The following is a 72,089-nucleotide window of genomic DNA, read 5'->3' as shown; positions in this document are numbered from 1 at the left end:
TAAAAACAGTTATAATATGATGGCAGATGAAGGATTGAAAGCAGAAACGTGTCAAATCACTGATTTAACATGTGCACGTCAGGCTTCAGTTCCCAGTCTGAACATGGTTTGAAAAAATCAACAGTTGGGCTTGTAATCAGAGAAATGACTCCGGTCTCACTTTCCTCAAATCGGCGCGTGTCAGTGCGCTGAAGTTTAATTTGTACCTCTGTTACTGTGCACGTCCAGCGCTCCGTGCCACCATCGAGAGCCACAAACCACCGGATCATTTCTAAACGGATGGCTCTGTGGAGCCGGGACCGTCGTGTGCACTTTCTCTGGTTATCACAAGAGCTGGACATCAACCATTTTCCAGCAAATTTCACTTTTAACAAGAGATTTTGCCATGGAAAGCCGAGCGGAGGCTTCGCGCGTCACGACCGATTTGCTGATGGAGCGAGACAAAGGAACACCTCCGTTTTGGTCTCACAGGACGGCTTTGAGATGGCGTTCAGACAGCTGTCGGTGGTTTTTCCATCGAGCGATTATCCGAGAAATTGTGGATGTGCCTGGACATGCCAGAACATGTCCCGTGAGGCTTCATCACGGCGTTGCTGTGCGCCATGCGGCACCGCCACGATGTGCGAAGCCTCCGCTCCTCTTTCCATGACAAAAACTCCTGTAACAGTGGAATGTGCCGTTTATTTTCAAACTGGACGCTGTGTTTTATCCGGGACGTCATCTGACTAGCACAGGAATTGTGAAAAGACGTGGACATCAGCACTTTTTTGGCACATTGAGACAGACGTGCAGAGGAATTCCGCGCGTTGTGCCGGCGCGCCGAGCGTCCTTAAAGCCGTCCTTAAAGCTGTAGTAACAGTCCTTATTCTCTGTGAAGCCCGTAAAATTTTCACCGAAACCCAGATAAATTTTTCGAATGGTTTCCAGGTGCCAGTCTCTAACAGTTTCTGAAAACATTCTGATGGAAAAAAAGCCCAAATCATTCCACCATTTCCTGACAATGAAAATCCGCCAAGGGGGTGGACCACTCCTCACTCAAAGCCTGCTCACAGGCAAATGACGCAACCGACAGGCATGGAAAAACTCACGCATGCGCACGAGGGTTCAAGCTTGTCTGACACAATCACACGTGATTCAAATCCATATGGTTTTTGAAAAAAATAATAAGGTCGGATACTTTTCTAATAGACCTCGTACACTGCGATTAGACGGGACATTTATCCGATGTGAGCGAGATGTATGTAACGGATTAGTTACAGTCAGGAGGTGCTGAACATCTATGAGGAATCCTGAATCGGGATGTGTGCCTCATTTAATGACTGGGTCAAAATTTCCTCAGAAATTTTTTTTTCTGTCAAATGTATTTGATCCATTATCAGCGTGCACACGGAAAAAAACTATTATGATGGCAGATGAAGCAGTGAAAGCAGCAAAGTGTCAGATCACAGCCTTTTCTGTCTGATTTAACAGGTGCACGTCCAGGCTGTAGGTCTGAGTCTGAGCAGGTCTGAGTAGGTCTGATGAGTCTGTGAAAAAAATAAACGGTTGGGCAGACCCAAGACCGGACCGGATCGCATGTAGGACCGGAGTCACTGAAATGACTTCGGCCCCATATGCGAGGGGTTTAATGGAAATACACCGTGATCGGACGGGACATTTTATCTGATGTGAGTGAAAATTTGTTGTACAAAATCTGTTATACACGGTTTCTGTGTAGGCTCTCAGTTGTCCAGGTGGTTTCCATAGTAGAGAAGCTTGAATCTTCGACTGGACTGGGATGCTTGTCGCGAGGACATTTCGCTTCAAATCGCAGAAGCTTCCTCAGCTAAAATTCTTGCTCTGGTGGTCTGACTTCTGTCTTGACTCTTGTAGAGAAGAATAATCAGAAGTCACAATAGCTGGAGTTTTAAACCTAACCAGACCCCTCCTACCGAGAGGCAGACTGCTATAGGCTAGTGACTAAACAATAGCTCTAATTAGCACCTATTGTGCTCTATTTAGCACCCTCCTAATGACAGGGTAGCTGTCCCTCTGTTGGGTTTGCACCCTGTTTTTAAAGAAATGAGAGGCACAAACACTGTAAAGAAACCAGTCAGAGTGTTGGGTATTGTCTCCTCCAAACATTCTTAAAACCTTGATAAGACAAACAGAGTCAAGAAACACCAGTGAGACAGAAAGTCAAATTAATCACGCGCGGAGTGCGGCCAGGCTGTACACCAAGGCTACACTAAAGTCTGGCCTGTGCTCCCGCTCTTTTTATTAGAGAAGCCCTCATTACATCATAAAACTTGTCCTAAGGGGGGGGGGACAACGCGAGACAAGTTTCTTCCCGTAACATAAACACATACGTCAATAAGTGCAGCTGTAAGGAAAAACAGTTTCTTTCTTTTACTCTTATCGTCGAAGGTCAGCACATCTCGTTTGTCTGTTGCAGTTATCAGCTGTTCTGCATCTGCCTGAAGTGTCCTGTCCTTCACACTCCTTCACACTAAGCATCACATCACAACAGTCAAAACAACCTTCAGTTCTCTTACTCCCAGTTCAGCCTGACCCCGTCATGCTTCACTCCCAGTCGTTAGCGGCTACAAAAACAAGTTGTATAATAATAATAAGTACATCCAGCTCTTCATTCCCAGTTCAGATTGACCCCAGCATGCTAAAACAAGGTTGAATAACACGTACAGTCTCAGGGTTAGGTGCAAAACAGCACAACACCGTTCTCATGAGAAAGAAGACAAAGGTACAAATGTTTAACAGTGATAATCATATATACAAAATCTTTAACATTCCCCTCCTGTTTATCGCCTGTTAAACATACAGTAGGCATCACCCAGCTTAGCACTTCTTTTTTGAGATTTTCACTAAGAGGTTCATCATGGTATGTTCTATAGGCTTACACCCCAGAGGTGATGTCATCATTGTCACCATCATCGGTGTCTGGGTCATCATACTTCCATTGGTCTGGGTACAGGTCATGGGAGTCATCGTCCTCCTCGGTGTCGTCTTGCCCCAGGAGTGGATATGATGCTGGTCCCCCTCCTGGTCCTGGACTTATTGCTGTGGTTATCATTCTATTTACAAGGCCTCGGAGACATGGAATACAACAACATCCACACAATGTTAGAATTGCAGCAAATACTGCTATAGACACTAATAGTGAAGAAATCAAAGACCTCCATCTTCCCATCCCTTCCAGCCACCAATCCCAGCCTTCGGTGTTTACTCCACTGTGCTCTTTCATCTTCCTGTTCAACGTCCTCAGCCCGTCGATGGCTTGAGTGAGACTGCCGTCTGCAGCCGTGTTGTTGGGAATGAATGTGCAGCATTGTTCTCCGAACATGGCACAAACACCTCCTTTCTCTGCCAACAACATATCCAGAGCAATACGGTTCTGGAAGGCCATAAGGGACGTGGCTTCTAACTGTGAATGGACAGCCTTAAATCCTTCCTCAGTCCAATTTCCTAATTTCTGTACATTGTAGTGGATGTAGTTTATTCTGTCCACGTTTTTTTTAATTGAACACCACCAACAGATGGAAGATTTGAATCCAGCTGCTATTTGATCAACCAGTTTATACTCGTCAGGCACTCCTCTGGGGACTCCTATTGCATCAATATATGTTGGATTTCCCACTCCTTTCCAATCTCTTTTTACTCTATGTCTGGCTATGCCTTTCTGCCAATCTTCAGGAATAAGAGAGGCTGCATATGTCGTAACGTCTTCAGGGGTCATGGGTATAGCTTTAACTGGTAACAATAATGATATTAATGCACAATAACCTGACACATTTCGTGGCAGTCTGTCAAAGATTCTGTTATCACCACACCACCACCATACGTCACTCCTACCGACAGGTTTGAACGTGGGAGTACTATGGACCACATTCTTACACCAGGCAGTGTGGTTTAAGCTACCCAAAGTCTTACTTGTCCCTGTCAAGTGTACACATGTATGGTTAGCATGCCCAACTTTGCTTGAAAATAACGGTTTGGTCTTAGTCAATTTGGTCAATGAATAGATCTTGTCCCACTTAGAACAATTGTTGTTTGCTGCAATGTATGTCTGTGTCATAACAGTCAGCAGACAGTCTTTGGGTAATGCTGCCGGTATTACCTGTAATATAGGTCTGGGTCCCATACATACAACACAGTCCTTCTTTGCTGCTAGTCCTGCTTGTTCTGCCATTAAAAGCCAATTGTTATTTTGTCCACTAATTCCTGTAGTTACTAGGAACCAGTCATCTGCCTTCATGTCTTTTGTGCCTTGTACGGACATCCCCTTTGCTTGTATGGACACCCCCTTTGCTTGTATGGACACCCCCTTTGACGTACTCAATTCTGTCAATATTGGTTGCTGTACTCTATCTGTTTCACAGAGGAAAAAATGGAAATACGGATGTTTTCCTGGTTTGTATACCCAAAGGAGGAACAACCAACAGTCTCCCTCTATATCAGGTGGGAATATGGTTCCTTTTTCTGTGGTATTCACCACTATAGACAGCTTATCATCTGTTTGATACATTTTGAGAATTTGACTCTAGTACTTAGCCCACTCGGTTTGTGCCCATCTTGGTGTCCATCTACTCCATTCATCGGCTACCAACGTTTCCCATCTCTTATCTTGTTGATCATTGGTCATATACCATGAGAAACTATTTCCGTAATTAGTCCCTCTGTCACCATCCCCACCATCCCATATTCCATGGGTAAGAGCACTATATGGTACAGAGATGACCACAGAAGCATTTCTAGGAATGCAGGCTTGTATACCAAATCGGTACGCATTGTTCCTATCACAGCTATGTACTGTGGCATTTATTATCGGACTGGGGTCTTCGTTACTTCTTTTTGGTCTCTGCAATCTGCGGAGGTGATCCTTATTATCATGTCCCGTGCTTATGGCTTTTAATAATAAGCCCAATCCAAAAAAGAAAAGCAGCATAACAAGGACTGTCCATGGGGTCCAGAAACCCTCGTTCTTTTTGTTTTTTTCTTTCGCCATTTCTGCACACTACAGCACACCTATGTTCAGAACAGTGGCTTCTTAATGTCTTCTGCTAGCTTTCGTGTCTAACCTGGATCTTAACACCAAGCTCACACACTATTACTAGTCTTGTCCTACTGTTCTTACTGTTTGTCTGTGTCTGCAGAAATGACTTTCTTACAGTGAGTTAAATGAATCCATGTACTTCTTTCCCCAATTTTCAAGGCTGTGGGTGTTGTGAGTAGTACTTGATGGGGCCCTTCCCATTTAGGTGAATGCCAGTGTTTTCTCTTGATGCTTCTTATCAACACCCAGTCTCCAGGTACCACTTTAGGGTCCTCCTGTGGAGAAATGGGATCATCAGTGTTTGGAACTCTCCCTCGTTGTCCTTCTAACATTTTTCTCATGTAATCCGCCAAATTGGCTTCCTCAGGTACATCCCAAATTTGCCCATAATATGGCAATCGATATTTTCTGCCAAACAATGTTTCATACGGTGTCAACCCCATGGTACTAGTTATGTTTATATACATTTTTACCAAATCTACACAATGTGTCCATGGTCTGCCTGTTTCCTCCATTGTCTTTCTAAGTCTGTTTTTTACTGTTCCATTCATCCTTTCCACTAATCCGGCACTTTGTGGATGATAAGCACAATGATTTTTGAGATTGACCTGTAGCGCTTCTCCTACGTATTGCACTATTGTATTAACAAAATGCGCTCCATTATCTGAATAAACTGTTTCTGGTATTCCAAATCGTGGAATGATGTCTTTGCACAATGCCTTAGCCACTGTAAGTGCATCTGCATGTTTTGTAGGGAACAATTCTACCCATTTTGAGAAGGCATCGATTACGACTAAACAAAATTCCTTCCCTTCATGTTTACTCAGCTGTATATAATCCATATGAATCACTTGAAAGGGATATTGTGGTGTTGGAAATTTGCCTCTTTGGGGTCTCAAATTGCCTTGTGAATTGTGTTTTGCACATGTCATGCACGCTCTACAATGCTGTTTTGCATATGCATCAAACCCATAAAGACAAAAAATAGATTGCAATTGCGATATCATACCCCCTGATGAGACATGCGTCACGCCATGGCTCATAATAGCCGCCCATTTAAACATATTTTTTGGCAATATGGGTTTCCTTTGTGGTCACACGTACAAATCATTTGCATATGTAGCCCCTTTAGTTATCCACATTTGTTTTTCTCTGTCAGTTGCCTGCTGTTGCATGTCAGCAAGCAGTGTACGACCTAAATGCAAATCTGGAGTGGTTTCCTGTACAACAAAAATAGAAGCTGCTGCTGCCTCTTTTGCTGCTCTGTCAGCAAAATCATTTCCTTTTGAAACACTGTCAGAGCCTTTGGTGTGAGCCGCACATTTGCATATAGCAATTTGTTGAGGCAATTTCACAGCTTGCAGTAGTGCAGTTAGGAGAGTGGCATGAGTCACCGGCTTTCCAGATGATGTCACCATTCCACGCTCTTCCCACAGTTTTGCAAACACATGCACTGTGCTGAAAGCGTACTGGCTGTCTGTATAAATTGATACAGCCGTACCTTTAAACAGATAGCAAGCTGCAGTTAAAGCAACTAATTCAGCTGCTTGTGCTGAAAATGACGATGGCAATGAAGCAGAGTCCAATACTTCTGAATTTGTGACAACAGCATATCCAGATTGTGTTTGTCCATAAGCATTTTTAGTGGAAGAACCATCCACATACACAATTGTACTGTTTGGGATGGGTGTGTCCCGGAGGTCCGGGCGTGCTTTCGTACAGACTGTTGCTACATCAAGACAATTGTGCGGCTCACCATCCTCAGGTAAAGGTATCAATGTGGAGGGATTCAATGTTGTACAGCGCTCTACCGTAAGGTGTGGTTGTGATAATAGCAAGGACATGCACGAAAGATGTCTTGCTGGGGACAAGAGGCTCATGTTCGTCTGCAACAGAAGTGCAGAAACTGCATGTGGAACTTTCAGTGTCAACTGATGGAATAGAACAACATTACTGCTACTTTGAACAGCCATAGAGGCTGCAATAACAGCTTGTACGCATGGTGGTAGAGCACTTGCCACTGCATCCAATTTAGATGAGTAGTAGGCAACTGGCCTCAATTTTGAGCCATACACTTGAACCAAAACACTAGTCATGAACTTATTCTTACAATCAACTGTTTGAATGAATGGTTTACTATAATCTGGTAGTGCCAAAACTGTGGATGACACTAATGTTTGTTTTACTTTTACAAAAGCTTCCTCAGCATCTCTGTTCCATTCCAACACGGTTGACACTGAAATATCATCCTTGTACATCAAATCAGAAAGTGGACTAGTCAATTCTGCATAACAGGGAATCCATGCCCTAAATATTTTACTTTATCCCTACACAACTGAACTTTGTTTTTACTCACTTTGTGGCCATTATCAAATAAGAAACATAATAATGCTACTGTGTCAGTTATGCAGTTTTCTCGTGTGTCAGAGGCAATCAAAATGTCATCAACATACACTAATAGTTGGCTATCTGCCGGTGGAACGAAATTGGCTAAACATGCTGACATGACTTGAGAATAAATAGTTGGACTCTCTGCGTAACCCTGCGGTAATCTGGTGAATGTATATCGTTGTCCTTTAAAGGGAAAGGCAAACCAGAATTGACTATCTGGGTGTACTGGCACAGAGAAAAATGCATTACTTATGTCAATTACTGAGAAACTATTAGAATTTGGTCTCAGCGAATTTAACAAGGTGTGTGGATCTGGAACACATGGTGCTCTTTTAATCACAGCAGCATTTACTGCCTGCAGATCTTGAATCATTCTCCATCCCACTGAGGGCGGAGCCTTTTTCACAGGAAATATGGGTGTGTTACATGGTGAATCTGGACATGGCACTATTACTCCTGCTGCTAATAAATCCTCTATTACTGGCCTGATTCCTTCAATTGCATCAGGTTTCAATGGATACTGTCTTACACATGGTCTGTATTCTGTTTTTGGTCGTATAACTACAGGTTGTGCATTTTTTATCAGTCCTATGTCTGAAGGACCTGTTGTCCACAATCCTGATGGTACAGAAGAGAGAAGATCATCCTCTTCAGGACTCAACTGAAACACTCAGGATTGTGAAGTGGACACATCAATATGTGTTCCAGCTGTCAGCACCAATGAGACATTAACTGGCACTTTATACAATTTAGTTGATGGGCTGAACTCTGTTCGTGGTCCAATTCTGCTCCAATCAGAGGCTGACAAAGCTGTCATGACTGTCAGTCCCAATTCTTGCCATTCTGTCAAATATGGCTTACAAAGTGACACATGCAAAGGCATACCTGTGAATCTCAATTTTAAAACATCTTCAGTGGCACCTGTTACTGTTATGACAGCTGTTGAGTTGCCATCATGAATCAAATCGGTCATTGTCAGCTTCACAGGTGAAACGTTTTTCAATTTGTTTTCATAGTCACCATCCGGACCTGGAGGATCTTTATGCCACATTGTGACATGCAGGTCAGGTGGTGACATCTTTTGTTCAGGATGTTTCAGTAGGGCTGTCGCTTGCAAGACGACATCTTTACCCCATCCTGCAGCATCTTCTTCTGAAATGTCAAATGTATAGTAATAGTGGAATGTGGGGTCATCGCTTTCTTCTCTTACCATGTTAACGCCTCCTGTGTGCTCAACAACTAATTTCCCTTGTTCCACAATTATGGACAAGCCCAATGCAGTCAATCCGTCTCGTCCTAAGAGGTTAACTGGACATTGTGGCATGTTCAACACTGACATAGTACATGTCAGGCCAAATGGATCTGTCAACGTTATGGGTTTAGTGATAGGGACGTCTGATGTTTGTCCATTTGCAGAGCGAACCCTAAAAATTTCGTTGCTCAATTGATGGACAGGTATGTTGTCATTACATGTGGTTCTACATGCTCCTGTATCACAAAGGAATGTCACTGGTCGTCCATTTACCAACAAAGTCACTTCTGGTTTTGGTACCGGATTTCCCAGTAAGGCACACAGATCCATATCACAATCAGACTGCCTATCTGATGTGGAATCATAGATTATGGATTCTAGTCATTGTGGATACTGTGGCTGCGGAGGATTATTCCGTTGTGGAATTCCTCCTGCTGCTCCATCCGTAGGTGGATTCGGACAATTCCTATACATATGTCCCTCTCTCCCACAGTTCCAACAAATCAGGGGACCACATGGTGGCCCTCCCTGCCTGTGCTGCTGCCGCGGTTGCCATGGTCCTTGACGTTGTGGCTGTCCACCTTGTCTGTTGTGCCATGGCTTTTGGGGGCGTTTGCACTGCTTCTGCTGTCTTAAGTTACCCTGTTGGTAATATATTTCACCATCTCCGTGTGCCACATACACTCCTTTGTCGCTGTTTCCTGTCTTTTTCTGCTTTAAGACTTCTTCTGCATGACAACAGTGGGTGTGTGTTTCTTCCAATGTGCCTGTTGGCAGTCCAATCCAATGTTTCTGTATCCAAGCTTTTATATCCTTGTTGGAATGTTGGATCAGAGCGTTTTTCAATTGTTGTTCATACACAGGTGTTCCTGGCAATATGCCACTGTGGACCCTAAATACACTCTCAAATCTGCATCTAAACTCTGTCCATGGTTCTCCTGCTTTCTGTGTTGTCCTGGTAATTTCAGTGTAATTTATTTTTGGTCCTAACACACCTTTTGCTCGTGTAATCATAGCCTTCACTCATGTTTGCAAGACTGGATCATCATGTGGCAACGGTACGCCATCCTGGTCTGCAGGATTCCAGTCTCCGCGTACCTGACTCCATTTAGGGCCACATGCTTTCATCCACACCTGTTGGACTTCAGGTCCACTAAGGTGGTAAGAACTTCTAATGTTTTCTATATCCTGCATAAATCCCTCAATATCGACATGTGGCGATGGTATCATGTCGACTGCTGCTTTGATATCATCAGCATTCCATGTTCGATATACGAGCATGGTTGATCGATGTCCTGCTGTTCCTGCACGTGGATTTGGTACTTCTATCATAGGATAGGCACCTCCCTGGTCACTGTGTTCCACCATGGGAGGGGCTGTAGGCACTCTCGCTTGACTGCGTGTTTGTGGTTTTTCTGGTTTTTCACTTTTTACCTTAGGTTTTACTGCCAAATCATACTGTGGTGGCGGTACATTGTCATCCTCTGGTAGAGAGGGATATATAGGTGTTGTTGTCACCGACGATCCAGCCGGCGGTGGTTGTTGAGGCTGTTCTGGTTCTCTGTGCTGAATTATCACATCTTCTTCTGCCTTACCTACAGCTTTCTTTTCCTTGCTTTCTCTAATCGTCGCTTCTCTGCTCCCTTCCGTCTGTTCTCTGCTTCCTCCTCCCAAAATGTCACTAAATCTGCCCCTACTTTCTGCATCTTTTTCTCATCACCTTTATGTTCCTGTTCTAACTCCTTCTTTAGCTTCTGTATGCTGATCAGGTTCAGTCGTCCGTCAAAGTCATGTTTATTTATCCAGGTCTCCAATTTCTTTGTTGCTTTTGGATTTTTTGCTTCCATAAATTTCCAGTCGTCAGTTGATAAATTTTCCTTATTTTTAGACGTCTTACCCCCCATTTTTATTATCCCTTGTTATAATTTGGACTTCAGACGGGGGCACACCTAGGGTGTTCTAAATCTGAAGTTTTCACACTTTCTTTGGACGTGACAATTAATTTGCCGTCGTGTGGTTGATTCCTTTCACCTCCCCGTAGGAAGCGGAATCACTTGCCTCCGCATCCACACACGGTTGTCACTAACGTTGTCCAAAGTATTACACTTTCACACAGTTATTCTATTTACACTTACACAAAACACTATTTAAACATAGAAACACCTTTAAGAACCGTACGCGTATTCTTAGGCCAGGGGAGCTCGCCCTCCCGTGAAATTTAACTAATGTCCTGCATTAGGGGACTCCGCCGTCCCTGCTAGATTTAACTGCCTTTTTACAGTGCACGTATTTCTACCCGGGATTTCCTTTACGTATTAAAACAGAGGAGTCCGTACCCTCCTTCCGGAATTTAACTACGTGCGTCCCTCGCAACCGTAGAGGAGTCCGCCCTCCTTACAGAGTTTAACTGTGTTTCATTCTGTATCATCGCTTACGGAGTTTAACTGTTTTATGTGATCTGATCACCACTCACTCAGTACTGTTACAAAGAAATTCTACTCACTGACTCGACCTCCTGTCTGTCTCCTTCGGGAAAATCTCGTCAACCAGACGATGCCAACGGTGGTCGACAATTGCAGACAAGATCAATCGATCGGACCTTGGCCAAGGATTTACGTCTGGACTTGACGACCTCCGCCGGACACCTCCGGTGTTGTTGAGATCCCGGACGTAGCCCCCAGTCAATGTTGGGTATTGTCTCCTCCAAACATTCTTAAAACCTTGATAAGACAAACAGAGTCAAGAAACACCAGTGAGACAGAAAGTCAAATTAATCACGCGCGGAGTGCGGCCAGGCTGTACACCAAGGCTACACTAAAGTCTGGCCTGTGCTCCCGCTCTTTTTATTAGAGAAGCCCTCATTACATCATAAAACTTGTCCTAAGGGGGGGGACAACGCAAGACAAGTTTCTTCCCGTAACATAAACACATACGTCAATAAGTGCAGCTGTAAGGAAAAACAGTTTCTTTCTTTACTCTTATCGTCGAAGGTCAGCACATCTCGTTCGTCTGTTGCAGTTATCAGCTGTTCTGCATCTGCCTGAAGTGTCCTGTCCTTCACACTCCTTCACACTAAGCATCACATCACAACAGTCAAAACAACCTTCAGTTCTCTTACTCCCAGTTCAGCCTGACCCCGTCATGCTTCACTCCCAGTCGTTAGCGGCTACAAAAACAAGTTGTATAATAATAATAAGTACATCCAGCTCTTCATTCCCAGTTCAGATTGACCCCAGCATGCTAAAACAAGGTTGAATAACACGTACAGTCTCAGGGTTAGGTGCAAAACAGCACAACACCGTTCTCATGAGAAAGAAGACAAAGGTACAAATGTTTAACAGTGATAATCATATATACAAAATCTTTAACACAGAGATAGACAAATATATATATATATATATATATATATATATATATATATATATATATATATATATATATATATATATATATATATATATATATATATATATATATATTTGCTCTGTGCAGAGGAGGAGAACAAGAAGCAGCTTATGTGCTAAGCTCCAAAGCTCTCCCAAAATCCCCTCCTCTGGCCCAGCCTTTTATTTAGTTCATCAACATGAGAAAAAACCAACAAGGACAGTCGGGAGAGGTTACACATGAGTCATGTCTGCAAGAGGGTGGTAGCAAAGCAAAGTAACGGCTGAAACCTTCCATTCCTGCAACATGAGCCTTGTGGCTCGTCAAAGCAGGATAAGGCCCTTATGCAAAATGAAAAATAGTTTGCTCAATCATGAAGAATGCAGACAAGTCTTTCTTTTTAAAAACTCCTCTTCTCACTAAGAGGAAAAATAATATAAGCATAAACTATAAGAAAATAAATAATAATAATATAAGCATAAACTAAAGAAAATAAATGATAATATGAGCATGAACTATATAAAATCCTTGACATAATCCTCCCTGTTTATCATTTATTTACATAAGTTTGTCATGTCCAAAACACACTTCGGTACATCCGAGCCCCACATGTGATCATGTGGCAACGCATCTGGGTATATCGATCTCCTCCGTCTGGTGCTGCCATTCTTCTTTGTGGGGGTCCTTGGCACTACCACATATGTATGGTCAGTCACCTGGGTAGGTGCACACACACCACCCCAATTTGGTGGGAGACTCATGTACAGTCTGGAACCACAAAGCCAATAGATGTCATCATACACCGGAGTACCATTTACAGGTGGTAGCAAAAACTTACTAACATAAGCACACGATTCATCCGTTCCCCATGGACAGGAGCCTGTATAATTACATCCCCGTCCAATGTGATACCATCCACATAATATGTTTTGGTTAGGCTTAAATTATTTGATAAAACATACATTTGGGTACACAGACGTTTCTTAATTTTACCTACAGTTTTATTCCCTGTCCCGTAAAAGCAAATCGGGAATGGCCGCTGTGATGACAATTTAACATGTGATGATATTTTTGCATTTCCCTTCAGTCTAGTCAATGGAGCAGCACTTGGGCACGCTTGTACGTCTTCTGTTGAAATCCCTATCATATAAGTGGTTGCACTGAGGCAAGTGGTATTACGTCTTGTCAGATTTGCTGAGAACTGTTGCCCCCGAAATACAGTTTGATTATGCATCCGTATAATAAGACATTCTGTCACCCAAGCAGAGTACGGTTTAGCCGTCAGAGCTGGGTGTGTTGAGGATATAGGCATTTGCGAACAAACATAACAATTAGTTACATGTAATTCCATAGCCAATAAATGAACATATCTGTACCACATATTAGTATGGTATATATGAGGGTGTCCATCTGTCTCATTCACATTATGAATAAACCTCTTCTGACGTTGCTTCCGTTGTTCTCTGGCTCGGTCCACAGTGAGCTGCAATTCTTGGGTCAACCACCAGACCAGGAATCCGAGGAGCACGAAACACACTAAGATCACAACGCAACCGGCTGCCCTACCAACAGTCCGGCAGCGGCAGCGCTGAGCACACCGCTCCGGGGTCTGCTGTAGTTCAGTCATGATTGCTAGGATACAGTGTTGTTAACCAACCTCACCTAATAGTGCAAGGATCTCCCTGCTTCACTGGCGTAGAGACAATCTATTGCTAATTAAATAGACTCCCTTTGTAGCCAGACTTCCCCTTACACTGTGGAGGCAGCCAACACACGCTGTATCTTACAGTGACTTAGATGTATCCACGTTGATCTCCGCTATCTTTACTGCAGTTGGTGTTGTTAACAGCACTTGGTATGGACCTTCCCAACGAGGACTGGACCAGTTCTTCCTCTTAATCACTCTGATGAATACCCAGTCTCCTGGTTGGACTACTGGAAGGCCGTCCTGTGGGAGATCAAAATTATTCGGCAGTAAATGTGTTTGAGTTATCTCTTTCTGTGTTAATGTCTTTTTCATAAAATCTGCTAATGTTTGTTCCTCATCTGCTGTTTTAATATCCATGTCAAAAATTGGTAGACGATATGGTCGTCCATAAAGTATCTCAAATGGTGTTAAACCTGATGGTGTTGGTGTTATTCTCACATACAATTTTACTAGGTCCAAACATTCAATCCAGGTTCGTTTTGTCTCTTCCATACATTTCCTTAGTCTTGTTTTTATTGTGCCATTTGTCCTTTCCACTAATCCTGCACTTTGTGGGTGGTAAGCACAATGATGTTTTAACTTAATTTTCATGTGTTCTGCTACTCTTTGTACAACTTCATTTACAAAATGTGTTCCATTATCACTGTACAATGTCTCTGGTATTCCATAATACGGAAGAATTGTCTTACACAGTGCTTTTGCTACTGTTAAAGCATCTGCTTTTTGTGATGGAACAATTTCTACCCATTTTGAAAAGGCATCAATTAATACTAGACAGTATTGATAAGGTCCACATCGATTTAGTTCAATAAAGTCCATATGAACAATTTGAAAAGGATACTGTGGTTTTGGGAATTGCCCTCTCCGGGGTCTTATATTTCCCTGTGGGTTGTGTTTCAATCAGGTAACACAGGCTTTACAAAAATTTTTTGAGTATAAATTAAATCCATAGGTAGTAAAGTATTGGTCTACCATATATACCATCCCCCCTGTCGACACATGCGTTAACCCATGCGTCCTTTGGGGTTTGGGGTTGCCCCATTTTTCAACCACAGATTTCGTTCCTGCGCTGGTGCCTGTTTTTGCATATCCAATAAAAGGTCAGAATCTATTAATGGTTCATTATCTGTCTGAGCTGTGTAAATAGAAGAAGTGCCATATCGACCAGCTGCTGCTTCTTTCGCTATTTTGTCTGCCAGGCAGTTTCCTCTGGAGACAAAATCTGTACCTCTGGTGTGGGCTGCGCATTTACATAATGCCAGGTGTGATGGTAATGTCACTGCTTCTAGCAAATTTGTGAGTAAGCCTGCATGTGTCACTGGTTTCCCTGTAGAGGTTATCATACCTCTTTGTTGCCATTGTTTTGCAAAGAACCAAATTGTTGAAAATGCATATTGACTATCTGTATAGACTGTCAGTTTCTGTCCTTTAGCCAAGATACAAGCTCTGGTTAATGCAATGAGTTCTGCAGCTTGGGCTGATTTAAAATGAGCGATCTGTTTTTGCTTCAATAACAGTATTTGGTAATTTGAACAACAGCATAGCCTGTTAATGTCGTCCTTTCTGATCTTTGAAACATGAGCCATCCACAAAGTATGTAGTCCATCTGTAAATGGTTCGTCTGTTAAGTCTGGTCGAGGTAATTGTTGTTTCTCTGTGTCTGCCAAACAATCATGCGGTTCACCATCTGTCTCAGTAGGTAGGAGTGTGGCGGGATTCAAGGTGTTGCATCTTTCAATGGTAATGTGTGGCTGAGACAATAGCATTGCTGTATAAGCTATCTGTCTAGCAGGCGATACGAATGTAGCCAACTGGTTTATTTTTATTACCATGTTGTTGTAGCAAGACTGCACACATGAATCCCTGTTTTGTGTCCACCATGAGAGTGAATGGGTTAGCATAATTGGGCAGAGATAATACTGTGGAACTCACAAGTTCTTGTTTAAGAGCTGTAAACTGTTCTTCAGCTTCTTTATTCCACTGTATTTTGTCAGTCATAGCCATTGGTATTGAACAGTGAATTGATTTGCAATTCACTGTTCGCTCTTACTTGGGACTGTTTACACAGAGACTGCTACCTGCTGCTTTGGACTTGAACTAACAGTCTTTTTCAAGACTTTTTTACTTTTTTTTTACTTTTTTACTTTTTAATTTTTTTTTAACTTTTTACTGTGCTCCAACGCCTAAGGAAGACCTCTAACGGTCGAAACATCGCGACGGAGCACTTTTATCAGCTAACTTTTATTAGCGTTGGCAGGCTAACTAGCTTGCTAACGCTTTCGTTTTTATTTATTTATTTATTTATTTTTTATTTTAGCACCGTTGTCGTGCGTTGCCTGTGCTGCTTCATGGCCTGTTTGGTGCCTTGATTGGGGCACTCCTTCTGCTGAATCACCTCTGGATTATTTGCACATTATTCACTTTGTGTGTTTTTGGGAATCCGCTAGCTTAGCGTAGCTACTAGCTCTTAGCCGATTTAGCATGGCGGCTTCTCCTGTCTCTCCCACACTTTTCTGCTCTGGGTGTGAAATGTTTAGTTATTCCTCGGCCTCCTTTAGCAGTAACGGTACTTGTAATAAGTGCAGCTTATTCGTAGCTTTGGAGGCCAGGCTGGGTGAAGTGGAGGCTCGGCTCCGCACCGTGGAAAATTCTACAGCTAGCCAGGCCCCTGTAGTCGGTGCGGACCAAGGTAGCTTAGCCGCCGTTAGTTCCCCCCTGGCAGATCTCGTGCAGTCGGGAAAGCAGGCTGACTGGGTGACTGTTATTACCCCATCCCTGTAGAGACGGTGCCTGCTCCCAGACCACCAATAACTAGCAAAAATCTATTTAAGCATAAAAATTCAAAAAGAAAAAATAATATAGCACCTTCAATTGCACCACAGACTAAAACAGTTAAATGTGGTCTATTAAACATTAGGTCTCTTTCTTCTAAGTCCCTGTTGGTAAATGATATAATAATTGATCAACATATTGATTTATTCTGCCTAACAGAAACTTGGTTACAGCAGGATGAATATGTTAGTTTAAATGAGTCAACACCCCCGAGTCACACTAACTGTCAGAATGCTCGTAGCACGGGCCGGGGCGGAGGATTAGCAGCAATCTTCCATTCCAGCTTATTAATTAATCAAAAACCTAGACAGAGCTTTAATTCATTTGAAAGCTTGTCTCTTAGTCTTGTCCATCCAAATTGGAAGTCCCAAAAACCAGTTTTATTGTTATTATCTATCGTCCACCTGGTCGTTACTGTGAGTTTCTCTGTGAATTTTCAGACCTTTTGTCTGACTTAGTGCTTAGCTCAGATAAGATAATTATAGTGGGCGATTTTAACATCCACACAGATGCTGAGAATGACAGCCTCAACACTGCATTTAATCTATTATTAGACTCTATCGGCTTTGCTCAAAAGTAAATGAGTCCACCCACCACTTTAATCATATTTAGATCTTGTTCTGACTTATGGTATGGAAATAGAAGACTTAACAGTATTCCCTGAAAACTCCCTTCTGTCTGATCATTTTTTAATAACATTTACATTTACCCTGATGGACTACCCTGCAGTGGGGAATAAGTTTCATTACACTAGAAGTCTTTTCAGAAAGCGCTGTAACTAGGTTTAAGGATATGATTCCTTCTTTATGTTTCTCTAATGTCATATACCAACACAGAGCAGAGTAGCTACCTAAACTCTGTAAGGGAGCTAGAGTATCTCGTCAATAGTTTTACATCCTCATTGAAGACAACTTTGGATGCTGTAGCTCCTCTGAAAAAGAGAGCTTTAAATCAGAAGTGTCTGACTCCGTGGTATAACTCACAAACTCGTAGCTTAAAGCAGATAACCCGTAAGTTGGAGAGGAAATGGCGTCTCACTAATTTAGAAGATCTTCACTTAGCCTGGAAAAAGAGTTTGTTGCTCTATAAGAAAGCCCTCCGTGAAGCTAGGACATCTTTCTACTCATCACTAATTGAAGAAAATAAGAACAACCCCAGGTTTCTTTTCAGCACTGTAGCCAGGCTGACAAAGAGTCAGAGCTCTATTGAGCTGAGTATTCCATTAACTTTAACTAGTGATGACTTCATGACTTTCTTTGCTAACAAAATTTTGACTATTAGAGAAAAAATTACTCATAACCATCCCAAAGATGTATCGTTATCTTTGGCTGCTTTCAGTGATGCCGATATTAGGTTAGACTCTTTCTCTCCGATTGTTCTGCCTGAGTTATTTTCATTAGTTACTTCATCCAAACCATCAACATGCTTATTAGACCCCATTCCTGCCAGGCTGCTCAAGGAAGTCCTACCATTATTTAATGCTTCAATCTTAAATATGATCAATCTATCTTTGTTAGTTGGTTATGTACCACAGGCCTTTAAGGTGGCAGTAATTAAACCATTACTTAAAAAGCCATCACTTGACCCAGCTATCTTAGCTAATTATAGGCCAATCTCCAACCTTCCTTTTCTCTCAAAGATTCTTGAGAGGGTAGTTGTAAAACAGCTAACTGATCACCTGCAGAGGAATGGTCTATTTGAAGAGTTTCAGTCAGGTTTTAGAATTCATCATAGTACAGAAACAGCATTAGTGAAGGTTACAAATGATCTTCTTATGGCTTTCGGACAGTGGACTTATCTCTGTGCTTGTTCTGTTGGACCTCAGTGCTGCTTTTGATACTGTTGACCATAAAATTTTATTACAGAGATTAGAGCATGTCATAGGTATTAAAGGCATTGCGCTGCGGTGGTTTGAATCATATTTGTCTAATAGATTACAGTTTGTTCATGTAAATGGGGAATCTTCTTCACAGACTAAAGTTAATTATGGAGTTCCACAAGGTTCTGTGCTAGGACCAATTTTATTCACTTTATACATGCTTCCCTTGGGCAGTATTATTAGACGGTATTGCTTAAATTTTCATTGTTACGCAGATGATACCCAGCTTTATCTATCCATGAAGCCAGAGGATACACACCAATTAGCTAAACTGCAGGATTGTCTTACAGACATAAAGACATGGATGACCTCTAATTTCCTGCTTTTAAACTCAGATAAAACTGAAGTTATTGTACTTGGCCCCACAAATCTTAGAAGCATGGTGTCTAACCAGATCGTTACTCTGGATGGCATTTCCCTGATCTCTAGTAATACTGTGAGAAATCTTGGAGTTATTTTTGATCAGGATATGTCATTCAAAGCGCATATTAAACAAATATGTAGGACTGCCTTTTTGCATTTACGCAATATTTCTAAAATCAGAAAGGTCTTGTCTCAGAGTGATGCTGAAAAACTAATTCATGCATTTATTTCCTCTAGGCTGGACTATTGTAATTCATTATTATCAGGTTGTCCTAAAAGTTCCCTAAAAAGCCTTCAGTTGGTTCAGAATGCTGCAGCTAGAGTACTGACGGGGACTAGCAGGAGAGAGCATATCTCACCCGTGTTGGCCTCTCTTCATTGGCTTCCTGTTAATTCTAGAATAGAATTTAAAATTCTTCTTCTTACTTATAAGGTTTTGAATAATCAGGTCCCATCTTATCTTAGGGACCTCGTAGTACCATATTACCCCATTAGAGCGCTTCGCTCTCAGACTGCGGGCTTACTTGTGGTTCCTAGGGTTTGTAAGAGTAGAATGGGAGGCAGAGCCTTCAGCTTTCAGGCTCCTCTCCTGTGGAACCAGCTCCCAATTCAGATCAGGGAGACAGATACCCTCTCTACTTTTAAGATTCGGCTTAAAACTTTCCTTTTCGCTAAGGCTTATAGTTAGGGCTGGATCGGGTGACCCTGGACCATCCCTTGGTTATGTTGCTTTAGACGTAGACTGTGGGGGGTTCCCATGATGCACTGTTTCTTTCTTTTTTTGCTCTGTATGCATCACTCTGCATTTAATCATTAGTGATCGATCTCTGCCCCCCTTCTCGGCATGTCTTTTTCCTGGTTCTTTCCCTCAGCCCCAACCAGTCTCAGCAGAAGACTGCCCCTCCCTGAGCCTGGTTCTGCTGGAGGTTTCTTCCTGTTAAAAGGGAGTTTTTCCTTCCCACTGTGGCCAAGTGCTTGCTCATAGGGGGTCGTTTTGACCGTTGGGGTTTTTCATGGTTATTGTATGGCCTTGCCTTGCAATATGGAGCGCCTTGGGGCAACTGTTTGTTGTGATTTGGCGCTATATAAGAAAAAAGTTGATTGAAGTTGAAGTTGATTGGTATAGAGTGTTTTAAATCCTGCAATTTCTGCACCTTCTCTGCATAACATGGAATCCAGGCTCTGCAATAATTACAGATACCTAAGAAAGCCATCATTTCCTTTTTTGTTGACGGTTTAGGCGCTTTGAGAATAGCATGCTTTCTATCGTCTTGTATTCGTTTCCCCTCAGCTGATAGGACGTGGCCTAAATAAGTCACTTGTGGTTGCACGAACTGCAACTTTTGCTTTTTAATTTTACTTCCTGTTTCTGCCAAATGTTGCAAAAGCATCATGGTACATTTTGTACAGCTGTCTTTTGTCTTTCCTGCCACCAAAATGTCATCTACATACACCAAGATTTGTGAATCTTCTGGTGGAGTAAATGAAGATAAGCAACAATTTATTGCTTGTGTAAAAATGGTCGGACTGTCAGCAAAACCTTGAGGGAGTCTTGTATATGTATATCTTTTCCCTTTGAATGTAAAAGCAAACCAAAATTGAGAGTCTGGATGAACAGGTACTGAGAAAAATGCATTACTGATGTCTATGACAGAGAAGTACATGTTTCCAGGACTTAATCTATTTAGCAGCGTATGTGGATCTGGTACCAAAGGGGCGCTAGTTTCTACTGCAGCATTTACTGCACGTAGGTCTTGTACCATTCGCCAATTCTGAATGTCTGCTTTTTTCACAGGATATATTGGAGTGTTACAGGATGCATCTAAACATTCCCTGATGACTCCTGCTTCCAATAATTCTGCAATAACCGGTTCAATTCCTTTTTCTGCTTCAGGTTTTAACGGATATTGTTTAATCCGTGGTCTCCAATCAGATCGTGGCTTAATTTTGACTGGCGGAATATTTTTCAACAGTCCTACATCTGTGGGTGCATTCACCCAGAGATGAGGAGGCAGTTTGGCCAATAAAGTCTCATCTTCCTGTGTCAACAACACAGATGTTGTTAAATTTCAATCGTCCAGATCTACTTCATGTAACACCGGTGTCGTCCAAGCACTTACAAACATGTATTTCTGATACAAGCCTGTGGATGGACTGAAATCCCACACCGACATTGCATCTGCTTCATGCCAATCAGTTGCTTCCTCAGCTATTTTAGCAATTCCTCCAAGGTCCTTCCAGGACTGAGTGTCTGCCCTTGTCAGTGAAATATGCGGCACAGCCTCAGGTTTTCCTCTGTACCATTTGTCTGCACTTTGGGTCAGCACTACACTACACACAGAGGTGGTTTTTCTGTCTGTGTATAGGTGTGCTACTGTCTGTAATTCTGATGGAATTTTCAGAAATCCTGCTCCATACCTTTCATCCTTTTGTGGAGTGAATAGCATAGTTATGTGTAGATCTTTTGGTGACATCATTACTACATGTTCTCTGTTTTCACAGGTCATCAGACCTTCCTCCAATAATTGTTCAGTTTGTCTCAACTCCGACAGATCCAAAGAGTACTGCCAGGCCTGGGCCAAATTTGTATACACAGTAGCGGGCTGTCTCACAGCTCTCATACCACCTACTGTTGGCGTGACTCCTATAGATAAGGCAGTCATCAAATCTCGTCCCAGTAAATTTACTGGACAATGGGGCGAATAAACCACAGAGACACAAGCAGTTTGGTTCGTTTCAGGATCTTCAAAATTGACAAACTTCAATATTTTCTCTGAATTCACCTGTCCATTTGCAGATTTTACCCAAATGACTTCTTTTCCAAATTTAGTTCCGGGAGGTCTGTCTGTTATCACTGTCCTACATGCTCCTGTGTCACAGAGAAAATCCATGTCCTGTCCATTTCCCTTTAGAGTCACCACAGGTCTTTCTTCCTCTTTATGGCCTCTACTCTCATCTGTGCTTCACTGAGCCATACTTTTGCACACTCTATTTCTCCTTCTTTTCTTGCTTTCCTGTTACCCTTTTTATTTGCTGCTGCTACTGTAAGTTTTAACACCAAACCTTCACAATCTGGCACAACCAATTTACCTGAAAAGCCATATTTCTTTTTCCATTTAGTTATGTACTTCAGATTTTCCGGACTGCGTTTGTGCATGTATTTTTCATCGCCCTGAAATAGGAGCTTATTTTCTGTGCATGTGTTTCCCATGTTGGTCACCTATTCCCCTTCACTCTGCAAAGTTCAGGTCAAGATTCTACCCCGTGGGGCGGACCTTCCTTGGAATCCCTCTCTTTGCAGACTCGTCAGGAATATGTGAGTGTGGTGCATATGGACTTAAAATGACCTACTTGTTATGTGTCGGACGCAGCTCGGAGAACCGACCAGCGTTTGAAGGACCCAGTATGAAATAAGCAGAGCATGGTACAAAGGCTAACTGAATTTAATACATAACAGTGAAAATGTAATAACAGAAAGGTGCGGCCTGGCGTGGTGCGCTCCCAGCAGCGCTAACGGTCCGGAGCCAGAAGCTGTTTCGGACCCAAGGACCCCGCCGACACCCCCCAGGTGGCCGCAACAACCGAGTCTGTGAAAGAAGGAACCATTATGTGAGTCCACACTCTACACACAGAACACTTAAAGGTGTACAAACAGCAAACACTTCCTGGCTTGATTACTGATCAGCTTCCCAACCTGCAGGCATGGAACATCCCGTTCACAAAACTCCACCGCAGTGGAAGCTGATACATGACTAACATACAGCTCAATACAATAAGGTGTGAGGGACACCACATTTACTGACTGTATAACTGTTAGTCACAAAATCCAACGTACCTCAGGAAGTGTGCTGACGAGCGTGAGGACCTCACCCCCTCCTCTTTCACAGACCGTGCATCAAACCTGGACATTCTCAGCGTCCGCTGCTGATGAGATGGCTCCCGAGACGACGATCTCACCCGTCTGGTCACAAGGTCGAGTCTCTGGCAAATACACACTGTGCACTCCAGTCTTAAATGCCAACATGCTCCAATCCAGCCAGATGCACCTCAGCTGTGAGTCCTGACGAGTCGCAGGTGATCAGGGTGAGGTCCTGACAGCCTCAGCAACACAGCCACTCAGTCCCAAATGCACGCCACCTGGGAGGAAAACAAAAAGACAAACAAACCGGCAGCCAGGCCCCCCCAGCCATATAACACTACTTTGCAGACAACGGCTCCACTTTTATCCCCTGATAAAATGGGATATCAAGCTGTCCGTGCTTCAGTCACTCACAGTCTCATTCTTTTATTATTACTAAGGAATACTCAGTCAAACAATACCACACATACAGTCCGACACTGTCACACACACACACACACTCCCACAACCGCTCCAACTCTCACACATATACAAAATAAATTACAGATTTCATCAATGATTGCAATTACAGACAAGCCCTCATCTTAAAAAAAAAAAAAAATAAATCATTTTATATCAAGACATAAATAACACAACAAAATCCTTACAACAAAACAACAAAAACAGAATTTTCTCTCATTCATACCACAAACACACTTAGTTTCACTTTTGCAATAATCAATTAATTTGCGTCTCTCTAACTGCTTCTCCTGAAATTTATTCTTACTCCTCCTGTATTTCTCAGCCGGATGGGGACTCGAACCCCTCCGCCACCTGTGCCGGCAGGACCGGAGACTCTAACTCCCTCCCCCGCACTTTATTCCGGATGGGGACTCGAACCCCTCCTCAACATATTTTCCTCACAGGCAGGCAGTAATTACTTACGTTAATTTGTTGCGCCCCTCATTTGGTTCGGAGGCGTCGTCAATCTACTGCGGCGAGCGGAGGTGGACGTCTATAGTCACCGGCCCGACGGAGAATTCACTCCTCAGGACTTTCCTTCGATCCCTCTAGTGGAATCGGCCGTGCACGGTCTGCGGCGTGTCTTTCTCCGCTCGCTCGAGAAGATCTGTCGACGCCCCACGTTGGGCGCCAAGAAAAAACTGTTGGGTTTGCACCGTTTTTAAAGAAATGAGAGGCACAAACACTGTAAAGAAACCAGTCAGAGAGAGACAAATATATATATATATTTTTGCTCTGCGCAGAGGAGGAGAACAAGAAGCAGCTTATGTGCTAAGCTCCAAAGCTCTCCCAAAATCCCCTCCTCTGGCCCAGCCTTTTATTTAGTTCATCAACATGAGAAAAAACAAACAAGGACAGTCGGGAGAGGTTACACATGAGTCATGTCTGCAAGAGGGTGGTAGCAAAGCAAGGTAACGGCTGAAACCTTCCATTCCTGCAACATGAGCCTTGTGGCTCGTCAAAGCAGGATAAGGCCCTTATGCAAAATTAAAAATAGTTTGCTCAATCATGAAGAATGCAGACAAGTCTTTCTTTTTAAAAACTCCTCTTCTCACTAAGAGGAAAAATAATATAAGCATAAACTATAAGAAAATAAATAATAATAATATAAGCATAAACTAAAGAAAATAAATGATAATATGAGCATGAACTATATAAAATCCTTGACACCCTCCTAATGATGGGACGGACCCTCTCCTGATGGCTCCCTTGATGACTCTGCTGATGACGTGAATGACTCATTACCATGAACAAAAGACTGAAACTGCTTTGACCTGAGTACCCCATTGTAAACAGGCGATAAAGCGTGTCTCAGACCCCCTCCCCGGTTAAGACTGGGTTTCAAACGTTTCACAAAGAATGCCTCCTTGACCCCTCTCTCAAACCATTTCTTCTCTCTGGCTAATATTTTAATTTCCTTGTCCTCAAACGTGTGGTTAGTGTCTTTAAGGTGGAGATGAACTGCAGACTGAGGTCCACTGGCGACCTCTCTGCGGTGCTGGTATAGCCTTTTGTGTAAAGGTTGCTTAGTCTCACCTATGTAGTGTTTGTTACAGTTTCCCTGACATCTGATAGAATACACTACATTGCTCTGTTTGTAACTAGGGATCCTGTCCTTAGGGTGAACTAATTTCTGTCTCAAGGTGTTAACCGGTTTAAAGTAAACTGGGATTTTGTGCTGTCTGAAGATCCTCTGTAGTTTTTCCCCTACTCCTACTAAATAAGGGAGAGACACTCCTCTTCTTCTTGTCTCCGTCTCCTGTCTATCTGGTCTCTTTGTTCTCTGGGACTTCTGCACTTTATCCAGGGACCATCGTGGGTACCAATATACTGTGAGGGCTTTCCGTACAAGTTGTTGTTCTTTAGCCCTTCCCTCTGCAGTTGTGGGCACCTGTAGGGCTCTGTGTTGAAGCGTCCTGATCACCCCGAGCTTGCGTTCAAGGGGGGGGTTTGAGCCAAAGAGCAGATATTGGTCAGTGTGAGTTGGTTTTCTGTAAACCCCTGTCTGGAGGTGCCTGTTCTCTCCAATCGTAACATCACAGACCAAGAAGGCTAAATGGTTGTTTCTGGCATATACGGTGTTTATTACATGGAAAACAATACAAAAACTTTGGGACTTTTTTGTCCAGTGACTGTGAATATCTGGTTTATACGAAGACGTTTTAGGTGAGTTTTACTGTATATGGGACTGAACAATAAATTTACCTCTCAAAAATTTGACGATGTCGGCTTCCATCCCACACGGCTGACTTTATTTTCCCAAATTTTTCTTCTGTTTTGATCTGAAGAGAAGCCCTTGCTGTGTCTATTTGTGCAACCAAATGCACAGCAACCCATCATTTTCAGCAAATAAATACAAAAATAGCTGGATTTACATGCAAACACCTTAACAGCGAATGCTATTTTGAACCCAAGATGACACCAGGAGTCACGTGACTGTGGTTTTTTTTTTCGACTCGTCATGTGTCCACTCTCTCTAATCAAGGCACTCTAGTTTAAATCCCCTAATCCCCTAAGGTGACTTTAGGAAAAAAATTCGCTTTGTCTGTCCAGCTGACATGGAGGGGGAAACTATGCATCCAGACCAAAAATGTTTTTTGAACCAGGGTACAACATGTTTATTTAAACATGTTTTGTTCTTCTCTAAAGTTGGATATTTTAACATGGGCTTCTATGAGAACATGCTCCTTTCTGGAATCAGCCTCACCGCTATGGTTTTCGGCTATAAATAAACTACTGCACCAAGGAAAAAACACTTAGAACTCCGTAACTACAGGGTGTAGAATACATTAAAGTACACTGTTGCAATCAGCACATTGATGACATTAATTCCAGTCAAGTCTGGGAGCATGCATTGGTGCTATGCTTTGCTGCATCCACAACACCACGGAACCGCTTTGGGTCTACCACACAAGTAGGCACAGGTAGACAATTGGTCGTTTCCCAGAACTCGAAAATAACCATCTATCTGCTGCAGCCAGGTGAAATGTGGGTATCCCCTTGGCCTTCTCCAACTACTCAACACTCAGGCACTTGCATGCAGGATCATGCACAGAGAAACGGGCCACATGCAAAAATGGCGAAGCTGATGTGCCCTCACTATGCAACTGATACTGTTTAGTCTCTCTTATTAACCACCCGTTTGATACATAGTCATCCAGTTGGTACCCAAGGATTCTTCGAAGACACCTGGTAGTAAAAATTTAGGTTACTCGTTAGTGTCCAAGTCTCACGACCATACATCAAGACAGGCAGTACCAGCACCCTAAAGAGTTGGACCTTTGTTTGCCTGCAAAGATGTCGGCATTGCCAGACACCCCAATCTGTCCAGGGACCTCATACCTCCATTAGTTCTTCCCAGGCGTCTCACAATCTCAAAGGCCGAGGACCCAGAAACATTTACGTCCCTGTCAAGATAAGTGAATGTCTCTACAACTTCAACTCTTTTATACATACAGATACATTTCTGATAGCTAAGTCCAGGAAGTCATTAAAAGCCTGAATTTTAGTCTTGATCCAGGACAATCTCAAACCCAGACACTAATTCAACAAATATTATAGCATCACTCACAAAGTCAAAGTCAGTAAAACTTTGCTTGCCAACAAAACACCCAAGTCAACATCCAGTCCATGTGTGACGGAGGCCAGCAGGAGTTGCTGTGCATGTGGTAGTCAATATGCCTCACTCCCCCTACAGCCAAATGATACTCTGGCCACTCAGGCCAGAGCCCAGGTTTTTGGCCGACTGATCAGCGCGTCTGTCTTCATTCTGCACAGCTTTCACAGTATAGGCTAGATATGATGTCCAGAAGCTTCTTGGGGATCTCACAAATTCTCAGGATGTCCCAGAAAACAATTTGGTATAAATTGTCCAAATTGTTTTCTCTGTGGAGTTTGCATGTTCTCCCCATGTTTGTGTGGGTTCTCTCCGGGTGTGTTGTGAAAGTGTAGTGACACGGACCCACAACAGGGGGCGCAAGTGAACGGTCAATAGATGAGCCAAAAAGTAACAATTTAATGTTGTGAAGGTGCACAACGAATACACAGACAATCTCAGAATCTGATAACAGTCAATCCACAAAGGTGATGTGTGGGCAGGCTCGAGGATAGAAGACGCCTGTCCTGAGAAGAGCCGAAACCACACGATTTCCGCCGCCACCGAACCTGGTGAATACTGGAGCCGCCAAGTCCCGAATTCCCAGGTGATCACCATCCCCGACTGTCGGATCTGGTACTGCTGGCGAAGAACAAAGACAGTCAAGTGTGGGTGTGTGTACACCCCGTAACAACAACGGTGGGAATGCCACCTCCACCTCTAACACACACTCGTGCAGCGTCTGTTTAACCACTTATCTGACAGACGTAGGACGAAACAGTCGCGACCCACGCCGGTCCTCTGGTTGACAGCTGCAAAACAATAGCTCTTCGAATCAATTAATACAGGCAGAGAAAGTTACCTCCATAGAAGTACGATATCTCGGCAACGAGGTGGAGATGACGTCTGGTCTTTATGGAGTGAGATGCTGTAGAGTAGATGGGTGACAGCTGTCAAGAGATAATGAGTGACAGCTGTCACCCCCGGCTGTGTCCGTGGCGGCAGCGCCCTCTCGTGCCTGAAGCCCGCACTTCAGGCAGGGCGCCCTCTGGTGGTGGGCCAGCAGTACCTCCTCTTCTGGTGGCCCACACAACAGGACCCCCCCCCCTCAACGGGCGCCTCCTGGCGCCCGACCAGGCTTGTCCGGGTGGCGGCGGTAGAAATCGGCCAGGAGGGCCGGATCCAGGATGAAGCTCCTCTTCACCCAGGAGCGTTCTTCGGGTCCATACCCCTCCCAATCCACCAAATACTGGAACCCCCGGCCCATCCGACGGACGTCCAGGAGCCGGCGCACCGTCCAAGCTGGCTCCCCGTCGATGATCCGAACAGGAGGCGGCGCCGGTCCGGGAGCACAGAGGGGTGAGGTGTGGTGAGGTTTGATCCTTGAAACATGAAAGACCGGGTGGATCCGCAGTGAAGCCGGGAGTTGGAGCTTCACTGCGGCAGGACTGAGGACTTTGAGGATTTTGTATGGTCCGATATATCTGTCCTTGAGTTTCGGGGAGTCCACCTGGAGGGGGATGTCCTTCATGGATAGCCACACCTCCTGCCCGGGCTGGTAAGCAGGGGCCGGGGATCGCCGGTGGTCTGCATGGGTCTTCGCCCTCGTCCGGGCCTTCAACAAGGCAGAACGGGCGGAGTGCCACACCCGACGGCACTTCCGCAGGTGGGCCTGGACCGAGGGCACACCGACCTCTCCCTCCACCACGGGAAACAATGGGGGCTGATACCCCAAACACACCTCAAATGGGGAGAGGCCGGTGGCAGAGGACACCTGGCTGTTATGCGCATACTCGATCCAGGCCAGATGTTCACTCCAGGCCGTCGGGTGTGCGGACGTCACACAGCGCAGGGCTTGCTCCAATTCCTGATTGGCCCATTCTGCCTGTCCATTGGTCTGCGGGTGATACCCGGACGAGAAGCTCACAGTGGCCCCCAATTCCCGGCAGAAGCTCCTCCAGACATGTGAGGAGAACTGGGGACCACGATCAGAGACGATGTCGGTGGGTATCCCATGCAGACGGACGACGTGGTGGACCAGGAGGTCTGCTGTCTCCTGGGCTGTTGGGAGCTTCGGGAGGGCCACGAAGTGGGCCGCCTTGGAGAATCGGTCCACTATCGTGAAGATGGTGGTGTTGCCCTGGACGGCGGGAGGCCCGTGACGAAATCCAGGCCGATATGGGACCAGGGGCGATGAGGCACAGGAAGTGGCTGGAGAAGTCCTTGGGACCTTTTGTGGTCTGCCTTGCCCCTGGCACAGGTGGTGCAGGTCTGGATGTACTCCCGGACGTCGGCCTCCATAGACGCCAACCAGAAGCGCTGCCTGACAACTGCCACGGTCCTCCGCACCCCTGGATGACAGGAGAGCTTGGAACCGTGACAGAAGTCCAAGACTGCAGCTCTGGCCTCTGGTGGGACGTACAGACGGTTCTTCGGACCAGTTCCGGGGTCTGGGCTCCGTGCCAGGGCCTCCTGGACGATCTTCTCCACATCCCAGGTGAGGGTGGCCACGATAGTGGACTCAGGCAGGATGGGCTCCGGTGGATCCGACAGTGCAGTTTTGACCTCCTCTTCGTGTACCCGGGACAAGGCATCCGACCTCTGGTTCTTGGTCCCGGGGCGATAGGTGATCCGGAAGTCAAAACGCCCGAAGAACAGTGACCAGCGGGCTTGCCTGGGGTTCAGCCGCTTGGCGGTCCTGATATACTCCAGGTTCCGATGGTCAGTGAAAACCATGAACGGCACAGACGCTCCCTCCAACAGGTGTCTCCACTCCTCAAGAGCCTCTTTCACCGCAAGGAGTTCTCGATTGCGGACGTCATAGTTCCGTTCAGCCGGGGTCAACCTGCGAGAAAAGTAGGCACACGGGTGAAGAACCTTATCGGTCTCTCCGCTCTGGGATAGCACGGCTCCTATCCCTGAGTCAGAGGCGTCCACTTCAACCACGAACTGGCGGCTAGGGTCAAGCTGTACCAAAACTGGTGCAGTAGAGAACCGTCGTTTCAACTCCTTGAACGCGGCTTCGCACCGATCCGACCAGATGAAGGGGACTTTTGGAGAGGTCAGGGCTGTCAGGGGGCTAACTACCTGACTGTAGCCCTTAATGAACCTCCTATAGAAATTAGCGAAGCCGAGGAACTGTTGCAGCTTCCTACGGCTTGTTGGTTGGGGCCAATCTCTCCCCGCCGCAACCTTGGCCGGATCAGGGGCGACGGAGTTAGAGGAGATGATAAACCCCAGGAAGGACAAAGACGTGCGGTGAAACTCGCACTTCTCGCCCTTCACAAACAGTCGGTTCTCTAACAACCGCTGCAGGACCTGACGTACATGCTGGACATGGGTCTCAGGATCCGGAGAAAAGATGAGAATATCGTCCAGATATACGAAGACGAATCGGTGCAGGAAGTCCCGCAAGACGTCGTTAACCAAGGCTTGGAACGTCGTGGGGGCGTTGGTGAGGCCGAACGGCATGACCAGGTACTCAAAGTGACCTAACGGGGTGTTAAATGCCGTCTTCCATTCGTCTCCCTTCCGGATCCGAACCAGGTGATACGCATTTCTAAGATCCAGCTTAGTAAAGATTTTGGCTCCATGCAGGGGGGTGAACACGGAATCCAACAATGGCAACGGGTATCGGTTGCGAACCGTAATCTCATTCAGCCCCCTGTAATCAATGCATGGACGGAGTCCGCCGTCTTTCTTGCCCACAAAAAAGAAACCTGCACCCATTGGGGAGGTGGAGTTCCGGATCAGCCCGGCAGCTAATGAGTCCCGGATGTAGGTCTCCATTGATTCGCGCTCAGGTCGTGAGAGGTTGTACAGCCTGCTGGACGGGAACTCAGCGCCTGGAACCAAATCAATGGCACAATCGTACGGACGGTGGGGGGAAAGGGTGAGTGCCAGATCCTTGCTGAAGACGTCAGCAAGATCGTGGTACTCAACCGGCACTGCCGTCAGATTGGGAGGGACTTTGACCTCCTCCTTAGCCTGTAAACCGGGAGGAACCGAGGATCCTAAACACACCCGATGGCAGGTTTCGCTCCACTGAACCACCACCCCAGATGGCCAATCAATCCGGGGATTGTGCTTCAACATCCATGGGAAGCCCAAAATCACGCGGGAGGTAGAAGGAGTTACAAAAAACTCAATCTCCTCCCGATGGTTTCCAGACACCACCAGAGTTACTGGTTGTGTCTTGTGTGTGATTAAAGGGAGGAGGGTGCCATCTAGTGCCCGCACCTGCAATGGTGAAGGAAGTGCCACCAGAGGGAGCCCTACCTCCCTTGCCCATCTGCTGTCTAGCAAATTCCCTTCTGACCCCGTGTCCACCAGTGCTGGGGCTTGAAGGGTTAAATCCCCGCTCAGGATTGTAACTGGGAGTCGTGTGGCAATCTGTGTGTGTCCCACGTGAATGATATGACCCCCCCTTAGCCCAGTCTCTAAGGGCGGTTGTTGTCGTTGTGGCCGTTTGGGGCAGTTTTTCTGTATGTGCTCCTTTGAGCTGCAGAGAAAACACTCCCCGCTGACCAGCCTCCTCATTTTGGCCCTGTGCGTTTCCCTAACAACGTCAGCAGGGGGAGCTGTTGCCCCACGGAGCGCTGCGGCTGTGGAGCGTGGGGAGGGCGGCCCCTTTTCGAACCCGGAAGGGAGAGGGACGATGCGTATCCAGCCACGTCCTTCGCCTCGCTCCCGACGGCGTTCCTCCAACCGATTGTCTAACCGTATAACGAGATCGATAAGCCCATCTAAATCCCGCGGTTCTTCCTTAGCTACCAGATGCTCCTTCAGGACCGATGACAGTCCGTCTATGAAGGCGGCGCGGAGCGCAACGTTATTCCAGCCGGACCTCGCAGCCGCGATGTGGAAGTCGACTGCATATTCGGCTGCGCACCGGCGCCCCTGTCGCATTGACAGCAGCATTGTTGAAGCGGTCTCTCCTCTGTTAGGGTGATCAAACACTGTTCTGAACTCCCCCACAAACCCAGTGTATGCTGATAACAACCGTGAGTTCTGTTCCCAGAGCACCGTAGCCCAGGCGCGTGCCTTACCCTGAAGCAAATTAATAACATAAGCCACCTTGCTGGCGTCAGACGCGTACATCACGGGTCGTTGTGCAAAGACGAGCGAACACTGCATCAGAAAGTCCGCGCCCGTCTCCACACAACCCCCGTACGGCTCAGGGGGACTTATGTATGCTTCAGGGGTTGGTGGGGGGGTTTGTTGAACGACCAGTGGAATGTTAATACCCGGCACCGGGTCGGCAGGAGGAGGAGCCGCAGCAGCACTCTGATCGCACGCTTCCACCTGTATGGTGAGAGCCTCCATCCTGCGATTAAGGATGACGTTTTGCTCGGACATCAAATCCAGCCGAGCGGTAAAGGCGGTGAGGATTTGCTGCAACTCACCGAGCACGCCTCCTGCAGACGCCTGTGCACCCTGCTCTTCCATTGGCTGTCCAACAGATGGGTGACGCCCCTCGGGATCTATGACGCTGGCCGAGATATCCTGTTGTGAAAGTGTAGTGACACTGACCCACAACAGGGGGCGCAAGTGAACGGTCAATAGATGAGCCAAAAAGTAACAATTTAATGTTGTGAAGGTGCACAATGAATACACAGACAATCTCAGAATCTGATAACAGTCAATCCACAAAGGTGACGTGTGGGCAGGCTCGAGGATAGAAGACGTCTGTCCTGAGAAGAGCCGGAACCACACGATTTCCGCCGCCACCGAACCTGGTGAATACTGGAGCCGCCAAGTCCCGAATTCCCAGGTGATCACCGTCCCCGACTGTCGGATCTGGTACTGCTGGCGAAGAACAAAGACAGTCAAGTGTGGGTGTGTGTACACCCCGTAACAACAACGGTGGGAATGCCACCTCCACCTCTAACACACACTCGTGCAGCGTCTGTTTAACCACTTATCTGACGGACGTAGGACGAAACAGTCGCGACCCACGCCGGTCCTCTGGTTGACAGCTGCAAAACAATAGCTCTTGGAATCAATTAATACAGGCAGAGAAAGTTACCTCCATAGAAGTACGATATCTCGGCAACGAGGTGGAGATGACGTCTGGTCTTTATGGAGTGAGATGCTGTAGAGTAGATGGGTGACAGCTGTCAAGAGATAATGAGTGACAGCTGTCACCCCCGGCTGTGTCCGTGGCGGCAGCGCCCTCTCGTGCCTGAAGCCCGCACTTCAGGCAAGGTGCCCTCTGGTGGTGGGCCAGCAGTACCTCCTCTTCTGGCGGCCCACACAACAGGGTGCTCCGGCTTCCTCCCACATCCAAAGACATGCAGGATAGGTGAATTGGAAGCTTTAAATTGTCTGTAGGTGTGCGTGCAGGTGTGAATATGTTTGTTTATCTACATGTGGCCCTTTGAAAGACTGGCGTCCTGTCCAGGGTGTACCCCACTTCACGCCCTATGACTGCTGGGATAGGCTCCAGCCCCCCGTGACCCGATCTTGGATAAGTGGTTGAAGATGAGTGTGTGTGCCTGAACTGAGGTCAATTTAGGCTATATGTAAACTGTAGCACTCACAGAGGGCGTATCCCTGTCAAGGAAAAAATTGAAAGAAAGAAAAAATTCTAAGCCCATGGTCGTTAAAGGCAGCAAAAACAGTGTGGTGGCTAAGCAGTTACTGCACTCGTTTTCAAAGCAGAAAGATCTTGGGTCAATACTGCCCATTCTTCATGTAATGTTGTGTCATCTTAGGTGTGTTGTGGCAACCCCGAGTGAAAAAGGAAGACACTGAAGGAACTTCATACATATATATATATACACACACACAGAGTGGGGAAAATAAGTATTTAATACGCTGTCGATTTTGCAAGTTTCCGCACCTACAAAGAATGGAGAGATGTGGATTTTTTACCATCTGTACACTTCCACTCTGACAATCCAAAAACAAAATCCAGAAAATTACATTGTATGATTTTTATATAATTAATTTGCATTTTATTGCATGAAATAAGTTTTTGATCACCTACAAGCCAGCAAGAATTGTGGTTCTCACAGACCTGTTAGTTTTCTTTAAGAAGCCCTCCTGTTCTGCACTCTTTGCCTGTATTAATTGCACCTATTTGAAAAGAGTTATAAAAGAGTTCAAATAGGTGTCTTTTATACAGGTATACCTGTATAAAAGACACCTGTCCACACAATCAATCACATTCCAACTGATCCACCATGGCCAAGACCAAAGAGCTGTTTAAGGACATCAGCAACAAAATTGTAGACCTGCACGAGGCTGGGATGGACTACAGGAAAACAGGCAAGCAGCTTGGTGAGAAGGTAACAACTGTTGGCGGAATTATTAGAAAATGGAAGACACACAAGATGACTGTCAATCTTCCTCGGTCTGGGGCTCCATACAAGACCTCACCTTGTGGGGTAAGGATGATTCTGAGAAAGCCCAGAACTACATGAGAGGACCTGGTCAATGACCTTAAGAGAGCTGGGACCACACTCACAAAGATTACATTAGTAACACATTATGCCGTGATGGTTTAAAATCCTGCAGGGCAGCAAGGTCCCCCTGCTCAAGCCAGCACATGTCGAGGCCTGTTTGAAGTTTGGCAGTGACAGTCTGGATGATCCAAAGGAGGCACGGGAGAAGTTCATGTGGTCAGATGATAACAAAATAGAGCTTTGTGGTATCAACTCCACTCGCTGTGTTTGGAGGAAGAAGAAGGATGAGTACAACCCCAAGAACAATGTCACCACCGTGAAGCATGGGGGTGGAAACATCATTTTTGGGGGTGCTTTTCTGCAAAGTGGACAGGACGACTGCACCGTACTGGAGGGAGGATGGATGGGGTCATGTATTGCGAGATTTTGGCAAACAACCTCCTTCCCTCAGTAAGAGCATTGAAGATGGGCCATGGCTGGGTTTTCCACCCAAACACATAGCCAGGGCAACTAAGGAGGGGCTCCGTATGAAGCATTTCAAGGTCCTGGAGTGGCCTAGCCAGTCTCCAGACCTGAACTCAGTAGAAAATCTTTGGAGGGAGCTGAAACTCCTTCCAAAGTGTTGCTCAGCGACAGCCCTGAAACTTGAAAGATATGGAGAAGATCTGTATGTAAGAGTGGACAAAAATCTCAGCTGTGATGTGTGCAAACTTGGTCAAGAACAACAGGAAACGTCTGACCTCTGTAATTGCAAACAAAGGTTTCTGTACCAAATATTATGTTCTGTTGTTCTGTTTTTCTATTGTATCAAATACTTAGTTCATGCAATAAATTACAATTAATTATTTCAAAATCATACAATGTGTTTTTCTGGATTTTTTTTAGATTCTGTCTCTCACAGTTGAAGTGTAAAAATTAAAGACCTCTCCATTCTTTGTAGGTGGGAAAAGTTAAAATGCTTCCAAACATGGATATATCACATTTGTGAACAAAATTCAAGGAAAACAAACCTTTCGTGTGCACATAAGAAGTCTTAGATGTTTCACTTCAACTTGTGAAAAATGTCAGTGAAAAGTGTTGCATTTGCATTTGTTCATATGACTTAACAGATATTTTGATGTACTTTCATTTTATTGGAACATTTACAGTAACCTGGCCTGGGGTGGATGTTTAGCCCTTTGACATTCCTTTTTGTGAGGATAACAAAATGTTAGCTACACCTAAATGTTAGCTACACACTGAAACAGCAAGATTGTAAAAGTCAAGTTGAGATGGGGACCTCTGCATCGCACAGGTAAAGCTACAGTGAAAAGGGAGCATGTGTGCAGACCCAGTTACACAAACAACTGCCAAGATTTAGCACACGTACACTCTACGTAGAAGACTCTCAGGGACTCGTGGACCTTCATGGCTATGTGGATGTGAACACAGTTATTTGATCATTATTTGATTTCACTTGGTTCAGATCAAAGAAATAACGCCTTTTCATTGTAGTGTGTTTGTTGTTTTTGAACTCAGAGGTATTAACCTAAGTCCTGTTGACTGATAGGTGAATTATTTACTGGACATTTTTGGCAATGACATTTCAGATTATCATTGCTACAAAGATGTGTAGAATCTGGCCAGATGACAGCAGGTCAGGCTGCACTTCAATCATCTGTAGTGTCACAGTAACACAAAGATGATAAACAGGTTATGCCTTTGATGCTAGAGCTCTTCTTCCATGAATAGTGACTCGCCCCAAGTTCCTGCTTTTGGTGGCACAGATGTGATTTTTTTTTTTTTTTGGTCAACTACTGATGCAAATATCAGCCTCTTGAATGGAACAAATATAAAGATCAGTTATGAAAACATACATAGAAGCAAATTTAAAGGGACTTTTAGAATAAGCTTGTTACTCACCATCACATGTTAAATGGGTGATTCTTTAACTACGGGCACTATTGGCCTTGTAAATGTAATTTCCACAACACCATTGCCTTACAATATAAAGCGCCTTGGGGCAACTGTTTGTGATTTGCCACTATATACATGTGCTCTGATGTCACTGTTTACCTCCATAGAAACTACCCAAACAATCTTTCATACAAACTGTTTAAAGGGACATTACAGTGTTGTGGTGGAAATTACAGCAATAGTGTGGGACAACTACATTTTGTTTAAAAAAAAAATCACAACAGTTGTATGACATTGAATACCCCAATTATGTTTTGATTATTTTACTGATATTTTAGTCAGAGATATTTTAAAACATTAGAAAAAAATGTTTCTTTACCATTCATTTTTATCAGTGAAGATCAAAAGTCTGGGTGTGGGACAAGCACAAAATGGCAATATTTGCATATAATGATGCTGAAAAAAGGTGAAAAAGTCATCATAGACTACCAGAACAAAGTTCTTAAAACACTTTCATTGTAAAGATAATTATAAAAGTGTGAAATTTCCCCTTTTTTCTGTTTTTCATACAATATGATCAAAGGACATAATAAGTGCCCGTAGTCTTAAGAATCACCCAAATATTGTATGAACAAGCTGACTGTTCTGCGTTCCTGTCATTATGTTTTTGCTGTTGTTACTGTGCACCTCACCACACTGCCATTTGCAAGTGCTTTAAAATTGTTGCTTTTTCTTGTGTGCAAAATGTCAATAAGCAAGCAATAAACAAAGTACTCAAAAAGTAAAATAAAATGAGCAATACAGGTGGCTTAGTGATCAGCACTGTTGCTTCATAGCAAGAAGGCCCAGAGTTCACGTCAGACCTCACCCTTTCTGTGTTTATGTGGGTTCCCACTTCTAAAGACTTGGTTAAGTGAACTGGTGGTGACTACAATTTGACATAAGGTGTCTACATGTGGCTCTGCGATAAACTTGCGGCCTGTCTAAGGTGTACCCCGCCTCACGCCCTGTGCCCGCTGGGATGGCCTCCAGCCCCTGTGACCCTTAACTGGAATAAGGATGTTGGGAAAATAGATGGATAAATACATGGTCTCCTGCAATTTCTAAGAAAATGAAATTTGCTTAATCAGGTTTTACAAATGACTTATTTATTTATTACTGTCTTTGTAATTTACTGGCCAGCACACATACTAACAACAACAACAACAACAACAAAACAAACATTTTTACAGTGTGAAACTAAAGATTCTAACACATTTATGGACAGGCCCATTGGTGCCAGTGATTCCAAAGCTTGAAAGGGATGAGATTTCCTGAACAGGACACCAGTCCATCGCAGCTTACTTCCTAGCCAAGGCCAGTACCCTGTTTGGTGAACTGAGACAAAGCAGATAATGAGTCTTGGCCGAGGACAAAGACAGGTAGCCTGGAATGCACACCAGGAACTGAACCCTGGATGTAGGTAGACCGGGGATTGACTCAGGTCAGGCTACCTTGTTATGGATAAGACGCGGATTGAGGAGCGGTCCAGTATCTGACTGAACACAGCATGAAGTAATCAGAAGCAGTTCCAAAAAGAAAACATTTATTTTTCTCCCTTTGTGCTATACATGAAATACTAAATAATTCAAGTTCTGGTGAGGTGAAAAGACGGCGCGCTCTCTCAGCGTCTCAACAGTCGGAGTCCGAACGTTCAGGACTCAGGAGTTCCGCCAACAACCCCCCCCCAGGTGACTTTCCCAGACTGTACTCTGCGAAGGAGGAACAGAGATGAGATTATTCAACACTTATTACTACGAAATATTGTTTAGAGGCAAACTTATCAGCTACACGTTTAGGTCTGGTTTCAAACTTAGTTCAAAGAGGCTGCTGCTCACAGCTAGTGGAGGATCATTAATCCGCATGCCACTACCGTGAGGAGTACGCCAAACAATTTCCACCAATAATTACTTATAGCTGCGTATAAATGCCAATTTCCATTCACGGATAAACTCTTCAGAATATTCACCTGATGCCGTGTGCTGACAACATTTGCCTCTCACCCTCGTCCTCCTTCACAGGCGCGATGTCAGACTCTGAAACGGCCCTCAGTGTCCCCACACGGTCGTCACAAGGTCATATTCTCCGGCAATCTTATCCAACTCACTGCTGGTTTAAATGTAGTTCTTCATCATTACATTGGTACCAGCTGGAAGTCCTCAGATCTGCACGTGAACATCACAGGTGTCGTGGATTGTCCTAATAGAGAGCCGCACGAGAATGCAACAGGTGCAGCCAATCATCGTAACAGAGGAGAGAGACTCTTCTGCAGCACATTTTCCTCAGAGAACAGCCCCAAATCACCTGGGAAGGAAAACAAACACAAAACAACCCAACCTGGTCCAGCCAAACCCTCCCAACACACAACAGTACCCCCCGTCAACGGGAAGCCTCCCTGTGACCGCACAAACCAGACCCAAAAACAACCCCACACAACAAAGGCCAAAGCAGGAGGAGGGCAGAGATCACAGCAGGCAGCAGAGCCGGGAGATGCGGAAGAAAGGCTGGCCGGCATCAAAAAAAAAAAAAAAAAAAAATCCCGAAACAACCCCAAGCACAAAAACAAAACACACAAAAAAAAGGCCCCCAGCATCCCCCCCAAAGAGTACCACAAACATACCCCAGGGAAGCACACTGGGGTAAACACAAAAGAAAAACACAATACCCAACCCAACACCCCCCCCAGAGGACCGTCCCATCAAACCCTGGGGAGGAATAAAAAACACACAAACCCAAAAACCCCAACAAAAACCCCCCAACACATTAAAACACAGGTCAAAGGAAAAAACAAACAACGCCCTCCCCCAACATGTGGAGCCCGACTTCCCCCAGGGGACATCATCGTCAACCCCAGGAGCAACGACCACGGCAGGAGCCATCCAGGAATCCCCAGGCATACACGGGAGCCCCAACGTCCCCCAGAGGACCGTCCCATCAAACCCCAGGAGACACTCCCACAACCCAGGAACCCCACCCCAGCCTAACACGGCAGGTCGGCCCCACAGTCAACCTCCCCCCCAAAGGACCATCCCATTAAACCCCGGGGGGAAACAGGAGGAAACAAAAACCCCAAACCCCCAGGGATTTCCAAAAACCGCCCCAGGAGCAAACAAAAACTACAGAAAGCCCTATTGACCTCCCCAGCACCCCGAAAGACCTGGAGAGTCTTTCGGGAAACACGTCGCGGCAATCGGCACAGGACTACTAAGCCGGAGAAGCCAATAGGAAAAACGTAACCCAGCTCCACCCCCAAGGGCAGGAGAAAACCGGCAAGACGGCCGGTGTCGACCCCCCGACTATACTCCAGCCTACCGGGAGGGGTGGGGCAGCGGAAAAGGCGTATGGCACTGATCGGCCCCACCGCTCCGACTGGAGTACATCCCTACTGCCCGACACCTCAGCGATGCCAATGGCGAACGGTCAGAGGCTCGCTGAGGCTGGAGTGGAACCGGGAATCAACTAAACTTAAGAAAAAAGCCCTGGACCCCCCCCCCCCCCCCAGGTGCAGAGGTCCTCATGGGAATGCCCAGGAACCAACCTGCACCACCCCACAACACCAAAGACGAACGGCCAGAAGTGTGTGAGGCTGGGGATAGGGGACAGGGAAATAAAAACCAACAAAATAAAACGACCCACTCCGCTAACAAAATTGAAACAACTATAAATAATAATAAAAAAAAAACCACGTTTACCTGAGTCCAAACGAACTCCGACCAGCCAGCCTGTTCACCTCACCAGAACTACCTCAAGTGCTATACACAAAAACTAGTTTACGAAAACTCCCATTTATATCGCATAAAAAACGTCCGTAAAACACCTGGAGCCATGTTACGATGCTGTTTCCTGACGCGCGTTTGACCGGGGCAACATGGCTGCTCCGACCCCTCCGAGCCGCATTGGCTCATACACTAGAGGAGCTAGAGGTCCCGTCGGAGGAGTCTCAGTGGAACAAAGAAGAGGCGGTCCGGACTTATGTCGGGGAAAACCCCGAGACAAAACACCCCGCTCGGACGCTCACCCTCTCTCCCGTCCACGCTCCTTAATCCGATCGTCTAGACGAATAACCAAGGATATCAACTCATCTAAATCCTTCGGTTCGTCACGGACCGCTAGCTCGTCTTTCAGGGAGTCATTCAACCCGTCTACAAACACCCCCCTCAAAGCAGCAGCATTCCTCTGCACCGCGCTCGATGGAACCGGAGCTGCAACCACAGGAAGCGGAACAGCCTGCGCTACAAGCTCTGCAACACGGGCGTCCGCCTGCTCAATTTGAATCGAAAGGCGCTGCACCCGCTCCCAAATCATCTCCAGGTGCTTCTGGACCTTCTCCTGAAAAGGAACTGCTTCTGCCGCTGGGTCCATATTGGTTTGGCCGGAGAATTCTGTTATGGATAAGACGCGGATTGAGGAGCGGTCCAGTATCTGACTGAACCCAGCATGAAGTAATCAGAAGCAGTTCCAAAAAGAAAACATTTATTTTTCTCCCTTTGTGCTATACATGAAATACTAAATAATTCAAGTTCTGGTGAGGTGAAAAGACGGCGCGCTCTCTCAGCGTCTCAACAGTCGGAGTCCAAACGTTCAGGACTCAGGAGTTCCGCCAACAACCCCCCCCCAGGTGACTTTCCCAGACTGTACTCTGCGAAGGAGGAACAGAGATGAGATTATTCAACACTTATTACTACGAAATATTGTTTAGAGGCAAACTTATCAGCTACACGTTTAGGTCTAGTTTCAAACTTAGTTCAAAGAGGCTGCTGCTCACAGCTAGTGGAGGATCATTAATCCGCACGCCACTACCGTGAGGAGCACGCCAAACAATTTCCACCAATAATTACTTATAGCTGCGTATAAACGCCAATTTATATTCACGGATAAACTCTTCAGAATATTCACCTCTGCCGTGTGCTGACAACATTTGCCTCTCACCCTCGTCCTCCTTCACAGGCGCGATGTCAGACTCTGAAACGGCCCTCAGCATCCCCACACGGTCGTCACAAGGTTGTATTCTCCGGCAATCTTATCCAAGGAAAACATACACAAAACAACCCAACCTGGTCCAGCCAAACCCCTCCCCAACACACAACATACCTGTCTGTGTCCCTGGACAAAATGCTTCATTTGCACTGTATCAGTCCACCCAGCTGTTAATGGATATTATATTATATATATATATAATATATAATATATATATATATTATATATTATATATATATTATCTTTGTTAGTTGGCTATGTACCACAAGCTTTTAAGGTGGCAGTAATTAAACCATTACTTAAAAAACCATCACTTGACCCAGCTATCTTAGCTAATTATAGGCCAATCTCCAACCTTCCTTTTCTCTCAAAAATTCTTGAAAGGGTAGTTGTAAAACAGCTAACTGATCATCTGCAGAGGAATGGTCTATTTGAAGAGTTTCAGTCAGGTTTTAGAATCCATCTTAGTACAGAAACAGCATTAGTGAAGGTTACAAATGATCTTCTTATGGCCTCAGACAGTGGACTCATCTCTGTGCTTGTTCTGTTAGAGCTCAGTGCTGCTTTTGATACTGTTGACCATAAAATTTTATTACAGAGATTAGAGCATGCCATAGGTATTAAAGGCACTGCGCTGCAGTGGTTTGAATCATATTTATCTAATAGATTACAATTTGTTCATGTAAAGGGGAATCTTCTTCACAGACTAAGGTTAATTATGGGTTCTGTGCTAGGACCAATTTTATTCACTTTATACATGTTTCCCTTAGGCAGTATTATTAGACAGCATTGCTTAAATTTTCATTGTTACGCAGATGATACCCAGCTTTATCTATCCATGAAGCCAGAGGACACACACCAATTAGCTAAACTGCAGGATTGTCTTACAGACATAAAAACATGGATGACCTCTAATTTCCTGCTTTTAAACTCAGATAAAACTGAAGTTATTGTACTTGGCCCCACAAATCTTAGAAACATGGTGTCTAACCAGATCCTTACTCTGGATGGCATTACCCTGACCTCTAGTAATACTGTGAGAAATCTTGGAGTCATTTTTGATCAGGTTATGTCATTCAATGCGCATATTAAACAAATATGTAGGACTGCTTTTTTGCATTTGCGCAATATCTCTAAAATTAGAAAGGTCTTGTCTCAGAGTGATGCTGAAAAACTAATTCATGCATTTATTTCCTCTAGGCTGGACTATTGTAATTCATTATTATCAGGTTGTCCTAAAAGTTCCCTGAAAAGCCTTCAGTTAATTCAAAATGCTGCAGCTAGAGTACTGACCGGGACTAGAAGGAGAGAGCATATCTCACCCATATTGGCCTCTCTTCATTGGCTTCCTGTTAATTCTAGAATAGAATTTAAAATTCTTCTTCTTACTTATAAGGTTTTGAATAATCAGGTCCCATCTTATCTTAGGGACCTCATAGTACCATATCACCCCAATAGAGCGCTTTGCTCTCAGACTGCAGGCTTACTTGTAGTCCCTAGGGTTTGTAAGAGTAGAATGGGAGGCAGAGCCTTCAGCTTTCAGGCTCCTCTCCTCTGGAACCAGCTCCCAATTCAGATCAGGGAGACAGACACCCTCTCTACTTTTAAGATTAGGCTTAAAACTTTCCTTTTTGCTAAAGCTTATAGTTAGGGCTGGATCAGGTGACCCTTAGTTATGCTGCTATAGACTTAGACTGCTGGGGGTTCCCATGATGCACTGAGTGTTTCTTTCTCTTTTTGCTCTGTATGCACCACTCTGCATTTAATCATTAGTGATTGATCTCTGCTCTCTTCCACAGCATGTCTTTTTCCTGGTTCTCTCCCTCAGCCCCAACCAGTCCCAGCAGAAGACTGCCCCTCCCTGAGCCTGGTTCTGCTGGAGGTTTCTTCCTGTTAAAATGGAGTTTTTCCTTCCCACTGTCGCCAAGTGTTTGCTCACAGGGGGTCGTTTTGACCGTTGGGGTTTTTCCGTAATTATTGTATGGCCTTGCCTTATAATATAAAGTGCCTTGGGGCAGCTGTTTGTTGTGATTTGGCGCTATATAAATAAAATTGATTTGATTTGATATAACGGCTGAGTGGATCCTTGTCATTTGATTGGTGCTTTGTATGTCATGTGACATGGATTATTTGTCCCATTGTTGCATTTAGCCTGCAATTTGGTTCCATTTAGAGTGCAATTTGGTTCCATGTTTGGTACCATTGCACGCTGCAAATCCCACCCACTAGTGGGGGCACCGTTTAGCTAACTACAAACAGAGTTTGTTTTGCTGACCGATGACGATTTGAAGGAGCTAAATGATGGTGCTAATTCTTTGAACACACACACACACACACACGCACACACACACACACACACACACACAAAATAAATCCACTGCGCTGTAAGCCGCCTGGAGGCATGAAGAGCTGTTAGTAGGAAGTTAGAATGAAAAGCTGGATTCATTTGTGACTTGTAAGGAGGGACAGTTTTTTTTTTTCTTTTTTTGGAAGTATACAAAGTCGGCACATGGCATCGCAGACTTCATTGTCAGAATTATTTTTGGAACCCTATTTAAAGTTTGTGTTGGATTGTTGATGTCAGCAGCAGTGATGCACAAAAGCTGGACAAATCTCTGATGTGACTTTCGCTGGAGTGAGGAAGTACACAGTCTTTTTTTTTTTTTTTTGGAAGTACACAAAGTCACATGCACCAAAATGTAAGTCTCTTTTCTGCTGTTTGTAAATTAATATAATATAAAATGACAAGGATCTATTTTAGCCATTATATAAAACAAATAATGAATGTTTTTACATTCTTTCAATGGAACGAATATTTAATTCGGTGAAAGCTGAAACATACCATTCAATGAGGCGAGGCTTCGTTGAATAGTATGTTTCAGCTTTCACCTCATGAAATATGCATACCATTGAAGTCATAAACATTCATTATTTGTTTACTGGCCTTGGCTGGGGGAGTAACCACTAACTTCCTGTCCAGAAAGAGCTGTAGACTCTCATCTGCACTGCGCTGTGGAATCTGGGGAATAAGCACTGGCACTAGTTCCCCTCAGGGCCTGTACAAGACTTTGTTCAACTTCTATGCTACAGAGCAACTGCACTTCTTTTAATAATAATAATAATAATAAAATAGATTTGGATGTATTGGTTATTGGAAAAGGAATAGCTGGATATTTCAAGATTTATTTTCTGTCAGCTTTACACACACGCACACACACACGCAAGCACACACACACAATACCCTAAAAACATAGGAGTGCAAAAAACATTTTCACATTACTGTACAAAGGTAATATGGGTTTTAAATCCTGTGTCAAAACCTCCATCCATTATTTGTAATGTGCTGCCAGCTGGTAGGAAGACACAACACTCATTTCTTCAACCATGTCTTTCAGTTTATCAGGAGAGATTCAAAAGTTTCCCCAATTTTATCAGTACGTTCTGCATGGCCTCCTTGTTGGGAACACCAGGAGAATTTTCAAAGGTGCTTCTTCTGCCGTTCTGTCAATCCTCAGATGCAGATGGCGTTGACACAAGATTTTTCCATGTCGTCCTGTCCTGAGTTGCACAGCTTTCTTCCATGCTTATGCCATGTATCTTAAGGTCTTCCTGTATATTATTCATTCATGTCTTTGTCTGCCGTCCTTTCTTTCTCCGTCCAGGGTTTGTAGCAGTGCAAGACTCTTGTCAGTTGTCTTTTCTGCTTCATTCTTTTACTGTAACATGACCAAAATACTTTAGCCTCTTCTTACATATAACATCAACCACTGTTTCAGTTGAGCCTACTATTTGTCTCATGACTTCATTTCCAGTTCTATCTCTTCTGGTTACCTTCAGCATTCTTCGGAAGCACTTTATTTCCACGGTTTGTAGCCTTCATTCATCTTGTTTCTTCAATACCCAGCATTCAGAACCATATATCAGTACTGGTGTCGCAGACCAAATGGTCCCCCCTAAAAATTGGTCTGCCCTGCCTTCACTGCGACACTGACAATACCAGTGTTTTATAAGCTGTATATTTACTTGATATATTTAGTTGATATATCATTGGCACTCCAGAATTTGTGTAGCTTTCAAAGGTGCAAAACCAGTAAAAGAAACACTGTGATGTTGTTCATTTGATTTTTGGATATGATTTTTCATTCATTTCGATGAAGATGTATAATATCTATTTGGTTGTAGCGCTATCCATCTATCCACTCAAGACAAGACTGATTGAATTCTAGATCATGCCTTATCATACAGATGCAAGGAGTAGAGGTGGTGAAGGTAGATGATGAGAGTGAAGGGTAAAGTTACCAAGACTATGGTGAGACCAGCTATGTTGTACAGCTTAGAGATGGTGGTACTAACAAAAAGACAGGAGGCAGAGCTGGAGGTAGCAGAGCTTTAGTTTGGTGCAGTTTTCTTTGGTAGTGACAAGGATGGACAGGATTAGGAAAGAGCATATCATAGGGAGAGCACAGAGAGGACAGTCTGGAGACAAAATCAGAAAAGTGACAGTGAGAGGGTTTGGCCGTGTAGAGAAGGGACCCAGGGTATACAGGGAGAAGGATGCTGAGGATGGAGCCACCAAGCAGGAGGGGAAGAAGGAGGCCAAAGAGGAGGTTTATGGATGTGTTGAGGGAGGACATGCAGGTGGTTTGTGTCACAGAGGAAGATACAGAGCACAGAATGAGAAACGGTTGCTGTGGTGATTCCTAACGAGAACAGCTGAGCGAAGAAGAAGTTATTTTACAATACTTGATTGTTTGGTGACCTATAGATGTTTCAGAGCAATTTACACATAAATGACGCACCAAAATAAACAATTAAATAAATAAAGGCTTATTGTTGTGGAAGATGCATTATGATAATGGAAAATCATTTGCTTTGTACTAACTGAAAAAAAAATGGAAAATACAAAATTTGCACTGTGCACAATTTCTCCAATCACAGCCACATAAGCCACTTTTTCTGGGTTGTCTTGGTGTCTTTCCTCAGTCTTCTCCTTCTTGCACAGTCACTCAATTTTTGAGAACTGTCTACTCCATGCAGACTTACCACACAGTCCCAAACTGTTTGTATTTGATGTAAATAAAGTCCAAGACATATTCAGTAGCAGTTTTACCATCAGAGAGCCTCGTCCACAACGATCACAAAAGACTCCAAGCTGTTATTGATGTTAAAGGGGGCAATACACAGTATTAACCCCTTAACGCCCATCGTCACATATATGTTACAATCTCTGACTCAAATATGCAACTTACCAAATTGACCTGTATGCCCGTTGTCGCAAATTTGCAACATACCATCATTATTATTATAACATTATAACATAAAGTCATTACCAGAATACCCAATATTACTATCTAGTTTTTGTGCAAAAGTGAAATTAATAATCTCAACATTATTTACCATCTACTTAAAGGCAAAAACACACACAAAACATTTTTTTATATACAGCTATATAAATTCGGGCATTAAGAAGTTAAGAACAGGGGTATGTAAACTTTTGATCAGGGCTATTTGGCTAGTTTCTGTAGTCATTATGATTTAAAAAGAGTAAACACAGTTGTTTGACAATAAATGGCTTCACACAACCACTAACCATGAGTGGAAAAAAACGTTTTTGTGTTATCATTAATATTCTCTGAAAAATGCCCCCCCCCCCCCCCCCAAAAAAAACAAACAAACAAACAAACAAACAAACAAACAAAAATCTAAAATTCTGCCAGGGTATGTAAACTTTTTAGCACAACTGTATATGCATGCGTAAATAAAGTCATATGTATCTTTTTAAAGCAGACCCTAAGAGGTGTCATTTGTAATTTGAAAAAGTTTTTTGAAGTAGTCTGAGTGCCATTAATGGCATTTAACACTTCCCCATTTCATAGTCTCCACCTTGTTGTTGCAAATTTAAAACCTTGATAAAAGAAAAATGGAAACTGGATTGTGTTAAAAGCTGTCTGAAGCAAATATTGACAAAAATAAGTTGATGATCAAATAATGGAATAATTACTATTTTGGTCTATCTGACTATCTGTCTGTCTGAACTGTGCAACTACAACCCCTGGCAAAAATTATGGAATCACCGGCCTCGGAGGATGTTAATTCAGTTGTTTAATTTTGTAGAAAAAAAGCAGATCACAGACATGACACAAAACTAAAGTCATTTCAAATGGCAACTTTCTGGCTTTAAGAAACACTATAAGAAATCAAGAAAAAAAAATTGTGGCAGTCAGTAACGGTTACTTTTTTAGACCAAGCAAAGGGAAAAAAATATGGACTCACTCAATTCTGAGGAATAAATTATGGAATCACCCTGTAAATTTTCATCCCCAAAACTAACACCTGCATCAAATCAGATCTGCTCGTTAGTCTGCATCTAAAAAGGAGTGATCACACCTTGGAGAGCTGTTGCACCAAGTGGACTGACATGAATCATGGCTCCAACACGAGAGATGTCAATTGAAACAAAGGAGAGGATTATCAAACTCTTAAAAGAGGGTAAATCATCACGCAATGTTGCAAAAGATGTTGGTTGTTCACAGTCAGCTGTGTCTAAACTCTGGACCAAATACAAACAACATGGGAAGGTTGTTAAAGGCAAACATACTGGTAGACCAAGGAAGACATCAAAGCGTCAAGACAGAAAACTTAAAGCAATATGTCTCAAAAATCGAAAATGCACAACAAAACAAATGAGGAACGAATGGGAGGAAACTGGAGTCAACGTCTGTGACTGAACTGTAAGAAACCGCCTAAAGGAAATGGGATTTACAAACAGAAAAGCTAAACGAAAGCCATCATTAACACCTAAACAGAAAAAAACAAGGTTACAATGGGCTAAGGAAAAGCAATTGTGGACTGTGGATGACTGGATGAGTCATATTCAGTGATGAATCTCGAATCTGCATTGGGCAAGGTGATGATGCTGGAACGTTTGTTTGGTGCCGTTCCAATGAGATTTATAAAGATGACTGCCTGAAGAGAACATGTAAATTTCCACAGTCATTGATGATATGGGGCTGCATGTCAGGTAAAGGCACTGGGGAGATGGCTGTCATTACATCATCAATAAATGCACAAGTTTATGTTGATATTTTGGACACTTTTCTTATCCCATCAATTGAAAGGATGTTTGGGGATGATGAAATCATTTTTCAAGATGATAGTGCATCTTGCCATACAGCAAAAACTGTGAAAACATTCCTTGCAAAAAGACACATAGGGTCAATGTCATGGCCTGCAAATAGTCCTGATCTTAATCAAATTGAAAATCTTTGGTGGAAGTTGAAGAAAATGGTCCATGACAAGGCTCCAACCTGCAAAGCTGATCTGGCAACAGCAATCAGAGAAAGTTGGAGCCAGATTGATGAAGAGTGTTGTGAAAGTGTAGTGACACGGACCCACAACAGGGGGCGTAAATGAACGGACAATGAAAGAGTCAAATATGAACACTTTACTGTTGTGAAAAGCACAACCAAACACAGCAGATTACAGAATATGTACAATAGTCAATTAGCAAAGGTGACGTGTGGGCAGGCTCGAGGATACAGGACGTCTGTCCTGAGAAGAACCGGAACCACACGATTTCCTCCGCCACCGAACCTGGAGAATACTGGAGCCGCCAAATCCCGAACACCCCAGGTGGCCACTGTCTCCGCGTGTCGGATCTGGTACTGCTGGCGAGGAGCAGAGACAATCAGATGTGGGTGTGTGAACACCCAGTAACAACAACAGTGGGAATTCCACCTCCACCTCTAACACACACTCGTGCAGTGTCTGAGTAACCACTTATCTGGATATGCAGGCTGAGAAGGTTACCTCCTAAGGTAGACGATATCTCGGCAATGAGGTGGAGATGACGTCCGGTCTTTATGGAGTGGGATGATGAAGTGTAGATGGGTGACAGCTGTCAAGAGATAATGAGTGACAGCTGTCACCCCCGGCTGTGTCCGTGGCGGCAGCGCCCTCTCATGCCTGAAGCCCGCACTTCAGGCAGGGCGCCCTCTGGTGGTGGGCCAGCAGTACCTCCTCTTCTGGCGGCCCACACAACAAAGAGTACTGTTTGTCACTCATTAAGTCCATGCCAGAGACTGTAAGCTGTTATAAAAGCCAGAGGTGGTGCAACAAAATACTAGTGATGTGTTGGAGCGTTCTTTTGTTTTTCATGATTCCATAATTTTTTCCTCAGAATTGAGTGAGTCCATATTTTTTTCCCTCTGCTTGGTCTAAAAAAGTAACCGTTACTGACTGCCACAATTTTTTTTCCTGATTTCTTATAGTGTTTCTTAAAGCCAGAAAGTTGCCATTTGAAATGACTTTAGTTTTGTGTCATGTCTGTGATCTGCTTTTTTTCTACAAAATTAAACAACTGAATGAACATCCTCCGAGGCCGGTGATTCCATACTTTTTGCCAGGGGTTGTACTGTAAAGCAGTTAAAAATCTGACTTGACATTAAGGTAAATGTGAGTATAAGGTTTGATATTCTACAAGTTAGAATTTTGTAATGCTGATTATTTCATTGCATGATATGTTATAAAAAAGCTCTTGTGATTCAATTTGTTTTTTATGTGTATTATCTTTTCTAGCTGGAAAATGCAAAACATTAATTTTAACCTCCCCAAAAAGAAATATACTTTGCTGTGGAACAAAAAACTAATTTCATATTTCGAACTTTGAGCTGTTGACTTCTGGTGATAAATAAATCAAACAGGAGTCAGGTTAACCTAACTGTCACTCCTGTGACATCTTTCATTGGTTGTGTTTGTCTAATCTATATTACCAGGGCACTGTAACATCAGTAATAATGAAAAGCTGATGTTTAGTTAATGATACATTTTGACAAATGTGTGGTCAGCAAAAAACTGCCTATAAAAGGAAACCCGTGGCTGCGTTTGGTCACATTCACCAGCCATGAGGGTGTTTGTACTTGCTCTGACTTTGGCCCTTGTGGGTAAGTATCTTTTGTGTCTTTGATATCTAATAGTATATTTTATTTTAAGGAGATTGTTCAGGCAAAATAATGAAGCTGCATGTCTTAATTACCGATAAAAAAGATTGAAATGATTGATCATGACCATCCAAGATGATGTGATTTAGGAGAAACACTCAGAAATTTTTTTCACCATTTTTTCAATCTTTCTTTAAGATGTGAATTGGTTTTATTTATTATCTGTCTTCACCTCTCATCTTTTTTCATCAACATAATACTAATTTAACAATAATAACAATAAAGGACTCAGAGTATAAGATATGTCTCCATGCTGATGATGTGTTAGTCAGTTTGAGGGATCCAGAAACCAGTGTCCCCAAATTGATGGACCTGTTACAAATATATGGTGACCTGTCAGGTTATACCCTTAACATTGAGAAGACACAAGCCTTGGTTTTTAATTTTAACCCAACACAAGATCTCAAAACAAAATACAAATTTGACTGGGATTCCAACTTAATTAAATATTTAGGGGTAAGACTTACTAAAAACCTATTAAAACTTTATGACAAAAACTATCTGTCCATTAACACACGTATAAAAGAAGATTTAGATAGATGGGCCTCTTTACCTCTTGATTTGGGTAATAGAATAATGATAATAAAAACAAATGTCTTGCTGAGATTATTGTACTTGTTTCAGTCATTACCTGTTCAGATTCCTGAGTGCCAGTTTAGAGAATGGGACAAAACCATTTCTTGTTTTGTTTGGAATGGTAAAGCCCCTAGGATAAGATATAAAACTCTACAATTACCCAGGCCAAGCGGTGGGATGGGTTTACCATGCCTTAAAGATTACTACATTGCTGCACAGCTAAGACCACTTATGCTCTGGTGCAATACTGATTATATAGCAAAATGGAAGGCCATGGAGTTATCATTGTTGAATAAACCATTACAGAGTTTATTAAGTAATGTGACAGCTATTAAACAATGTAACATTCAGAATCAGTGGGTAGACTTTTCAATTAATATTTGGTTAGACCTGGTCAAACAGTTTAATCTTCAAAAAGAAATCTGTGTTTTAATGTGGCCAGTGCATGACCCTGACTATGAACCAGCCCAAACTGATAGGAGTTACACACAATGTTGAAGACATGGGATTACTGCATTGTGCCTCCTATTGGACAATCAAGAATTTATCGACTTTAAAACTATGTCTGAGAGATATGGGTTAGATTGGCAGGATTTGTATTGATATCTGCAACTTCGCCATTTTTATGTCAAACATATAAAAAATCTTCCTCAAGAGAATGTATCACTCATTACACAAATGTTCATTAAGGCCTACAAATCAAAACTGACTAGGAAAATAATTGGTGAACTATATTGGAATCTAGTTAAACTAAAAGGTAACTCTATATTTTATGTTAAGGAGAAATGGGAGAAGGAACTTGGATTTAACATCACGTGTGAGCAATGGGAAACGATAATCGAAACGCAAATTACTACTACAAATTCACAAATGTGGAGAGATTTCTCTTGGAAGAATAGTATTAGGTATTTTATAACCCCAAAGCAGACATCAAAACAAACTGGCCGTCCACCTGAATGCTGGTGGGAATGTGGTCACTGTCCCGCTGACCACTCACACATTTTCTGGGGGTGTCCTGTCCTTAACGTTTTTTGGGAGGGAGTTCACCGTACTGTCAAAGATGTTTTAGGTTATGAGATTGAATTTACTTGCTTATCTTTTTATTTGGGGAATATGGATAAAAATATACCAAAAGCTGATAGTTACATTTTAAAAATCATGATGACAGCAGGTAAAAAAGCCATAACTATGCGATGGCTTAGCAGGGACCCTCCCACCACCAGTCAGTGGATGGCCATTGTTAACAATATCCAAAGCATGGAACGCTTGACTTTTAGCTTAAGACTTCAAAAGGAAAAGGGAGACGACTTTTGGGAAAAATGGAACACATACTTTTTTAAAAGAGGTGACAACACACAATCTTTATGATTTTGTTTTATACGCTCGGCATCTGTATTTTTTTTCTCTACTTTTTACCTGTAATACTTACTGTATATCCCCCAAACTGTTTTCTGTTTTCTTTTCTTTGTCTGTTTTTCTCCTGTTCTTATTTTTTGTGAAATGTTCTAATGGAAAAATAAAGTAAAAAACAAACTAACAAACAACAACAACAACAAAAAAAAAAAACACAATGCTAATTTTCCTTTTCTATTTTATAGCGGCCAACCAGGTCGACTATGGTGAGTTCTGTTTAAAGTTTTATCTAAATGCAAAAATATTCACAGGATATTTTATTGACAAGACTGAATGTATCATATCTCAAAACTAACTGCTATTTATGATCTCCAATATACTACAATATTGTTACAGTCCCACGGTTTCCCATTGGGAAGGTCCACGTGTACAAATACGAAGGACGTCTTCTGAGTGGCCTGCCTGAAGAAGGTCTGGCAAGGGCTGGAATAAAAATCAAAAGCAAAGTTTTGATCAAAGCGTTAACACCAGACGATCTTATTCTGAAGGTAACAGCCAATATTGTGATCAAGAACATGATTTTTAAGTGTATTTTATAACTAAGACACCAGTACAGAACAGGTGTCAAGAAACTAGTCAAACCAAGTCCTTTTTTCCCCCTTATAGGTTGTAGATCCTGAAATCTTGGAGTACAGTGACATCTGGCCAAAACAGTCTTTCTTGCCAGCCACCAAGCTGACTTCAGCCCTGGCTGAACAACTCACTCAGCCTATTAAATTTGAGTACAAGAATGGAGTTGTTGGCGAGCTGAAAGCAACTTTGGACATCTCAAGACCTGTGCTTAATATCTTCAGAGGAATCCTGAACATGCTGCAGCTAAACATCAAGAAGACTCAGAATGTCTACGAGCTGCAAGAGGTATGAAAAAAAAACATGTTTCTATAGAGCTTCACCAATGTGAGACACAATATTCTGGCTCACAATGTACCAATTTGTATTAAAGTCTGGAATTCAAGGTGTATGCAAGAGCCAATATGTTATCCATGAAGACACAAAGGCTGAGCGCATCTACCTGAGCAAGACCAGAGATCTGAATCACTGCCAGGAGAGAATCCAGAAGGACATTGGCTTGGTTTACACACATAAATGTCCTGAGTGTGAAATTGTAAGTGCACTAAAATGATCTTAAACATAATGTACCATGTACTCTACACACTGCTACTCTGACAACATTGTGGGTTTTGCCTAAATAGAGAGAAAAGGCCATGAAGGGAGGTGCTGCCTACAATTACATCATGAAGCCAACACAGAGCGGTTCTCTGATCTTGGAAGCTTCAAGTACAGAGCTCATTCAGTTCTCACCTTTCAACATCTTGAATGGTGCACCCCAGATGCAGACGAAGTATGTGTTGAAATCAGAATGAACACAAACACTTAAAAAAAAAAAAAAGATTGCAGATTCATGTAACCCTTCCTAAAATCTACAGGCAAAACCTGACCTTTATGGAGATTGGAAATATGCCACTGGAGCCGGTCAAGAAACAGTATTTGCCACGTGAATCCCTGAACTATGAGTTTACCACTGAACTTCTCCAGACACCCATCCAGCTTCTGAAGATCACCAATGCAGAGAGTCAGGTAGTACAGAAAAAAAAAAAACTCTAAATACTTACCATCAACTTCTTGACATGAATTTTAACATAATAATCAAAATAATTTTGTTTTCTTGCAGATTACTGAGACTCTGAACCATCTGGTGCGTTTTAATGCTGACAAAGTCCATGAAAAAGCACCAAAGAAATTTATTGAGCTTATCCAGTTACTGAGGGTGGCTAAAACGGAACTGCTTGAGAACATCTGGAGTCAGTTCAAAGCTAAACCAGAATTCAGGTATTTGCAGCTGCTTTGCATTATGAACACCACATATAGAAAAATACTACAGATAATCAATGAATAACACCAAACATTTTTCAGGCGCTGGATCCTGGATGCTGTCCCTTACATTGAAACACATGCTAGCTTCATGTTTATCATAGAGAAGATTAATTCTGATGAAGTGACTGCTCCTGAAGCTGCTCAAGCTTTGTTGGCCTATGTGCACGTGGGAAAAGCTGACTATGAGACCATCAAGCTCATTAAGGCAGGCTGAATTAAAAATTGCAATGTGTGTTTGCAGTAATGTGTGGATTATGATGTGTTTATTCATAGCTTTGCCTTCACTTCACCTTAGGGGTTATTTAATACCAGGATTCAGCAAAACCCATTTTTGCGTGAGATCGTCATGCTGGGCTACGGCACCATGATTGCTAGATTCTGTGAAACAGAACACAACTGCTCACCGGAACTTGTGAAGGTAATATTTATCTGTATGCTTTTGACTGAAATTTTGCAACATCAGCTTTGTGAATGGAAAAAAAAAAAAAAGATTTTGTGTGCCTCCCACAGCCTATCCACGATCTTATAGCTCAGGCTGTTGAACAGAAAAAGAATGAGGACATCACAATCCTTCTCAAAGTTCTTGGTAACGCAGGTCATCCTTCAAGTCTGAAGCCAATAATGAAGCTGCTGCCCATCTTCGGCAATGCTAGAGATCTGCCACTGCCAGTTCAGATTGATGCTGTTCTGGCTCTGAGAAACATTGCAAAGAAAGAGCCTAAGATGGTACACCTGAGTTTTACATCGTGTATTATCACGTCTTTGTAAAATTCTGATCTGCTTTAGTCCTGTGCAGTGCTGGGATTCATTTATCTCCACCATAAACAGATCCAGAACGTGGCTATTGAGCTCTTCATGGACAAGGATCTGCAGCCAGAGCTCAGAATGGTTGCCGCTGCTGTGCTGTTTGAGACAAAGCTGCCATCGGGTTTGGTGTTCACACTTGCCGGTACAGTCCAGAAAGAAAGAAATCTTCAAGTTGCTAGCTTCATTTATTCCTACATGAAGTTCATGTCGAAGAACACTGCTCCTGACTATATAAATGTGTAAGTGGATAAATAATCACATTCAGACTGTATTTATTTTTAAATGGATGTCTGCGTAAAACACGTTAAAATTTTCTACTTTCAGAGCTGCTGCTTGTAATGTTGCTGTGAAAATGCTGAACCCCAGATATGAGCGGTTGAACTATCGCTACAGCAAAGCCCTGTACTTCAATGCATACAGCAGTAAGAGGATGACAAATTAATAATGTACTATCAAAGGCTTGCTTATATATTAAAACCTGTTCATTAATGATGCTGTTGTTTCTTTCTTCAGACCCTTGGATGATGGGAGCTGCTGCCACGGCCTTTTACATCAACGATGCTGCAACTCTTTTCCCGAGAGCTGTTGTGGCCAAAGTTCGCGCCTACTTTGCTGGAGCATATGCTGATGTTTTTGAGGTGAGATGATCATGTCCTGTGCAGCTAGCAAACAAATTTGGTAAAAAGATACTCAATATTATTCAGTCATTTATTTATTTTTTTATTTATTTTAATTCAACCTGATGCCTCCCCCTGAGTTTTTCCAAATCACAGTACTGTAGATTGCATCAAATCGTGGTCTTTGTGTGTGTGTGTTTTTAAGCTTGGAGTGAGAGCTGAAGGAATCCAGGAAGCCCTTCTTAAAAACCAGGCACCTGACAATGCTGACAGGCTCACCAAGATGAAACAAGTCATAAAGGCTGTAAGTTAAAAACAATGTCTTGAATGTTATCAAGGTCCACTTCCTTAAGAAAGATGTAGGCATCTCATTTACTGTCTTCTTCCAACACAGCTTAAAGATTTTAGGGCTGCCCCTGCAAGCCAGCCACTGGGCTCTCTGTACGTCAAATTCTTCGGACAGGAAATTGCATTTGTGAACATTGACAAACCCATGATTGAGCAGGCTATTCAGGTACTGTATCTTTGATATGATGTTATGACTGATGACGTGCAATTATATTGACATAAAGAAACAAAATGAGTAATAACCCATTTTGTGTTTACAGCTCGCTATGGGACCCTCAGTCAATAAATATGGAAAGCAGGCTTTGGATTATCTGTTGTCTGGATTCACACAGCGTTATGTAAAATCTCTGCTCATCGCTGAGGTTCGTCGCATTGTGCCCACTGCCCTCGGTCTGCCTCTGGAGCTGGGTTTCTACACGGCTGTTGTGGCCGTGGGGGCTGTCCAATGTAAGATCTGTTTGTGTAACCAAAATGTTGCAGACATAAAGCAATGATCCATACTGAGAATATGCTCTGTTTTTCACAGTCCAAGCCACTGTGACACCAGCTCTACCTGAGGACTTGCATGCTGCTCAACTTCTTAAATCTGATTTCAGCATGAGGGCTGCCATTACACCAAGGTTGGAGCACACATGAGAAAACAAAAAACATTTTTTCCTCCTTCCTCTTTACAGAAAATGAGTGGTTGTGAAAAAGGCCACTTTGAAAAATGCACCCAGTATATTCAACTTCATGTTTTCTTTTCTTGCAGTGTTGCCATGCACACCTACGCGGTTATGGGAGTGAACACTGCATTGCTCCAGGCCTCTCTGATGCTAAGAGCTAAAGTTCACACAATTGCTCCTGCAAATATTGAAGCAAGACTTGACTTGAATGAGGGCAACTTCAAGCTTGAGCTCTTGCCTGTTCGTGGTCTTGATAAGATTGTATCAGCAAAGTGCGTGCCTTTACTTTTCACCAAATAAAATATAGCCCAGTTACTGTATGCTTCTATTGCTCAAACAGTTATTTTATCTTCTCCAACAGTGTCGAGACTTTGGCAATTTCAAGAAATGTGGAGGATCTTGCTGCTGCTAAATTTACACCAATACTTCCTGCAAGACTTCCAGGACAAAACTCAAGACAGAGCCATATGTCTGTGAATGCTTCTCACATGTCATCTTCAGAGAATGGTGCTGGGGTGAGTTTAATCTGGACTGTGTATTTTCAGCTACAACATTAAATGTTCTAACATTATTTTGTGACTGTTGTGGTTTTATAGTCTGCCTCATCAGAAATCCTTCCTGTTGACCACCAAAGTAAAATTTACCTGAGAAGGCCCAAGATTTTTGAGAAGAAAAAGTGTGCTACTGCAGAAACCTTTGGAATCAAGGCATGTGCTGAAATGGAATCTTGGAATGCAGCTTCCATCAGAAGTGGCCCTCTGTATGCTATCTTGGGAGAACATAGTCTGTTGGTTGATGTTGCTCCAGGTGAGTAGAAACAAGTTAGGCAGTGTGTTGTTAAGAGTTGTGTGGAAAGAAAATAATGTATGTATTTATCTATTTATTTGGTTTTAGTTGCTGGACCACCCATTGAGAAGATTGAAGTTGAGATTCAGGTCGGAGGCAATGCTGCCGAAAAGATTGTGAAAGTGATCAAAGAAAGCAAGGACAATCTAAATGATAGGGATGTGCTCACAAAACTCAGAAGAATACTATCTCCAGTTTTGAACGACACCTCCTCCAGCTCCAGTTCTAGCTCTTCCAGTTCTCGCTCCAACAGTTCCTCTGCTTCCACTTCTCGCTCCAGCTCATCCTCTTCTTCCAGATCTCAGTCACACACAGTGTCATCTTCCAGTTCTCGCTCCAACAGTTCCTCTGCTGTTTCAAGCAGTAGCTCCAGCTCTTCCTCCAGCTCTTCCTCCAGCTCTTCCTCCAGTTCTTCCTCCAGCTCTTCCTCCAGCTCTTCCTCCAGCTCTTCCTCCTCAAGCAGTTCCAGGTCCAGATCTTCCTCCTCGAGCAGCTCGAAGCGCAATTCAAAGGGCTCCTCCTCTGTATCATCCAAGTCTTCAAGCTCCTCTTCTCGCTCCAGGAGGAGGATTAATGATTCTGGTATCCAGGCCAGCAATTCATCAAGCAGCCAGAGCAGCCAATCCATCAGTTCTTCACACAGTAAACAACGTAGCCAGGCCAGGAAGAGGTCTCGCAACTTATCAAGCAGCCAATCATCTTCCCAAGTAAGGATTCAATCTTCATCTTCTAGCAGCAGATCGAAGAAGTCCAGCCATCGCTCAAAGCTGAGCTACAACTTCCTGTGTTAGCATCTAAAAATGATACATAATGAAATATGTAGTAGAAATAATGTTTTATTTTGTTTTTTTGACAGCAACAGTTCCAAAGCGCAAGTTTTAAGAAGGACCACATTCACCAGGTAATTTTCACTTTTTTACCATAGTATTAAGCAGTATTCTTGTACTCAGTATAAACAAGCAAAATCCACATGAGGGTTTTTGTTTGTTTTATTGTATTTGATCATTTGTATTTTTATATTTATTATTATTATATTTTTTTTATTTCAGCATTCAGTCTCCAGGAAATCCAGCAGAAGCAGTGCTAAGAGCTTTGAAGAGATCAGTAGAAAGGTGATCAATCAGACCATATAAGAACAGTGTTAACTATTAAGTGTTTAACTGCCATTAAGATCAGTCTCGTGTTTACACCTTCAGGAGAGGTACCTTGCGAACTCTGTCAGTCCAGCTGTGGTCATTCTGATCCGTGCCGTGAGAGCTGATCAAAAGCCTCAGGGCTACCAGATTGCTGCTTACCTTGACAAACCTACAAAGAGAGTTCAGATCATTGCTGCCACCCTGGCTGAGAATGATAAGTGGAGAGTCTGTGCTGATGGTGTGATGCTGAGCTACCACAAGCTTATGGTAAAACATTTCTCTTTGCCAACAGAAATGAACTGGGCCACCACCACTAAATATTAATATGCATGTGACGACTGTGTGACATTTGAAGTCATATCATTTCTCTTAGGCTAAGGTCGGCTGGGGCGACATGTGCAACCAGTACGATGCCAAGATCAAAGCTGAAACTGGAATTGTGAATCAAGACCCTGCATTCCGCCTGAAACTGAACTGGAACAAGCTTCCATCAGCCATGAAGGACTACGCAAAAATGTAAAGATTCCCACATGAATACAGCTCACACGAAATTTCTGTCATCTTTTGTCAAAAGTTGTAGATTTGACTTGTATGTATTTATTCTTCTAGGGTCTCTGAGTACATTAAATGTGTCACTATGGGACACAGAATGATCTTCGATAAAGTATCCAGAGGTTGTAAATGTAGGGAAATCAGTCTGACAGTTGTTGCTCCTTCTGACAGAACACTGAATGTTGCACTGAAGACGCCAAAGGTCTGACGTTCTTACCCATTTTCATCAAAACCCACAAACATCCTTCCTTGTTATGTTGTGGAGCCGTATCTAATATCCTTTTCTGTTTCATATTTTAGTGGACTGTTCACAAACAGGGTGTGCCTCTCCCTATTTCTCTGCCAATTCAAGAAACCGCTGCAGAGCTGCAATTGCACAGTGGCAACTGGCGTAACGTGGCTCTACACATGATTACCAAAGCAAATGCAGGTGAGAATATGGAAAGAATCAGCCTGTTTAATGTAAATGCTACAGTGTGATTACTGGATGTGTCTTTTTTTTTTATGTTTATTATTACTGATTCTAGCTGAGTGTGTCCTGGATGGTGAAACAGTGACCACATTCAACAACAAGAAATTCCAGAACTCTTTCCCCAACAGCTGCAAACAGATTTTGTCTCAAGATTCCTCAGATGATCACAAATTTAGGGTTCTGCTTAAGAGAGACAACCAGAACCATATCAATATCCAACTTGACCGCATGTGAGTAAATGTTTTTTTTTTTTTTTTACAACAGCAAAATTAGAAAAATTAAACCAAGAATGCAAATATAATAGTTGATTCTTTTGTTCCTCACAATCCCCTATTTTTCCACAGTGATGTTGACTTGTACCAGATGGACAACAACATTACGGTGAAGGTTAATGAACAAGAAGTAACCGACAACCTCCCATATCATCATCCATCAAGTATTTTATTGAACTAATTTACACTAAAATTACTCTTTTTGAAGGTGAAAACTCAGACTCAACAGATTTTGCTTTTTTTACTCACTGCAGAGGACATTCATATCATGAAGAAAGGTGAAGCCATTTCTCTCCTTGCTAAAAGTCATGGACTTCAGGAGGTCTTCTATAATATGGACACAGTGAAGGTAAATAACTCAATTTACTAATTTTGTGACATTAGTGCCGAACGTTCACAATTCAGACTGAATCTGTTACTGACCTACATAAGTGCTTAAAATACATCTCCCCTCAGCCTGAGCTGTTTTATTTTTCTTTAGGTTCGTGTTGTGGACTGGATGAGGGGTAAGGTCAGTGGACTCTGTGGAAAAGCCGATGGGGAAAGCAAAGAGGAATACCGCATGCCCAGCGGACGTGTGACCCCAGACCCAACCATCTTTGCTCACTCCTGGGTTCTCCCTGGAAACAGCTGCCAAGATCCCTCTGGTATTTCATTTCACCTTTCTTAATTGCTCCATTGCTTTCTTTATAGGTAATAGCTTGATGTAAGCAGACATTCATTGTTTACCTTGTTTTTTTTCCCCAGGATGCTTCTTGAAGCAAGAATTTGTGAAGCTGGAGAAGCAGATCTCCATCCAGGGCCAGCAGCATAAGTGTTACTCTGTTGAGCCTGTGCTCCGCTGTCTGCCCAAGTGCACACCACAGGATCCCACTGTCACTGTCACTGCTGGCTTCCACTGCGTGCCTGTTGGTCAGTCTGTGCAAACACACACAAATACAAATATTTTAATGTGGAAAATGTTCTGTGTTGTGTAAAGATGTATTTTTTTCTCGGTCTTTCTCCTTTTGCAGATACTACTGTAAATGAACAGGATCTGAGCAGCATGCTTGGGAAGAGCGAGGATGTGAGGGAACAAACAAAAGCCCACGTGGCCTGCCTGTGCAATCAGTGTGCTTAAGCCTCCAGTCTTCACTCATTTTCAATCTTGTGTTTCAATCAACTCTTGGTGAATGTTTCACTAAAGTTCAAAATTAAATACATTTTAAGCATTTCACTGTGTGTTGTCTGAAATTGATTTTACATTCAATGAAAGAATGTGAGGAGGAAGCGTAGCCCTAAATAGAAGCCCCGTGTACACCGCCAACCCGTTCACATCTCTAACCGTTTTTCCCCACTCGACGACACACCCGCCGAGGATCAAACTCTGGTTATTGGCGACTCTGTTTTGAGAAATGTGAAGTTAGCGACACCAGCAACCATAGTCAATTGTCTTCCTGGGGCCAGAGCAGGCGACATTGAAGGAAATTTGAAACTGCTGGCTAAGGCTAAGCGTAAATTTGGTAAGATTGTAATTCACGTCGGCAGTAATGACACCCGGTTACGCCAATCGGAGGTCACTATAATTAACATTAAATCGGTGTGTAACTTTGCAAAAACAATGTCGGACTCTGTAGTTTTCTCTGGGCCCCTCCCCAATCGGACCGGGAGTGACATGTTTAGCCGCATGTTCTCCTTAAATTGCTGGCTGTCTGAGTGGTGTCCAAAAAATGAGGTGGGCTTCATAGATAATTGGCAAAGCTTCTGGGGAAAACCTGGTCTTGTTAGGAGAGACGGCATCCATCCCACTTTGGATGGAGCAGCTCTCATTTCTAGAAATCTGGCCAATTTTCTTAAATCCTCCAAACCGTGACTATCCAGGGTTGGGACCAGGAAGCAGAGTTGTAGTCTTACACACCTCTCTGCAGCTTCTCTCCCCCTGCCATCCCCTCATTACCCCATCCCCGTAGAGACGGTGACTGCTCCCAGACTACCAATAACCAGCAAAAATCTATTTAAGCATAAAAATTCAAAAAGAAAAAATAATATAGCACCTTCAACTGCACCACAGACTAAAACAGTTAAATGTGGTCTATTAAACATTAGGTCTCTCTCTTCTAAGTCCCTGTTGGTAAATGATATAATAATTGATCAACATATTGATTTATTCTGCCTAACAGAAACCTGGTTACAGCAGGATGAATTTGTTAGTTTAAATGAGTCAACACCCCCGAGTCACACTAACTGTCAGAATGCTCGTAGCACGGGCCGGGGCGGAGGATTAGCAGCAATCTTCCATTCCAGCTTATTAATTAATCAAAAACCCAGACAGAGCTTTAATTCATTTGAAAGCTTGTCTCTTAGTCTTGTCCATCCAAATTGGAAGTCCCAAAAACCAGTTTTATTTGTTATTATCTATCGTCCACCTGGTCGTTACTGTGAGTTTCTCTGTGAATTTTCAGACCTTTTGTCTGACTTAGTGCTTAGCTCAGATAAGATAATTATAGTGGGCGATTTTAACATCCACACAGATGCTGAGAATGACAGCCTCAACACTGCATTTAATCTATTATTAGACTCTATTGGCTTTGCTCAAAAAGTAAATGAGTCCACCCACCACTTTAATCATATCTTAGATCTTGTTCTGACTTATGGTATGGAAATAGAAGACTTAACAGTATTCCCTGAAAACTCCCTTCTGTCTGATCATTTCTTAATAACATTTACATTTACTCTGATGGACTACCCAGCAGTAGGGAATAAGTTTCATTACACTAGAAGTCTTTCAGAAAGCGCTGTAACTAGGTTTAAGGATATGATTCCTTCTTTATGTTCTCTAATGCCATATAACAACACAGTGCAGAGTAGCTACCTAAACTCTGTAAGGGAGATAGAGTATCTCGTCAATAGTTTTACATCCTCATTGAAGACAACTTTGGATGCTGTAGCTCCTCTGAAAAAGAGAGCTTTAAATCAGAAGTGTCTGACTCCGTGGTATAACTCACAAACTCGTAGCTTAAAGCAGATAACCCGTAAGTTGGAGAGGAAATGGCGTCTCACTAATTTAGAAGATCTTCACTTAGCCTGGAAAAAGAGTCTGTTGCTCTATAAAAAAGCCCTCCGTAAAGCTAGGACATCTTTCTACTCATCACTAATTGAAGAAAATAAGAACAACCCCAGGTTTCTTTTCAGCACTGTAGCCAGGCTGACAAAGAGTCAGAGCTCTATTGAGCTGAGTATTCCATTAACTTTAACTAGTAATGACTTCATGACTTTCTTTGCTAACAAAATTTTAACTATTAGAGAAAAAATTACTCATAACCATCCCAAAGACGTATCGTTATCTTTGGCTGCTTTCAGTGATGCCGGTATTTGGTTAGACTCTTTCTCTCCGATTGTTCTGTCTGAGTTATTTTCATTAGTTACTTCATCCAAACCATCAACATGTTTATTAGACCCCATTCCTACCAGGCTGCTCAAGGAAGCCCTACCATTATTTAATGCTTCGATCTTAAATATGATCAATCTATCTTTGTTAGTTGGCTATGTACCACAGGCTTTTAAGGTGGCAGTAATTAAACCATTACTTAAAAAGCCATCACTTGACCCAGCTATCTTAGCTAATTATAGGCCAATCTCCAACCTTCCTTTTCTCTCAAAAATTCTTGAAAGGGTAGTTGTAAAACAGCAAACTGATCATCTGCAGAGGAATGGTCTATTTGAAAAGATTCAGTCAGGTTTTAGAATTCATCATAGTACAGAAACAGCATTAGTGAAGGTTAAAAATGATCTTCTTATGGCCTCGGACAGTGGACTCATCTCTGTGCTTGTTCTGTTAGACCTCAGTGCTGCTTTTGATACTGTTGACCATAAAATTTTATTACAGAGATTAGAGCATGCCATAGGTATTAAAGGCACTGCGCTGCGGTGGTTTGAATCATATTTGTCTAATAGATTACAATTTGTTCATGTAAATGGGGAATCTTCTTCACAGACTAAAGTTAATTATGGAGTTCCACAAGGTTCTGTGCTAGGACCAATTTATTCACTTTATATATGCTTCCCTTAGGCAGTATTATTAGACGGTATTGCTTAAATTTTCATTGTTACGCAGATGATACCCAGCTTTATCTATCCATGAAGCCAGAGGACACACACCAATTAGCTAAACTGCAGGATTGTCTTACAGACATAAAGACATGGATGACCTCTAATTTCCTGCTTTTAAACTCAGATAAAACTGAAGTTATTGTACTTGGCCCCACAAATCTTAGAAACATGGTGTCTAACCAGATCCTTACTGTGGATGGCATTACCCTGACCTCTAGTAATACTGTGAGAAATCTTGGAGTCATTTTTGATCAGGATATGTCATTCAAAGCGCATATTAAACAAATATGTAGGACTGCTTTTTTGCATTTACGCAATATCTCTAAAATTAGAAAGGTCTTGTCTCAGAGTGATGCTGAAAAACTAATTCATGCATTTATTTCCTCTAGGCTGGACTATTGTAATTCATTATTATCAGGTTGTCCTAAAAGTTCCCTAAAAAGCCTTCAGTTAATTCAAAATGCTGCAGCTAGAGTACTGACGGGGACTGGAAGGAGAGAGCATATCTCACCCATATTGGCCTCTCTTCATTGGCTTCCTGTTAATTCTAGAATAGAATTTAAAATTCTTCTTCTTACTTATAAGGTTTTGAATAATCAGGTCCCATCTTATCTTAGGGACCTCGTAGTACCATATCACCCCAATAGAGCGCTTCGCTCTCAGACTGCAGGCTTACTTGTAGTTCCTAGGGTTTGTAAGAGTAGAATGGGAGGCAGAGCCTTCAGCTTTCAGGCTCCTCTCCTGTGGAACCAGCTCCCAATTCAGATCAGGGAGACAGACACCCTCTCTACTTTTAAGATTAGGCTTAAAACTTTCCTTTTGCTAAAGCTTATAGTTAGGGCTGGATCAGGTGACCCTGAACCATCCCTTAGTTATGCTGCTATAGATGTAGACTGCTGGGGGGTTCCCATGATGCACTGTTTCTTTCTCTTTTTGCTCTGTATGCACCACTCTGCATTTAATCATTAGTGATCGATCTCTGCTCCCCTCCACAGCATGTCTTTTTCCTGGTTCTCTCCCTCAGCCGCAACCAGTCCCAGCAGAAGACTGCCCCTCCCTGAGCCTGGTTCTGCTGGAGGTTTCTTCCTGTTAAAAGGGAGTTTTTCCTTCCCACTGTAGCCAAGTGCTTGCTCACAGGGGGTCGTTTTGACCGTTGGGGTTTTACATAATTATTGTATGGCCTTGCCTTACAATATAAAGCGCCTTGGGGCAACTGTTTGTTGTGATTTGGCGCTTTATAAAAAAAATTGATTGATTGATTGATTGAAAGAGGGTTCACGTTGTGCAAAATCAGCTTTCAGATATATTACAGATAAATATGGTCAGAGTTTCAGTGCCTCAGGCAAGATTGTATGCTCATATTGTGAACAGTTTCATGAACACCCGCTGGTTGAATCACAGTACTTATTGGTTTCTAACCACCGTCGTAAATCTTACAAGAAGACATATTCAATGCTCACAGTTATTTCCACCAGTTATAATCTGGATTTAAAGAACTGGGTAACAGTCTGAATGGAGCCAGTGCCTGTTCCCATATAACCTTAAACAGGCTGCACCAAATCATTCATTCATACATTCACAAAAGAATTAATAATCATAATCATAATAATGGGATATAACAGTTTAATACATATGTGTTGCACAAAATACAAGTAAATAATGAACTTATTCGGCACACATGGATCCAAATCAAATCAACAAAACATACAAAGAAAAAGAGAAAATAGTCCAACAGTGCAGCCATGCAGCCGAAAGGGTACAGGCAGAAGCAAAGCTTGTAGACGCCTACCCCTTTAACCAAAGAATTAAAAATAAAAAGTGTACATGTGTATATAAATGTATATATAAATACATATACATAATACAAATATAAATTGATCTCTGAACTACAATTTCAAAAACACAAACATGCAAGCAGCAGTACACCAAAACAAACAAACAAAAGCAGTAAATCTAATTCAACATACTATAACGAGCAAGCGAATAGTTTCTGTAGAGTCTTTTAAGCCCACCAAAGAACCAGTTGATTTTATGTTATCTGGGCAATTTTTCCAAATGTTAACACCTTTTACAGAAACACAATAAGTTTTTACGGTAGTTTGTATCTTTGATTTCTGAAATATCAATGTGTTATAATTGGAGTCTCTCATTTTAAACAGGTCCTTGGCATGTAGTGGCAGAAGTTTATTTTGTGCTTTGAACATAATTTGTATTATGATACAATCAATGAAATCCCAAAATTTCAAAATATGCAAATAGATGAACAATGGATTTGTTGGCTCACGATATGGTTTCTTGCAAATAATTCTTATGGCTTTCTTTTGAAATAAAAATATAGGACTTGTGTTTGTTTTGTAGGTGGTTCCCCAAACTTCAATACAGTAGGTCATATATGGAACAAGTAATGAATGATATAAGGTAACTAATGAGTGTTGGGGGAGGAAGTCTTGTGCTTTATCCAAGATGGCAATAATCGTTGACATTTTAGATTTAACATAATTTCTGTGTGTTTTCCAACTTAGATTATCATCGATAAAGACCCCTAGAAATTTAGTTTCATTTATGAGTTCAATTTCAACATTGTGTACTCTTAAACTTCTGCATAAGGTCCTGGGCTTATTACCAAATACCATACACCTTGTTTTACCAAGGTGAAGTGACAATTTGTTGGAATCAAGCCATTCCTTGAACTTCTGTAGTTCCTTCTCCTAGTGTCCAGGACCTGTCCCAAATGATGCCCACTACAAAACACAGTCGTGTCATCAGCAAATAAATACAATGCATAAACTTGGAAACTAAACATATGTCACTGATAAACAAAAGAAACAACAAAGGCCCAAGGACTGAGCCCTGGGGAACTCCGCAAGTGCACCTCAAAAACCCAGAGTTTATCCCACCCAAGTGAACATATTGATATCTGTTGTACAAATACAGTCATGTGCTACTCCTCTAATGCCATACTTCCATAATTTATCCAGTAACATGGAATGATCTATAGTATCAAATGCTATCTGTAGGTCTAAAAAAAACACCTACGGTGTGGTGTTTGTTTTCGATTGCATTTGTGACGTGTTCCACAAAATCAACTATTGCCAGTGAGGTAGTAGGATTTTTCCTAAATCCATATTGCTGCTCATTTATTATGTGATGTTTGGATATAAAATGATCCAACCTCTTAATGAATACTTTTTCCAGAATTTTTGAAAATTTAAAATAATAATAATAACAACAATAGCATATAGCAGTTTAATACGTGTTGCACAAAATGAGTAAATAAAAATGACAATAATAGCATATTGCAGTTTAATACATACACTTTGTTGCACAAAATATAAAATGATCCAACCTCTTAATACTTTTTCCAGAATTTTTGAAAATTTAAAATAATAACAACAATAGCATATAGCAGTTTAATACGTGTTGCACAAAATATGAGTAAATAAAAATAATGACAATAATAATAGCATATTGCAGTTTAATACATACACTTTGTTGCACAAAATATGAGTAAATAATAAGAATAATAAGCTGCATGTCTTACAGACTTCTATGTTAAATATAATTAAATCATTACTGCAATATTGATGACGTATTCAATACGAAAACAATTCAATTCATAAAGTGAAACATAAAACATAAATGGAGGGCACAAAATGGAAAGTGAAGGAAAAAGGACTGCAAAAATATAAAAATTCAAGTGATGATGATGCTGACACAAAAATAGACCTCTAAGCCATATCAGAGGTTATAACTTAAGCACAAACATCATTCATCATTCTTTCGCATTATATATAGTTTTCTAAGTAGCAATCATGCAACTGATCAACATACATGTGTACATGTGTATCTGCAGTTAGAAAAGAACTCTAACGTAGAATATTTATTTATTAGTACAAGCACTAATACATACATACATCTTCAACTGCTTATCCGGGATCAGGTCACGGGACAACAACTCCAGCAGGGGACTCCAAACTTCCCTTTTCAGGGATACATGAACCACCTCTGACTGAGGAATACTGCGGCGTTCCCAGGCCAGTGTGGAGTCTTCCGAGATAACATATTCCGGAAGGACTCCTTCTGTAGTCGGACGGCTTCCCTGACCACCGGTGTCCACTGATGTTCAAGGGTTGCCGCCACTTGAGGCACCTAAGACCTTCAGGCCACAGCTCCCCACTGCAGCTTCAGCAATGGAAGCTTTGAACATTGCCCATTCTGGTTCAACGCCCCCAACCTCCAAATGGATGCAACAAAAGCTCCGTCAGAGGTGTGAGCTGAAGATCAGTGGGCTGCTCCAGACATTCCCAGTTCACCCGCACTATCCTTTTGGGCTTACCAGGTCTGTCCAAACTCCTCCCCCACCCTCTGATCCAACTCACCACCAGATGGTGATCAGTTCACAGCTCTGCTCCTCTCTTCACCCAAGTGTTCAGAACATGTGGCTTGAAATCAGATGATATGATCACAAATTCGATCATCAGTCTTCGGCCTAGGGTACTCTGGTACCATGTATACTTATGAGCATCCTTATGTTCAAACACGGTGTTCGTTATGGACAGTCCGTGACTAGCACAGAAGTCCAATAACAAAGGACTGCTCGGGTTTAGATCAGGGAGGCCGTACCTCCCAATCATGCATCTCCGGGTGTCTCTGTCAGTGCCCACGTGTGCGTTGAAGTCCCACACGTTTAAAATGGACAAAAAAAACCAGAGACGTGTGGCACAAAACGGAAAACAACCATCAAAATGGATAGAAGAATAACCAGAATGGCAAAGGCTCACTCATTGATCAGCTCCAGGATTATCAAAGACAGTCTGGAGTTACCTGTAAGTGCTGTGACAGTTAGAAGACGCCTGTGTGAAGCTAATTTATTTGCAAGAATCCCCCACAAAGTCCCTCTGTTAAATAAAAGACATATGCAGAAGAGGTTACAATTTGCCAAAGAACACATCAACTGGCCTAAAGAGAAATGGAGGAATATTTTGTGGACTGATGAGAGTAAAATTGTTCTTTTTGGGTCCAAGGGCCGCAGACAGTTTGTGAGACAACCCCCAAACTCTGAATTCAAGTCACAGTTCACAGTGAAGACAGTGAACCATGGTGGTGCAAGCATCATATGGGCATGTTTCTCCTACTATGGTGTTGGGCCTATATATCGCATACCAGGTATCATGGATCAGTTTGGATATGTCAAAATACTTGAAGAGGTCATGTTGCCTTATGCTGAAGAGGACATGCCCTTGAAATGGGTGTTTCAAGAAGACAATGACCCCAAGCACACTAGTAAACAAGCAAAATCTTGGTTCCAAACCAAAAAAAATTAATGTCTCGCAGATGTGAAGAAATCATGAAAAACTGTGGTTATACAACTAAATACTAGTTTAGTGATTCACAGGATTGCTAAAAAAGCAGTTTGAACATAATAGTTTTGAGTTTGTAGCATCAACAGTAGATGCTACTATTATTGTGAACACTCCCTTTTCTACTTTTTTTACTAATAGCCCAATGTCATAGCCTTAAGAGTGTGCATATCATTTTAGTCACATAGCACTACTATTATTCTGAACACTACTGTGTATATATATGTATATATATAGACACAGAGAGAGAGAGAGAGAGAGAGAGAGAGAGAGAGAGAGAGACTACTAGGACTCCTACTACTAATAATAATTTCTTTGTAAGTGTACTGGCCAGTAGAGTGTGATACAAACACAGTTGCAGATGATTATACAACATTAAAATGTTTATAAAACACAATTACTCATACTTTAAGTCACATTTTTCTTAAATAGTTTTTGTGGTCCTGTGACTTATACTCTGGTGTGACTTATAAACTGAAAAATCACATGTAAGTAGAACCCAGTTTTAAAACTGATTTGCATTAAAGTTGAAATTCATCACACATTTAATTTATTTAGGACTATTTATCAGGTTTTCCTAATTTTTTATGCTTTTATTGTTATGTTGGGACGCGGGTTAGAGGAGCGAACCAGCGTCTGACAAGGACCCAGCGCTAAATAAACAGAGAGCGGTTCCAAAGAACATAACAGATTTATTTCAAGTGCAATGTATAAACAAAAAGTGAATTAACGGCCTGGCGGGGTAGAGGATGACGCGCTCTTCCTAGCGCCCAAGGGATTGGAGCCCAACAGTTCTGGACCCAGAAATTCCTGTCTGCACCCCCCAGGTGGTTAATGAGTCGGACAGCGCCTGTTAAGGATGAGAGGCGAGGTAAGTCAACACTGTTCACACAAATACTGTTTAGGGTTCACACCATCAGCAAACACATTCAGGTTCTAATTCAGACTCAAATTACAGAAACAGCTCCCACAGCCCGTGGAGGACCATCAATCCGCACGCCACGGCTGTGAAGAGCGAATTTACACAATTATCAGAGTAGCTCAAATATAGCTGCGTGCAAGACGCCAAATTACTATTGCTAATTACTCAAAGTCATTCATAGCTTTAGTTACCTCTGAAGTGTGCTGATGGAGCATATCCCTCACCCATCTCCTTAACAGGCACGGTGCGTCAAACCTGGAGCGATCCTCAGTGTCACAATGTTAGACAAACGATCGTCACACAGCAGCAACAAGGTTGAGTCCCCAGCACCTTACACAGAGCAATCATGGCTTAAATGTAGTACATCATTAGGATATCTACTTCAGCTGGTAGTCCTTTAGCTCTGCACGTGAACTGCTCATCAGGTGCATGGGGTTGGCGTGATGACAGTGGAGGGTGAGAGACGCTTCATCCATCATCACAGCTTCAGACACGCCACCCACAAACCACCTGGAGTGCACACAAAACACACAAACAGTATCTTGGCCAGCCAAACCCCCCAACACATAACATTTATGATGCATTAAATGTGTCTAAAGTATTTGCACAGTACTGTGTGCATGTGTGTGTATGTCTAAACTCGATAAGAGGATTTTTTTTTTTAGTGAGAACACGATAGCCTACCACTTCATATAGTAATGACTTCTGTCTTTAAAAGCATGTCTGAATTTACATATTATGACAATGAAATAAAATTTACAGAACTATGAAAGCATTAACAGAATAAGAGGTGTTCTTAAAACCACTGACCTCTTACATGGATTTTGTTCACCTGCAAAATCAGACAATAGCGTAATAATGAATTTGAAAGAATCATAATCTGCTGGCTTCTTCTTCTTCTTCATGAACTAATTATACTACCTCTGGTCTTTTTGTGATTTCCATATTTATTATACATTTGTTATTAACAAAAATCCGTTATTAACATAAATTTCAAATTTAGTCTGTTTTATCATGGCCTGTTTTGGTAATCCCCAAATTTGTCTGATGAGGCTCCTGATGTCAAACAAACTCTGTCTTACTTTCTATAATTTAGACTCTTGTTGCTCAAATTAATGATAGACCATTGTCCATTTACATCTACTGTGAGATGTACTCTAATATATTTTCTATTTTGATAGTCATGCCAAATAATTAAGTGATAAATAATGAAATGATATATTACTAGTTAAATAAATATACTTCATTTCTTTTGCACTTTCCCATCTGATGCACTTTACAATGATGCCTCACATTCAGACTTGCACCGCTCAAACAATTTGGGGATTAAAGCCCTTCCTCAAGGGTACCTTCGCGAGTTTCCTGTCTGATGGATGAACCAAGAATTGTTTCATCACAAGCCCACCTCTAAAATGAGGAAAAACATAAGTTTTCTGGGTATTTGAAATTTGCTGCAAAATTTAATGAAAAGACAGAGTTGTCTTTTAAGCCGACTTTTACTTATTTATCTATTACTCTTTTCTTTGGGGGGGGGGGGGGGGGTAGTGCTTAGGTTCAAAGCCTTACAGATATGTTACATAATATACCCTTCCAACAACACAACTGTCCGGCTCTCATCTGCAGGTCTCTGACCTTGAAGCTCACCCTCTCACTTTGAAGATAAGCTCTGCAGCTGAATGTTGTTTGTCTTTTGGCTGCCCCCATGTTTTTGCTCAGTACAGATCACCATTTGACAGTCAAGCAAATGTGACTGGCATGGACCTCACAACTGTGTAAGTTGTACACTAGATGCAACTCCAGTTTTACTTGGAGAAACACATACAGCCCCTGGTCTTCCAAGTACTAACAAGGACCTACCCTGCTCAGTTTCTGAGATCTGACAGGATCACAAAGCAGAGCAGCTGCAAGCTCTACATTTGAATGTCGTTTGTCTTTTGGTTGCCCCATTTGTTTGGTCAGTGTAGACCAGCTGTGGAATTTGGCACAAGTTTTATATCAGGTGCAT

General features: G+C 42.7%; 1 protein-coding gene across 1 annotated transcript; it reads left to right on the top strand.

Moving 5' to 3' along the window:
* Nucleotides 1–50,037: 50,037 nt before the first annotated feature.
* LOC117518700 (vitellogenin-2-like) lies at nt 50,038–60,833 on the top strand. The gene is made up of 34 exons (XM_034179923.1): nt 50,038–50,077; nt 52,309–52,329; nt 52,460–52,611; nt 52,730–52,981; nt 53,067–53,228; nt 53,317–53,465; nt 53,551–53,701; nt 53,796–53,953; nt 54,038–54,203; nt 54,294–54,416; nt 54,509–54,724; nt 54,827–55,044; nt 55,130–55,227; nt 55,319–55,443; nt 55,628–55,726; nt 55,817–55,936; nt 56,031–56,217; nt 56,297–56,390; nt 56,522–56,707; nt 56,797–56,950; nt 57,032–57,242; nt 57,330–57,805; nt 58,138–58,182; nt 58,331–58,393; nt 58,478–58,684; nt 58,791–58,933; nt 59,027–59,171; nt 59,270–59,399; nt 59,497–59,671; nt 59,786–59,877; nt 59,968–60,062; nt 60,195–60,360; nt 60,461–60,625; nt 60,727–60,833. The coding sequence occupies exons 1-34, from the start codon at nt 50,038–50,040 to the stop codon at nt 60,831–60,833; spliced, it is 5,091 nt and encodes a 1,696-aa protein (XP_034035814.1).
* The last annotated feature ends 11,256 nt before the right edge of the window (nt 60,834–72,089 follow it).

Source organism: Thalassophryne amazonica, chromosome 10, assembly GCF_902500255.1.
Source record: "Thalassophryne amazonica chromosome 10, fThaAma1.1, whole genome shotgun sequence".
Taxonomy (NCBI): domain Eukaryota; kingdom Metazoa; phylum Chordata; class Actinopteri; order Batrachoidiformes; family Batrachoididae; genus Thalassophryne; species Thalassophryne amazonica.
The sequence above is the reverse complement of the archived record's forward strand: the minus strand, read 5'-3'. Positions and strand labels throughout refer to the sequence as shown.

Coding starts and splice junctions, on each gene's coding strand:
- LOC117518700 (XM_034179923.1), top strand. CDS start 50,038: ATGAGGGTGTTTGTACTTGCTCTGACTTTGGCCCTTGTGG. Junction 54,204..54,293: donor AGACCATCAAGCTCATTAAG/GCAGGCTGAATT, acceptor ACTTCACCTTAG/GGGTTATTTAATACCAGGAT. Junction 57,243..57,329: donor GTTGGTTGATGTTGCTCCAG/GTGAGTAGAAAC, acceptor ATTTGGTTTTAG/TTGCTGGACCACCCATTGAG.